Source organism: Pseudopipra pipra, chromosome 8, assembly GCF_036250125.1.
Source record: "Pseudopipra pipra isolate bDixPip1 chromosome 8, bDixPip1.hap1, whole genome shotgun sequence".
NCBI lineage: Eukaryota > Metazoa > Chordata > Aves > Passeriformes > Pipridae > Pseudopipra > Pseudopipra pipra.
This window is the reverse complement of record NC_087556.1, coordinates 23,999,236-24,068,936: the sequence shown is the minus strand read 5'-3', so window position 1 is coordinate 24,068,936 and position 69,701 is coordinate 23,999,236. Positions and strand designations below refer to the sequence as shown.

The window sequence follows — 69,701 nt, the reverse complement described above, 5'->3', positions numbered from 1 at the left end:
TAAGCAGCACTAGCATGGGAATCTGCTCCTCTAGATAAAAATTAAGGCCTGAAAAGACCCAGCTTGTAACGAGTTATTGCACTTTTCTTGAATTCCTGTATTGCTGCCAGGCATGTCTGGCTAAGAGAAAACATTCTCTTTAGGAAGCCAGCCAAGTGCCTCTGTCCTAAGGATCAGTACCGTTGGTGGAAGATCAAAGCTATTGTATAATCTGTGTGGCTTTTTGTGCTGCTCTCCCACGTCTCCAAGAAGTACTTGGGAGTCTTCATCTGGGTGAGTTTTTCTTAAAGGACTTCAAACCAAGCATGATCTTATGCTGGCAATAAAGGGGTGGAAGTGACAGGGAAAAATAAGAAACTGCTTTATTGTGATCTTCTCCCACTCACTACCAGGATGCTGGATAAGTATGTGGGACTGAGACCAGAGCTATGAAAGACAAACCTTGGCTCAATAAGAACATTCAGTTTTAACCTTTCACTTTAAGCAGCCCTTGAAGTTTTGGGGTTTTTGTCCAAGGCAAGCCTTTGCCAAAGCTTTGTCAGATGGCAACAATGTTGCAGACTCTGCTCAAAATGGGGAGACTAACTGGAAATAACTCATGAGTTCTTCATTCCCTTGGCTGGGGGAATTTGGTGCTTTTGCAGTATTCATCCCTGTACCCTTGGGAGTTGCTACAGAGCAGTGGTAGGAGATCTGTGGTTTTTCTGGGATGGGGAGAGGAAGAGGGCAGGAAAAAAACTAGAAAGAATAGTCTGAAAGCTTGGGTGCTGGAACAGTGGAAAGGAAAGGGTAACTTAATGGGATCTTCATTTGGGAGCTGATCACAGGGCAATGGAATGAGGCAAGAATAGTCTTGATTGAGAGTTACAGTAAATTAGATGGCCACGTCCTCTCCTGTGGGCCAAGGTGTCTCTACAGTTGTGCTGAATTTAATCATGCTCCCTAAGGAAGCATCCAAACCCATTCAAGCTGCCGGCCTGACCTGGGGACCCTGCTGAATTTGGCTGCTGCTTCAGGTGGACAGAAGACTTGGTGACATTCTTTGAACTGTTTGTCTTGGTGACACCAAGACCCATGAGATACTTGTATGAAGTTTCACATGTTAGATACTGTGGGACACCTTGTATGTTGGTCTGTGTCCATGCTACAGTCAGGCTCACTTTGCACATTCTCTAGGAGAGAGATTAGTCTGGCATGGACTTCAATATTTACACTTTTCTGTTTTCTGCAGCTCACAGTGGGTTTTTTTGTGCTTTACAAATACCTAAACAAAAAGCTCCCCAAATTCAAAGCTAGCTCAGGTGACTGTAAAGCTCTACTGCCTTGAGATATGTCCAGAAAAACTGTGTATTGCTAAGAGGTAATTTCTGTTGCTTTATATACCAGGAAAGCCCTACCAGCCTTAGGCATTTCTGTTTTAACTAGTGGTGGATTCATCACCTGTAGTAACTGAGTAAGAGTGTGGTGAAACAAAAGCTTTTCTATACTTGAGCTATCAAATGTCCTCTCTGGTTTTGTATTGCAAACATTGCTTGGTTGCTCCAAAGCAACTCTGTCTGGGGCAGCTGGCACTGAAGCATGCTTTACTTGACATATCTTTTTTGGGAACTGTGGTGTCAGTCTCCTTGACCTGCACCAAGAGGTGTGAGGAGGGAAAGGCCCTGCCAGATGGGCAGTGAGTAAGGGAATTGCTGGAGTCAGCTTTGGCAAGCCTGGGAATAGCCTGCAGTATCATGTTCTCACCAAACAGAGATGACAATCTCATTTCAGTTGACTGTAACCATCTTTGAAATTTTCTTGCCCTTTTTTTTTTTTTTTGTCCCTAGTATCTCATTCATCTCCAGTCAAGTGGCATTGAACCCTTTCCAGCAAGACCAGAACTGCTGGAAAGGCTTAAAGGGAGAAGCTGCCTTGTCTTGTGCTGTGGCCTTTCTTACTGGGTCAGTCCCTTGTTGCCACCTGCTGCCAACAACTGCTCCCAGTGCCCTGTCTTGGGGAGGCTTGGCTCCCATGTACAGCCTGGTGTCTGCCATCTATGTTTTCAATCTCTGGCACCGAAAAGCTGGCATGTATTGTTGGATGTCAGTGGCTCTCAGGACCAGGGAGGCATTTAGCAGGGCTGAGCTCAGGTTTTAAGGACTGTTTTGCCCTTTTCATGCTCAGGAAATCTGAGTGCCAGGCAATGGATGTGGTGATTTTTCCCCAAGGCATATCAGAGCTTGCAATTGGAGCAAAGGAAGAAAGTGGCTGGTAGTCCAAAGAGCCAGGATCCCCTCTCCATTTCTGGTCCTGCAGTTGATCCTGAAGAGCTGGCAGCTGTCAGATGTTTACTTCCAAGGCCAGGCTGGCCTCTGGCTGTTGACATGGAGGAATAAGGGAAGTAGGAGGAGGTGAATCATAGTATGGTTTGGTTGGAAGGAACCCTAAAGATCATCCAGTTCCAATCTCCCTGCCATGGGCAGGGACATCTTTCACTAGCCCAGGTTTTTCAGAGCCCCATCCAGCCTGGCCTGGAATGTTTCCACAGATGGGGCATCCACAGCTTCTCTGGGCAATCTGTGCCAGTGCCTCACCACCCTTAGAAATTTATTTCTAATATTTAATTTAAATCCATTTTCCATCAGCTAAAGCTATTACCCCTTGTCCTATCACTGCTTGCCCTTGTCTGAAGTCCTTCTCCAGCTCTCTTGTAGACTGCCTCTAGGTACTAGTGCTCTAGGGTCTCCTCAAGAAGAGGAAGGAGAGAAGAAACTAGGGGTTGGACCCTTTCCTCAAGTGGTACCACTAGGTAATGTTGGTGTTTGCAGTTGGTTTTCTTAAGCATCTGTCTTTTGATGCCTTCCAGCCACCAGATGGCCTGACAGAAGATCACCCTCCGGGCAAACCCTGTTTTCCCTGAAATACTGCCTGCTCTCACTTCCCAGTGAGTGTGGGACAGAATCAGGCAAGCCGGTACTGGTGTTCTAAAAGCCCTCTTTTCCTGTGCACATGAATTTATCACAGTCTAACTCAGCCCTGCAGAGTCTAGCAGGGCTTTGCTGCAGCTGTGGTCTCCCAAATCCTGTCTCTGGAAGCTGAAGCAGCCTGAAGGTCAATTTGAACAACAGGCACTTATGTAAAGGTGGCGTAAACCACATTGTCTGCCCCTGGGAGCACCAGGCTGCAGCTCTGGAGGGGCAGGGCAGGAGTATTGTGCCTTCTGCATACCAAAACCTGTTGCAACACACCTGAGGATTCAAAGCAGTGCTGTGCCCTGCAAGCCAGGAGCTGGGGTTTGGTGCTCTGTGCTAGTGCAGGTAAGCCTGTGTTGAGGCAGTCTGAGAGCTCTGTGCTGGGGCACAGGGGAGAGCTCTGTGCTGGGGGGCAGGCAGGGACAGGGCAGTGCCAGGCAGCTGTGCAGTGAAGCCCAGCAGAGGCAGTGCCCACCTGAGCCCTGGACACCCAGCCAAGGCTTGCAAACCTCCTCCAGGGCTGTGAATTCTTGTCTACACTGTGGGACCTGTCAAATCCCTCCCCCGGCTGATCTGCTTCCAGGGAAATGTCTTCACTTCTGTGGTGGGGTGTGTGGCAATGCTATTCTGGAGTGCTCCCAGCCCTGCTTAATCCTCATCTTGTTCCCCCCTCTTACCTCTTCAGTTTGCTTCCTCTTGTGGGTCATCCTGCCTGGCTGAGCCACCAGCTTGTTCCCCTTATCTTTTTCCAGTGCAACATCAAAGCAGTTAATAGCTGTGCTCAGGCTGCCTTGTAATTTAGATGGCCTGTCAGCCCTTCTCCTTGCAGCTGTCAGGAAGACCTGGGAGGAATGATGCTGCCAGCCAAAATGCAGGGTGCTACAGCAGCTTTTGAGCAAGAGCTGGTCATCAACGAGGGCTGTCAAAAACTGGCATGGAGCAGCACACTGACCCAGCAGGGGAGGTTGCTTTGTTTCACACGATGGATGCAATAGCTGCACACTCTCTGTGCAGACCACTTGCTCTGAAACACAAACACTCCACAGAAATGATCCTGTGGATCTCAATAGGGATGCAGGGATGAACTATTAAAAGGGGCACTGAGACTGGTTTTCAAGAAGACACCATTTACTCCATGTACCCACTTTGTGCTGCCATTGACATACAACATTCCTTTGGATTTCTGTGGTAGTTCTGAGCAAGTTAGGCAAGTAAGCTGTGAACTTTTTTGTTTGATTGATTCATTTCCTCCTATCTGAGGGGGTGATGGTTATGACAGGCTTTGGCTTCTAGGCTGCAAGTCTCATTTTAGGGTGCTGCCTAGTCTTGACTAAATACTCTAGTGCTGTTCTGCTGTTCCCTGTGTGGGGTGAAGACTTCTAGCCCTGGAGCTGTGGCAAAAGCAGGTTTGAGGAAGTGCAGAGTATGAACCTCTAGGGACAGAAGCAACTTGTGCTGGTTAAAGAAAAAAAAAACCTCCATTGTTCAGTACCCAGCATTGCTTGTGTCAGGCAACTCTTAGGGGATGGCTGAACTCCTTGTTAGGCTGGAGGAAAGCACAGGAACTGAGGGCTGAGTTTTACCTTTCCTTCTTGGTCACCTGAGGGAGAGGCAACTCTAGTTAAGGCTGATACAAAAGCAGTTTACGGGATCTGAACTCCATGGAAAAAAATTACCTGACTTGCTGCCTTTGGTTCTGTTCATGGTCTTTTCCTGTCTCTGGTAACAAATTTAAAAAAAAAAAAAAAGACAAAAAACCCCCAAACCCATGCTATATACAACTTCCCTTCCTACCCTTGAGGAGAGGATAATGAGTCATGGGAGGACATTGCTTAAGGCCCTAGAGGGTGCTTGGATATCTGGCAAGGGCAAGCTAGGAACAAATTCCACTGTAGGTCAGAGTTGCTCAAGGTGAATGCACACTTAAATGTGAATTATAACTAGTGAGATCAAAAGGAGAAGCTTATACATGGGAACTCATCAGAAGAAATGTAGATGTGCCTGGATTTTGCTCTAGAAACAAACAGTAGGTACAGCTCTTTTGCTTATCAGAGTAGAAGCAGGGCTTTAGGAGGATGGGAAGAGAGAGTCAAGGACAGTTGAAGATCTTTTTATTTATTTAAGACTTCCTAGTCTAGGCAGGATGGCAGTTGAAATGACTGCAGCAGGGCTGGGCTGTTGTCTCTTTCCTTTCTTTGCCTGCTTGCTTTGTTTTTGTTCTTTCACTTGTGCTTGCCTTCCCCATTTTCATGCTTGCTCAAGGGCCTCCAGCTTCTTGCAGTCTGTACTGCTGCCTCCCAGCAGTGCAGAGATAAGTCATGAGGACATGAGGTGGTTTCTTTTGCCCTCAGTGGTTTTTGTCAGCTTGTTCACATCCCTGTAACTCTGAGATGAGTGGGTTAAATGGCGAGTCTTGCTGAGCAGCTAACAGGCAGTCATTGGCAATGTGGCTCTGCTTGTTCTTGGCAGGTTACTGCCCCTGCAAGCTGCAAGGAGCTCCTTTTATTAATTATTAATTAGTTGATATGCTTACAGTGCTAGGCATATCTCCTTATTCAGCCTGGTTCTGGAATATTTTTATAACCAGTGTAAATTGTTTCTCTTCCCCTCCTGTCCTCACAGCTTTTGAGACTCTGCAACTTCTTCAGAGAAGTGCCTGCTGCGTAAAGCCCCAGTCTCCTGTACAATGTACCAGTCCAACTTTGTGCCACGGGAATATTACCCAGCCATGATCCCACCTTCTGCCTACGCCTACCCACCGCTGCGGCCTGGGAGAGCAGAAGACATGACCAGCTCCGTGATGTTCCCTCCCATCCACATGCACAACTTCTACAGTCGACCCATCACCTTTGTGGTGGACCAGAACAGCTACCCTGACTATTCAGGTGGTCAGGTGGAGTATCATCATCTCTATAGTGCCTCCAATCCCTATATCCATCCATACTACACCTGGCACTTCCCTCCCATGGTCCCCATCCCTTTCTACAATCCCTATGCAAACTACCATCCATACGCTGCCTACCAGAGGTCAGATCAGTATCGAGACACGTGGCCAGAAGGCTTTACAATGAGAGGGGAGCTTCAATGGGGCAAGCTTGGAAAGGTGTTTGGACCAAGGAAAGACCTCCCAGAATTTGTGAAGGATGATCTCCGGAGGGTTTATGGTACCTACCCACGGACCAATGTCTCCATATCCTATCGGAAAGGAGAGTTCTTGGTCAAGGGAGACCCCAAGATAGAAGAGCAGGAATATGCAGTGGAAAAAAAAGTCATCCAGCAGGCTGTGACCCCCAGTGCCAGTGAGGCAGATGACAGCAGTGAAGACCGGAACCGTAAGAAGAAAAAGAAATTGAGACATTGATGTAGCCAGTCCCCCAATGGACAGGTGCTCCAGTGCCCTCATGGGAGCCAGCTGACAGCTGTTCTTGGTGCATTTGACAAGTAGCACAAGCAGTGGATGCCACTACTCCTGTTGATTTTTAACTGCTCCCCATCCTCCACAAGCTTATGGCAGCTTTACTCTGTTTGATACACAATGCCCATCCTTTGAAGAAGCCACGTGACACTTGATTGTTGGATCAGCTGATTGGTCCTGGTTTTGAAATGAACATTTGGTTTCCACTGGTTTGGTTGAGTGGTCACAGTCTGGTGGGGGGATCTCCAGACAGTAGCCCTTGATTAGAGAAGATGGGCCTCTTCCTACTTTGTCCAAGGGAAGGGCCTGTGAGGTGGTTCCCTTCCTGGAGAGATCAAAGCAGGATTTCCTCCAGGCTGAGGGCAGCACAGGTCCCAGAGGACAGAGGGGTTCTTGAATACTCTAAGGAGCAATTGTCTGCATATCTTGTCACTGCTGTTTATGATCACACCATTGTGCTTAATCACCACGTGATGCCTGTATGCAGCACTTCCCTACACGCTGGCAGAAGGTCCTGGTGTTCCCATCCTCTTACACTTGGTAACCTGGTGCTCAGTACTGCTGGCCACATGTCCTTGTTGAAATTGCTGCTTGAGGCCCTGCTCTGGGTCTGACTTGGCTCTGGTTGAAGGTACTGGCTCTCCAATAATGTTACTGGAGTTGTGTGAACCACAGCACTTCCACAGCTTAGTGGTTGTGCTGAAAGAGTTGTGTTGGAAGCCTGGAGGGCTGTTAGGGGCTGGGTATGACTTGCTTGCAAACTTCTGTACCTTTTAAATTACTATAAACAATTAAAAACCCAAATGCAAATGCTTATATTTCTGATTCTTAGCTACCTGTCCTGTGAACAACTTGCAATCAGATCTGGCACGTTTTGCAAAGTTAGGGATGACTTCTGTCATGGCTTGTGCCCAGCCACAGTGGGTTATTCTGCTTGTCCTGCTTGGCAGTACCTTGCCTTGCCCCAGTTTGTTGCCTGTCAGCTTCTTCTTTGAGGACCAGCATGGACTTTATGAGCATACAGGAGAAATACAGGACTTTCTCTGTCCCCCTGTAGGCTCCCCCTGACCTGCCATATGGGAGAAAGGCCTTCTAATGCAGGAGGGAACTGTGAATTCCCCATCTGCATAGCAATAGCAAAAGCCTGTGAGGGAACTTGGAGGCCCTTGTTGGCTCTGAATTGCTATAAAGTGAAAGCAAGCGGATTTTGTTTTTTTCTTTTTACTTAGTGCAACAGGTTTTGTTTAACCAATTGCCAAAATGTCTCAGCAACTGTCTGGATTTCTCCTTCCCCAATTAGCTTCTTGGAAATGGGTTAACTCTGCTGCCAGACAAAGCTGCAAGAGGGCTGAACCAGAAAAACTGTTGCAGCACTGAGTATTGCACTCCCTGTCCTTCCAGCAGCAGTGGCTTCCTTGGGCAGTGAACCCAAAATTCATGCATTGGATCCCTGTGTGGATGGTGCAGCCTCCAATGGGGTGCTGGAAGGAGTTTCTTCCCCATCCCCAGAGCTGTTGTGGGACACAGCTGGGCTGTGGGAGCTGGATGCTGCCTGCCATGGGAAGGGGCTGCTTTGAGTGAAATGCTGGAGGACATGCAAACCACGTCTTCTAGGCAAGGTGAAAAGGAGTGTGGGGTTTGTCCTATGGTGATGCTGAGATGCTACCATAAATTAGCAGACTTTCACAGTAATTTATCCTAAATGCCACTCTTCCAGCCAATAAATTCCTGGTGGCAGGGTGACACTTGTTATAGTGGAAATGTCCCCAAAACTCAAGGGGTGTAGCCAGTGTTTCCCAGAGGTATATGATGGATGGGTGAAAAGAAAGCCTGTTGCCTCCACAAATACTTTCTCCGAGTGCCTATTCCTGCTGGGGACATCTGCAGGGTCCATGGGGAGAGAGAGGGCACAACTCCTAACTTTACCCATCCTGTCCTGTTTATCTTCTCCAAGTTTTGTTTGGTTTTGCTGCCTGGACTCTGAACAGGAGATTGCTGGGCACACCCAGGCTGTTATTCTGACAATGTGTATTTTTAGCAGAGGCTCACAATCGCATGCAGTACATCAGGAGGTAGCAATGTATTTATTTTCTCAAGTGCCATTTCACTTCCAGAAGGAAGAAAACATTCTATAGTTGGGCTTTTTTTCCCAAGAGAAAACCTGCCACAAACAGCCAACACTTCCACCAGCTCTCTGATAGCAGGTTTTCCTGTGGTGGCCATAACTCACCTCCATCTCTAATCTGGTCTCCGTGCAGGAGCAAAGCTTTGCACTTTCATTGTAGGAACAGCTCTCACAGTTGCATTCTCTTCGTGGAGGTTTGAGGCTGATTTGCTGCCCAGCTGCAGAACTGAATCCATAGGGCATTTTTGGAGGCTGTAACGCCTATGGAATTCAGTTCTCAGAGCCAAGCAGCCAGTGCACGTCAGCTTCCCCTGGCTCCAGCCGGCTGTGTTTCCATCTGCAAGGGAGGAAAAAATAGCAAAGAGCTCATCATGTCTCTGACACAGTGCAGGCACTGAGCTGACACAGATTTTTGCAACTGGAAGCTGCCACAAGGAGAAGACTCTGGCACCTCTCACCCCAGAAGCGGTGCAGACAGACACAGCTTTCTTTGGAAACTTTGTTCAAGTTGGCTGCTATTTTTTTCCACTCCTTCCACACATCATTCGGTCATCCGGAGTCACTGCAAAGCTTCAGGTCAGCCCTGAACTCTAAACCTGCTAGAGCTGTAAGAGAAACACCATTTCGGCGATTTGAGGCTGGTATTGGCAGGTGTGTTGGGAATCCCACCTATGTATTTGCTCTGTGCACAGGCCTCACACACCCCTCAGTCTAAACTGCTCTTCCTCTGTGTGTGTGTCTAGAGAAAGGGGCACAGCTGTGGTGGAGAGATGCTCAGAGCTGCAGGAGCATCCCTGCAGTCCCAGGCACTGATCCTCTGCTCCATTCATATTGAAACCAGGAACCCCTTGAATGGGGAGGTGCCAGCTGATGGGAATGGTTTGTGTAGCACATGGTATCATGGGTGGACCATGAGGAGCAGGGGCTTTCTGCCCACTTAGGACTGAGAAGGGACACAGGGTAATTCTGTGGCTTAAAATGAAGAGTGGAAGGCTTTTTCCAGGCAGCTCAGAGAGCAGGTTCAGGGAGGGACCAGTCTCAGTCTGAGTCAAGCTCGGACATACTGGTGCATCCCACAACTATGCACGTGCCCTTTGCTGCCCGCTGCCCCCACCCTCTGGTTTGGGCTGCAAAGCTGTCATGGGACCGAGCTGATGGCTGAAAAGCTCTTTTTGGCTCAGCAATAGTTTGGCACCGTTGTGATAACAGTGGTTTGGGCAGGAGTAACCACTTGGAGAGGATTACAGCCCTTTGCCTGTATGCCAGCAGTGCAGGAGGGCAGCCCTCGGCTCTGATGGATCAGCAGAAGAGACGGGAAATGACACACACTACTTTGGATCACAGGCTCCAGTGGGGGAAGCACCGAGCAACTGTCACACGAGGAGTGAATTCCATGATTGAGCAACAACTGGTCTGGGGCTCTATTTTAATCCATCTGCAGGGAATTAGAGTTCAGTGGGGGCAGCATGAACTCACCATCCTGATGCGTGTCCTGAAGGAGCCAAATCCTGTTGCAAAAGCCATGGAGTCCCAGGCTCAGGGTGCCAGCCCTGGCACACCCCAGGGACCACATGCAGCAGAACTGCAGGGGCTATCTGGAGGGGCAGCAGCAGAGGGAGATGGGGTAAAGCAGAGCTTACACCAGGGTCCCCTCACCCTGCAGCAAGTGGTTGGGGTCAAAGACAGGGCTCAGGGACCCGGCTGCACATTGCACTGTTTTTCAGAGCACTGTGGCATGGCAGGGAGTTTTCAATATCTCAGTTTCAAAGCTCAGAATAATGGGGTGATCTCCCTCCTCCTTCTCCCCCTGCTCTGCAGGCAGGCACCTGTGCAAGGGAGTGGGCAGGAAGGCAGCCTGCTAGAGGTGCTACAGCCAGGTGAGAGCAGACCTGCAAGCCTGGAATGTCTGGTAGGGTTGGGATGCTTTGGTGATGCTCCTTGGCCATCTCATGCCATGACGTGGTCACCCTGCAGTCCCTGGGTGTTTAACCACATGAAAAGCCTTTGTGCTTCATTTTTTAAGCTGTAAAACTCCCATTTGAGGCATTTACCCCACATTGTTGGGGCTGCTGTTGAGAGTGCCACCTGCCCGCCTTCAGCCCTCTGCCACTGAGCAACCACTGCTTTCAGGAACCCTGCAGGCCAGGGAAAAGCCTTCCTCCCATCTTCCTCCATGGGCTGATTTGCAAAGAAAGGGGAAGGGTTTCAAGCAGGCAGGAGGGTGAGCAGAATGGGGGCCAACCCTGAGAAGCCCTCCCTGATAGTGCTTTGGTAATTGTCCCCCTTCCCTTGCTCCATGGCCCCAGAGAGGTGATGTGGGTGCTAGGGCTGTGTGGGACAGCTCAGCAGCTGTCTGGCATGAATCCCACTGTGTCCTGTGTCCCTGCTCTCCCCGAGATGAGGGCAAACTACTTTCAGTGTTCTACCTGTGGGTGCTGGGACTGGGGTACTCCATCACCAAAAGGCACCAGTTTGATCCAGGTGCAATGGAAAGCTCTTGGGGAATGAGCTGGGAAAGGAGTTGAAATGCAAACTCAGACAAGCTTCAACTCTTTGCTTTCACTCCTGGCTGTTCCTGAAAGCAACGTCCCCATGACATGGCATCCACAGCACCCGTGGGTGCTCTGCCTTTGCTCCTTGGCATTCCAAACTCCAGTTTTGCCCCACATTCCTTCACCCAGGCAGAGCCAGGGCTGGATTTGGCCCTATGTCTTTGAGATTATCCCTTACCCCTAGGGGATCTGCACTGGAGTGGGGTGCCAGGTAATGCCAGGGAGGGCAGGGATGAATAGAGAGGTGGGAGCCACCTGGGTGCTGGGTATTTTCTTACTGTGAAGGTGTCCTGCCCTGGCCTGACTCTGTGTTTTCCTGAAGCCATGACAGGGTCAGGCTGTAGCACTGAGCCATGGGGTGACCAGCACCTGCTGAGCCCATTGCCTTGGGGAATGGGCTCAGCCCCAGGGAGAATTGCATCAGCTGCTGGCTCTGCAGGTGAGGGTTTCATAGCCCCACTGCAATCTGCCTCTCCTGACTCAAGGGCAGGAGCCCTTGGTAGCCTGCATTGCTTAAGTCCTCCTCTCTGCCCAGCTTGATGCATGTGGGGGTGACCACACATGCTGGTTCTGGTGTACATCTGCCTCTGGTGCCTGCTGTTGTGGGCTTGGGTCTGGATTTAAGAACCTGATCTTGATCCCAACAGCTGGGTGATGGCTTGTTGAAGCTGACAGACCAGCTCAGGAACAGGTACCAGGGAAAACATTGGCTCCAGCACGAGCCAGAAGGCTGAGAGCTCCTCAAGGCTCCTGAACTCAGTCCAGAAACACTGGTCAGTTGAGAGACACCCCACACAAGCAGGTGCCCAGCACGACATGTGGGCTTTTCTGCATGGAACACAGCAGAGATGGCCACACAGGCAGACTTCCCCATGGCAAGGCACGTCGGAGGTGATGGGAGGACACAGGGAAGCAGAAGCTCACACATGACCAACCCTGCCACCGCAGAGTACTGCACCAGTTCAGCCCTGAGCTGCCAGTGGCAATTCGCCCATTCCAGCTTTCGCCCTCCCTCCCTCCCTCCTGTGGGGGACACGGGGCAGGCTGGAGAGCTCCCCTCTCCCTCGCTCCTGGGCGAGACAAAGCACAAGTGGCTGCTCCAGAGGGGACGTGACTCCCAGGCAGCGCCACCGCTCAGCGGTTAATGATTTATTGCTTTACGTCTTAAAAAAAGCAGCAGCGCCCTCCTTTTGGTATTTCCAGCTAATTAGCCCGGGAGTTACTGATTAGCCAGGACGTGCCTGGGACCAAGCAGCGGAGTCCTGTGGATGCTGCACAGCCACAAGCACCGTGCTGACATGGTGGCTGGAGCATTATTCCAGAGGGTTTCACTTTGTCTTCCTGGGAAGTTGCAGAACTGTTCCATGCCTCCCGCTCCCCGCCCTTTAAAATCTAAGAAGCACGAGTCTGGTTTTGCAGATTACCAAAAGAGTCAGGGATAGAAGTGAAGATGCTCTTGCAGCACACACGGGGTCTGACACGTCCTCTCCCGCTTCCCGCAGCCGGGAGCGAACGCGTTCCCATCGACCGTGAGACGTCACCGCGTCCCCCCTGCTCGGCACGGGCAGAGCCGCCCTTTGCAGCTGTGGCTCCTTGGGGAGAGCAGCAGCCGAGAAATCACCCCATGCCAGCCACACCAGTCCCCCCAGTCCGGCGCAGACCCTCCTGTGACCCCGGCACTTACCCGACAGCTCCGGCTCCCGTCGAGGCGGGTCTGCGGGCGGCGGGGCCGGAGGCACTGTTAAATATTGCAGCCGACTTACTCACTTCTCTTCCTGGACGGCAGCGTGCAGAGTTTCCACCCACTTCTTTCACCTTTGGTTTCCAGGCTTTCTGAGAAAAGGGGAAGCCGTGGGAGGGAGCAACCAGCATCCCCGTGCCAGGGCCACGGCCCCCAGCAGCCTCTGCTTCCCGGGAAGGGGTGGATGCCAGAGGGGGTTGCTTTCCCGGGAAGCTGCGGCATGGTTGGGAGTGTCCAATGCTCGTGCCTAGCACTCTATGACCCTCCTGGGTTAGGGAGATTTTCCTCCTCAGCCGAGCAGAGGGGATGCCTGAGTCCTGCCTCCCTGGCACAAGCTCAAGGGTGGCTGCCTGGCTGGCTCAGCCTCCCCTACTGGGAGTGAAAATCCCCCCAGGACTCAGACAGATCCTGGCCTCAGCCTGCCATTTTGCCATGGCAAAACCCCATTCTTTAATGTAATGCCTCTGCAAGTGATGACAGCACCGGAGTGGGGTTCACCTACACTTTGCTGACACCTGTGACCAGCAGTGTCCATCCCCAGCCCACAGAGATCTGCCAGCAGCAGGTGCTGCCATGGGCCCAGCAACGTGCCGGCCAGCGTCCCACCCAGTGGCATGCCCACTGGCACCTCAGGGAGCTGGTTGGCCTCCCCTGGGACATCGATAGATGGTTAGATGTTCCCTGGGACATTATGGCCAGGCAGGTCACCCCCACCAGCTACTGCCAGCTCTGGTGGGTGAGCACATGTACCTGGGTTGGACTCCTTTTCCATAAAGTCCTGTTCTCCAACGTCCTCTTCCCATCCTTTCCCCCCAGTGCCGCTGAATGCCCAACCATTGTTTTTGCTCAGAAATGACATCACGTCCCCAGGGGTTCCCCTGCGCCAGCAGTTTGGGAGTGAGAATCTAGGGCCTCAGCACAGGCTGCAGCACTGAGCTGATGGTGAGGTGAACACTGCTGCTCCTTCTATGCCACAGTGAACAAATCCATAAATATTCTGGCAAATCAATTGATAAGGAGGTGGTGAGGTGCCTCACACGCCTGGCTGCCTGCACCTCCCTGCCTGGGCTTGAGAGCTGCTCTGCAGGTTCAGATAACGTTTACAGAATGGTTTTGTCATTTGGAAGCTGCCATGTGTTTTTGGGGTGGGAAGCACCTGGAAGGCTCTGTCCTGCAGGTGACTGAGCTGGAGCCGGAAATTTATCCATGGAAGCCCCCAAAGGCATCAGCAATTCAGGGCCTCAAGGTATGTTTTCAGGCCGTCATGTGTGGGCTTGGCTCCACGCCCCACCTTTGCATGGCTGCCGCTCTCTGCTCCTTTTCTCTGTCACAGTGGGGGCAGACGGGAACTTTGCTACATGAATCAGAGAGCTGAAATATCTCTGATTTCCCAAGGCTGGGCTGCCCTCCCGCTCGCCTGCCGCAGGTCCCACCCCAGCATGGCACAGCTTACAAGCACCCACTGCTCCCTCCCCCCAGCCATTGCCTTGGCAGCTCCCGGTACCGCACTGGAGGGCTGCGTGTCTTCCTGCTCCTTCCTTGTGGGCTGCTCAGCTCTTCCAGAGCAGCGCTGAAGCATCAGGGCCATGACACTGATGTCCCCATCAGGGATGGGGTCTGACCAAACTGCTCCCCAGCGCTGACTGCATTACCGCTCCTTACTGCAGTCAGACCTTGGACATCCTCTGGCCACTGCTCCTGGTGCCTTCCCTGGGACAAGGTTTGGCCCCAGAAGGGTTTTCCCCTTCCCAGTACAGTGGCTGGCCTGGCCACTTCTTTGTACCACTCTCCTTGGCATGTGCTCCGCACGTGGCTGCCTGCTGGGAAGAGTCTGACGAGCTCCTGAGTTGAAAAACTGCTGGGGAACAGGATGAGAAGCAGGCAAGAGAGAGACACAAGTAGGGCAAACAGGGAAGTCACTGCAGGCCTGATGCCAGGGGGATGGACAGCAGGGCAGCTCAGACCCCGCATGGGTGGGAGAAAGGGGGTGCACAGTTTTGCTAGTGCACAACTTTGCCAGCTCCCATGATGCAGGTTGTGGGAGGAAGAGGAGGAGGAGTGTGCTTGGAGTTGGAGTGACCACTCAGATCCCAGTTTTTATGGGTCTGGTCAACAGAGATGGGCAAGCAGAAGCAGACTCTGGGGCTCACACTGCAGTATGTGGGATCCATCCCTTCCCTGTGACACTGGCACAACTGAGACTCCCTAGCCCCTAGTCACCATTTCTCCAGATTCTCCCGGTCTCCCTTTGGCCAGGGAGGAGCAGCCTGGCCTGGCTCCCTGCGGAAGCACAGGAGCTCAGTGTTTACTGGCGGGGGAAGTGGGAGCTTCCTGCAGCCTTGCTGTGCTGGGAGCATGGGCAGGCACAGGGATTTGCCCTTGGGGGGGGGTCTGAGGGAGAGGAGGTAGGAGGACAGCCCACCACAGGGCTGGGGCTTCACCCTGGATGGAGAAAATCCACCCTCCAGCTCTGGGAAGGGGGTAGAGGAAGAGACAGCAGATGGATTTTCCTGCCTGTCCAAAGAAATATGGTTTAAAAAACCCCTACCTTTGAGGTCCTGTGACTGCAGAGAAAGCCAGCCAGCAGGACCAGGGTGCATTTTAGGACTCAGAAATAAGCCAGCAATTAAAACACCTCACAGTGTTACTGCTGGAAGCAGAAGTGGCTTTAGGGAAGGCTGAGCCCCACAGCACTGTGTGGTTTTGGACGAAAGCTGATGCAGCTGCTCAGTGCCCTGGGGAGGACACTGGAATGGGGACCAGTGAAACAGCTGCAGCCTGTGGGACTGTCCCAGTGCCAGCCACAGCCTCTGGGGCTGGAGTGGGACAAGGCCTTCCCGAACTCTGCTGCTGTCTGAGATGTGGTCCCTTCCCAGGAGGCTGCTCTAGGATGCAGTTCCAGGCTGTGCACAGAAGGGAGGCTGCAGCTGGCAGTGCTGGGAGGTGACAGTGGCTGCTGAGCCCTTTAGCAGACATTAGAGAAGCCCACAGGAGTGCCCAGATCCAGGCTTGTGCCCAGCCAACTCCTGCTGCCCCTCCCCAGGCAGTTTCTCGCAGGTGTGGACTCACAGACATCTAATACAGAGCTAATACCACATTTCAGCCATAGCTGAGGCTCTGTCCATCTGCATATTTAAACCTAGAAACATCGAGCTTTGCGTGATTCAGTGGCTCTTGTGTGTCTTTCCTTTTCCCTCTCCGCTGAGCCAGTAAATCATCTGCAAGCCACTGTTCCTCCACTGAGAAATGTCATACGTGGGGGAAACCACATCCTTCATCCTTGCCCTTGGGATGAGGGATGTGGTGCTTGGGGCAATTTGGCCTCAGCAAGTACTTTTCTTTTTCTGCTGTGAAATCATGACAACATAAAGCCAGAGATGCTCTCACTGAAAGAGCTGAGCAGCCTTGCCCACAGAGTCTGATCCTCAAAACCAGGAGGAGCTCATCTGTGGTTAGAATGTGGCGATGTCCTGCAAGAAACCTCCCCCTGCAAAGGCCTGGCAGCAGTGGGTATTTTCGCGCTATGGGGACTTGCTTTGCCTCTCTCCCTGGCAGGGCTGTCTGTATGCAGCCAGGGTTTCACTCAGGCTGTGTCGCTCTGAGCTTGGTCTCTCCCTCCACCTGCCTGGCTATTTTTATCCCACGTCAAATTTTTGCATTCTTTGAGACCACCTGCCCTCTGGCCACCTGGATAGAAATTGGGTGAGATTTCGTAAATGGAAATGAACAGGGGACATGCATAGGAGTTCAGCTGGTGTGACCACCATAGATGGCCATTTATCCCTCTAGAGCAACTCCTTCTGCCACTGGAGAGATGCTGAAAGCAGCAGGTACCGCACACAGCTCCTCACTAAGTGTGTTCTGCCAGCACAAACCAGTCCCCTCCATGCTGGCAGTCCTGGCGGAAGCATGGCTAGGGGGAAAGGGAGTTTCTCGGAATGTTTTTCCCCTCAGGGTTCCTGTTTCCCCTCCAGCTCTGGTCTGTGGATGCTGGCAGCCCTCTCCATCTCCATGTAGCTTTGCAGAGGGAGCAAAACGAGTGGTTGGGGCTGGAGAAGTCCGGGAGATGGAGGACGGCTGAGGAGAGGGGGCCCTGGGGAGGCAGGGTGCCTCCTTGCCCCACTGCTGACACAGTCCTGCCTTCCAGCAGCCCTGAAGCTCTTTGGGAGTCAAATCTGCTGGCAAGGAAGGGAGGAAAACCACAGAGCTGAGTCACTGCTTGGAAGGCATTTGCATCTGGACAAGTTCCAGCTGAACCCCCCTCCCACTACCTCTGTGTGGGGTGTCACAGGCAGCTTACAGGAACAGCCACATCCTTTTCCCCCAGGACGGAGCCTCCCTGGCCAGTCACACTCAGCCAGAAGCTAGGCAGCATCCACTGCTGGCTTTGGCAGGTTTCCATCAGAAGGCAGGAAGGCTTCCTGGTGGGAAAAGCTGTGCTGGTGAAGCAGAAGCGAGAGTAAAGGCGAAGGGGGCTGCGAGGAAACCAAGCCTCTTACCAGAAATGGCAAAGCGGGGTGTTGCCTTTCAGCATCTCCTGAGAGCACCAGGCTGGGGCTGGTCCTCCACCCAAGCTTTCTGTTAGCAAATGGGGCAGGATTTGATATGACAGTCTGCTCCAGGGATTTAGGCTAGGAGAAGAGCAGCATGTGAGGAGGATGGAGGACTGGAAGCAATCCAAATGCTGCTCCAGCACCTGCAGAAGCCCGTTTTTGGCAGGTGTGGCAGAGTGATTGGGGGAAAGGTGGCAGGGCTGGAGTTTTCCACTGGTGGTGGGGCTGGCAGGAGCGGAGGAGCCACCCAGAAGGTCACAGGGTGGAAACAGCTTCTGCAGGAGTAAAAGTGCAACAAAAGGGTGTCTAAGGACTCGGCATTCCTCCCCCCTCAGAAACATCGTGGGGAGCTTCTCACTATGCACTGTACCCACACCTGACATTTCCTCAAGTTTCAGATTCCCCTGATGTGCAAAATTATGTTCCTGTTTGAAAAGACCTTTGCCAGGGTCAGGTGCTGTGTGTAGCTGGAGCAGGTTGGGTCCTGGGATCGGTCCCTGCCCAGAGCTGGGCTCAGGTACCTCAGGGTGAGATCTCAGGGTCCACGTCTGGATCTGGGACCCGTCGCACACCTCCGCAGCTCTGTGCACCATCTCGACATGTCCAATCTCCCTTTCCTCCCTCTAGCGGCTAAAATCCCGGCACCGCCTTGGGCTCCTGGAGCCCCCGGCAGCGCCCGAGGCTGGGGCACAGAGAACAAAGGGATTGGCATAGGCTGGGGCAATGGGTAGGTGACCCCAGGCCCTACCGTCCCTCCTAATAGGGATGATCCTGCCTGCCCCAGGTCTCATCTGAGAAGAGATGGAGCTCTGCAGAGGGATTTTGGATTAGGGACCACATTATGTGTAAAGGGAGACTTTTTCCTGGTACAGGGCAAGCATCATGCTGGTTCCCACACTGCTCCATGCTCACAAATGCCCTATGAGCAATACCAAGGGAAATGTCAGCTCTTCCTTAAGTAATTCCTTTTGGTTAGCCTTGCAACTAGTCCCTTGGAAAAAAAAAAGATAAAAGATTTTGGGCTTTGCCAGCACTCCACTTTGCAGATGCTGCCCTCGTCTTGTAAGTAGGGCACAGTGGGAGGCAAGAGCTCTTAGCACTGAGCTTTCGGCAGACAGCATGAGGTGGGTGTGATGAGCCTGCCCGGGTGGGCTGCACTCCTGCTTGGGGAGGGGAAAAGGAGCCTGCAGAGGCTGAGTGGATGGTGAGGGGTGCACGGCAGTGAGGGGTGCACAGCAGTGAGGGGTGCATGGCAGCTCGCCTGCATCCAGTGACCCGAGTCAGGGCACGCTGGGGCTTCCTTTCCCCTCCACACTCCCTAAGCATTTTGCAGGTGTGTGTGAACCACAGGTTTGCCCCTGCACTTGTGCTTCCCAGCAGGACAGATTGGAAGGATGAGGAGAAGAAGGTGTGGAGCTGCTGCTCCCTGAGCCCAGAATGAGCGCCGTGTTGCTCCCGGAAATCCAGCTGGGATCCACCCACTGTTTACAGAGAAAAGTGAATCATCTGTGCAGGGAAGGGAAACACATCAAACTTGTGCCTTTTTAAGCTTTCTGGGCAAGTGAAAGCTGATGAGAGGGCACTTGACTGGGAGCAGACCTGGCTCAGCAGCTGGGGTGCCCCAAGAGTAGATGCCAGGGCTGGCTCTACATGGAGAGGTCTGTGTCCTGGGACAGGACACCTGTTTCTACCCCAGCCCACTAAATATATGGATGGCTAAACCCATGGCAGCTGGCAGCAACAGTGCTCTGCTCCCCACTGGTCAGCCCAGGGGGGCTCCAAAGTGTGGTTTTCCAGGGAAATATTCTGGCTGGTGGGGAAGAGGTGATACTTGAAAACAAATGCTTTTCTGTAGACATGGAAGTAGGAAAGCATCGATCTGGATATGGGTTTGCTATAGCAAGGACTGGGCTGCTACAGCTGCCTGAGCAAAGAGACCAGAGCCCTTCAAGATAGCCTGGGGTGCTCCACCTGGCCTCCAGAAGGACACAGGTCTGCCAGGATCCTCTGGTGTCTCTGACAGCCCCCTGGACTGTCTCAGGTGTCCTTTGGTGCTGGGTAGATGCTCAGGCAGCTAAACCAAACCCTCAGCATCATACACAAGAAAATGTTACTTCTATGTGAGGTAGATGACAGGTGAGGGAAGGCCTTTGCATCTGCCAAGAGCTGTGTTACGTGCCAGCTGTGGCAGCCAGAGCAACTGCTCTCCCCATGGATGTGGCCTTAAACCAAGCTGCCCAGTGCTGAGACCTGTGTGCTGTGCCCCCAGGTCTGTAGCAGAAGGAGAAGGTGGATTCAATTAGCACCTGGAGAGCCTTTGGGATGGAGTCTCAACCTCATTAGGAGTCAGCAGCGGGAGACTGTAAGAGCAGACTGAGGGCACCTGTGGTCAGCAAATAAAGATCATGGCAGGCAAACCCTCTGGGGAATAGCTGGGTGTGCTCTGAGGTCTTCAGACAGTTGCCAGGAGCAGAAGGTGAAGGTAGGTGGGGATACAAGGGGAGAAAGCCCCTAAAATCCAGCTGGGATCCTAGACAAGGGTGGAGACAGCCGCTGTGTGGGCGGTAAAGGGTTGCAGCCCTGATGCCACCTTGGCTGCCAACTCAGCTTTGAGCCCTTTTGGGGTTAGTGAGGAAGTAGTGCCAGAGAGGACAGGGAAGCTGGATGATGTGAAAAGTGTTAAAGTGCAGCAGCAGTGAAACTGGAGCAGAGACGCTGAGGAAGCCTGGGTTTCTTTGCATCCCAAGTCAGAGTTGATGCCATTGTTTAAAGGGAAATCTTCTGCACTCATGGCTAAGTTAGAGGAATCAGAAAAGAATGTGGGCTGATGGGGATGTTACCCTTCAATACAAATGCAGGTATGCCAGCCCTGCATGCTGAGGGAACGTTTGTGGCTGGATGGAGCTGGAACAGTAGAAGGTATAGAGGAGAGAGCTTCTGGTCTGGCCCTGCACACAAAGGCAGTTGAAACTAAAAAAAAAAAAAAAAGAGTTGGAAATTAGGAAAAAAAAAAGGTGCCCTGAGCCTCAGGGTGCAAAGCCCATGACCTGCTGCCCATCAGAAGGGGTTTTGGGAGAGACAGGTCCTCATGGCAGAGAGGTAGAAAGCTATGCAGCTCTGCAGAGACGTGGCCACTGGTGTCAGTAACGTGGCTGCCACTGGGCACTAGAGGGCTGCACATTCCCGTTGTTGCTGCCAGAGGTGTCTCACTGCACAGCCTGGTGGAAATGCTGATTAACTTCTGCCAGACTCAGTGACCTGAGAGAGCTGTGAATAACTTTGAAGAACAGCAGTTGCCCACTACGTGGCTGGGGTGGTGATTTTCTTCATTTTAGTTGCACTTTCCCCAAGATATGCTGCTGCCAGGGCAAACTTGCAAGGTGAAAAGAATTAAGTAGTGCATGGGCTTGGTGCTGAGGGGGCATGCTGAGCTTGCCCAGTTCCCTTAGCCCCTGGAAGCTTCTCCAGTGCAGCCCTTGCTCCCAGGAAAGCTATGTCCTTGGCAGAAGCAGTAGACTCCTTGGGTTGTTTAGCGTGACTGGGGGTGGTGCAGGCATGGCTAATCCTGCCTCAGGTCTGGGCGATCCGCTGGGTTCCCTCCCAGCATGGGAACGTGGCAGCACTGAAAAGGCGGAAAATTAAGGCACACTTACTCTGAGTCACCTAAAGTAATTTTGGAGCAGTGTTCACGTGACCAGTTATGTCCAACTCTCTCTTTTTTTTTTTTTCTTTTCTTACCTGTTTCTGGCTGTTCTGTTCCCCTGCAGGAAGTCCCTGCTCCTTTGGGGCCAGCTGTGGCCCCCTCTACCCCACATGCAAGCTCTTCTGTGATTATTTGCTATACCATAACCTTCTGGGAACTCCCACATTGATGCAGTTGTGCATGTTACTCCCAATAAGCTTTCAGTGTGCCTGCACTCTTGTAGGTGGGCCTGGCCTGGCATCCTGCCTGTCTGCTATGTGACATGAAAGCTTAGCTGCAGTTTGAGCACTCTGTGAGAAGTCATCTCCAGATTCTGCATGAAAGCCCACATTAGCAAACTTGAGGGCATCCAGGGGAGCCCTGTGCTCCTGTCCAGGCTGTACCTGGCCAGGAGCAGACCGTGGAAATCCTGATGTTATCATTAATGCACCTCAAGGTATATGAGATGTTTGCTTTTAGCTGAGTGAACTCTGTCTCGGGGTCATTTTCCTACTCTGTGCTGCTGAGAGCAGAGGGTGAAAAGGCTCCCCTCTGTGCCTGCTCTTGCCCCCAGCTGCGTGATAAATACTGATCGCACCCCACAGCCTTCCCTTCTTTAAACAGGGCTGTTTGAGGTCTCGCTTTTTGTCTCCTGCTGAGAGTCCTGGCCAGGGTACTGTATTGTATGGCAAGAGGATCACCAAATTGAGACTTCTTTCCTTTCTTCGGTTTGCTTTGCTGTAATGAACCAGTTTTAAAGCTGATGTCTGCGCTGTAAAACCCTTCTGAGACCTGCTGGGGGCACCAAACCCGGGGAGAATAACTCTGCCGTTCTGACCAGCTCCACCTCTGCCAGTGTTGCTCGGAGAGTAAGGCTGACTTATTTCAGTTATTGAGAGGTGCTGGCTTAAAGTGCCCTCACACTTGATTGGACTGAAATTGGCTCGATTTGACAAAATGGGTCGGTTGATGTTCGTATTAATGGCCGTACCAGCCAGTCCTTTGGACTGGGGAAAACGTGTGGTCAGTAGTTCCATCAAAAACCACGGTAAAGGGGTAGAAGAGGAGATTAATTTATGAGAATGGAGTTTGTTAACTCTGAGGTGGTAAATATATGTGGTTGCCATCCTTCCACCGGATGGGAAAGTTTGTCCAGGTGTTCAGAGGTGTACAAGGTACCTGACCCTGGGGTTATCACAGGCATCGACATCAGCCCAGAGAAGAGAGAGGAAAGAAGTGATGATGAGAAGGGGCTCTCACCTCTTGGGACCGTGAAACTCATTCCTTCACTGCCTGTGCCACCTCTTCTGACAGCAGTGACCTCCCATTGGAGCACACACTGGTGATAAAGGTCCCAGACAAGAATCAATCATGTCTGTGTTGTGGGAACTGGATAGGATGGATGCTGGGACTGACTGAACATCTCAAGAGATTGCATGGGAAGAGAAAGATTTTGTTTGTGTGCCAAATATGGAAAGACAAATGTAAAACATCACAGCATTGCCTGCCATGTTCCATGGTGCAAAAGGGATCACAGAAATAACTCCTGCTGAGGTCTGGGTGTATGAGGTATATGGGAAAGGATTCAAAATGAAAATCAGCTTAGGACAACACAAAAGGCTGGCCCACCCAGTTGTCAGGAATATTGAGTGGATTGCTGCCTGCCACCCCAAAGAAAGATCTTTGCAAGGGGCACATCAGCAATACTGGACCAAGGAGAAGGTGGAATTGTTGAAAAAGTTGGACAAGCAGCACAAGGGGAGTAAGAACAACCAGGTTGATTGGGGAACATATTCCATCAAAAAATCTGAAACACGTAAGTGACAAAAAAATGGTATTATATAAGAGCCCAGTGAAAAAGAAGGGGACTGATCTGGAGTAGGGAACATGTTGCTGTCATTGAGTTGCATGCAGCAGGTGAATTGAAATGTCGCTATCAAAGAGTTGTTGCAGATTGGTAACCACCTGAAGAGCTGCCTATTCTTCGGAGGACCTTTGAGAAAGTGATCACATATGTTTGCTACTAAGTTGTAGCCTCTTGCTTCTATTTATTAAAACTTGAAATAAATTATCAATTGCAGGTTAGATAGAGATGTCCTGCCCCACCCCTGTGTTGGATGCCAACACAAGATCCAGCATAGATCCAGCTACCAGGAGTGTACTTTCATGAAATTCAACCTATCCCACACATACACAGACACTTGAACTGGTCTGAGCCAATAATTAATATAATAATCCAGTGTCTCACAATAACACATAGATAAATCTTCAGGTCCCTTGTGAGAGACATGGGCTATCCTCAAGTATACAGCAGGGACAGCATGAACTGATGCACTCTGCATGTATTTGTACCCTGAAGGGGGTGGGTGAATAAAACTTCTGCCCTCAAAGGTGTCAGTGGTGTGAGAAGAAGGCATTTATCAGAGATGGTCTCCATATGAGCTCATCAGGCTGAGTCCTGCCTTGTTGGCTACAGGAGGGGAAAAGGGAAAAATTCAATAGTTTTGTCCCCAGAAGCCTTATATACATGGAGTGTGAAGAAAGAACTGCAGGAATACGTGAGGATGAAGATGTCTGCAGACATTGCTCAAGGCACTGACAGAGAATAAAGGTAAAGGAGGAAAAAGCCAGCACTTTCTTGGGAAATTAGGTAAAAGTCAACCTGCTCCAGTTGGTCATGCTGGGAGAGTCCAGCCAGAGTGTAATTGGGTCAGGTGGGAGATATTAAAGACTGATATTTTTCTACTGCTTGAGAATTGTGATGCGGCTTTATAGAAGTACTCAACCTCTGTTTTCCTGTAACATAGTGACCAAATTTACTTGGCAATACTGGTGTTGGTGGGCAGAAGACATGCAGAGATTACACGCTCCTCCTTCCCAATGCTAAACTTTCTGGGAGATGGCCTAGCTGATATAATGGTCATGGGAGCAGTATGAGACATGATTATCCTTTCATACAGAAGCCATTTGATTTTTTTCTGGGTAAAAACTAAGATTTGTTGCCTAAATTTGTGTGCAACAATAAAAGTGGATGAAGTCCTAATAATTTTTGTGATGAGAGTATTTTGCTTAGACATCATGAAAGATCAAAGAGATTGTTAACAGTAACACTTAGCTGTGTATATTGGAAGCTTCAGCAGCGCTGTAAAGATTGCTATGTAGGGCTGTAAAGGAATATGGAAATTAGGCACATTGGAATTCAGAAAAAGTAGATTTATCAGAGGGCTCGTCAGTCCTTTCCCAAGTTGCCTGTATGTGCTCCCTTTTTGGTTACCTCATCCCAGCAGCTGATTGATCCGAGGATAACCAGAGGGGTGTGGGATTTGGTAGTTGGGATTTGCTTTGTCAAAGCTTCTTACTGATTCTAGTGAGAAATAAGAAGCAAAGATAGTATTTTTTTTGCCAAAGGAAGCATTCTTGGTTTTGTGCTGTGGTCTAAATGGGGCCTCCAAAAGTGACAAGTACTTCTGGGTTCCATGTCTAATCTGACTGTCAAACTGTAGAAGAAATTACAGAAAAGTTGTGTTGTCGTAGAAGGGATAGTGGTATAGTAATGAGGGATAATGTATTTAGGACACCCAGGATCAGTTTTGTTTGGGATGCTTGCTTGAGTAGAGCAGAAGGGAGAAGAACCTGAATTTGTTTCATGCCCTGGAATAATAAAAGTGGAAGGGCTGGGAATTGCACATGGCACGAGCTGGCATGTGGCACTCAACAAGCAGCAGACTGTGTGGATGCAGTGGTCGGTCAGCAGTGGAACACCTCATGTGGGACCAAATAACAGCTGTCTCCTGGTTTTCTGCGGGTGCTGGATATGTGTGTGTGTGTATGCAAAAGGAATTCTTTATTTCCTTCTGGAATTCAGCTCTGCAGAACAGGCAGAGACCATTAGACCCCATGGACTGACCTCCCATCTTTCACAGGCCACGCAATTTCTTCATGTTTCTCTTTACATTAGCCCACTGATTTATGCTGGACTAAAGCACATATTTTTACCCAAAAAGACAGATCTAAAGACATCAGGAAATGAGAAAACCAACATTTCCCTTGATAATTTTTTCTGCTAGTTAACCACTGGCATTCTTTTCCTGTTTCTTACTTCTCATTTCGGCCTGTCTGTTTTCTGATGCTAAACATTAGTTCCTGTTATAGATATCAGGAATAAATCAAAATGCCCTCTAGAACAGTACCTACTTTCTTTTTGGAATGTGGGATATGGTAATTAAATCTCCTCAATTTGTCTTGGTTTTTCAGAAGGCTGGGGTTTAGTGCTACTGTTGCCAGGGAAAAAGCAAATCCCATCCTTCCCTCTTAACTGGTTTGTGCCGTCCCTCTCACACTCTGTAATGCAGCAGGGCAAGGAACTGCTTTTGTTGAAATATATAAATTTCTTGTTGTCTCGGGGTTATTTTGAGTTTTCAGTCTGCTCACCACAGGGCTGTAGGGGTATCTGGAGATATGGTGCTAAGCCTGGCATGGTGAGGAAGAGGCTGGAAGTGTTCCAGATGGGATATTGTTGCAGCAGACCCCACTATCAGGGATCAAACTGCCTTTTGCTCAGGGATGATTTTCCAGTCCTCAACTTAAAAGAAAAGCAAAAGGCTACTGTGTTTAAGCAGTGCCAAACTGTAGTGCTACAAAAGAAACAGTAACAGAACAGTTACAGATAATAATGAAGCAAGCAAGGCTTCTTGAGTGTATGAAAGTGAAAAATGCCTTCCTTGCCTGTCAAGAAGATGATTTTGCTTCCTTGCCTTGGAAGACCCACAGCCACTCACTCTGAGGGCAGAAATATATGAAGATAGAAAAATAGAAAAATAAGAAGAGCAAGTACATATTGCAAAAGTACACCCTGATCCTCTTGAAGATTTTGGCTGATAGAGAGAGGGGGAACATAGGCAGACCTTTTGAGATAAATGCTTCTTTCAGGATCAACCCATCAAGGCAAAGGTGAATTAACTTATGGAAACTCAGTTAAATTAAAGCACATATGAGCTGGAGCTATTGGTGGGAAAATGCAGAAAGATTTTGTTTCTACACACAAGGGCTCATTTCAGTCAAAACAATCTGGATTAGCAAAAAGGCTATTTAATAAGACAGGAAAAGCTACTTTGATGGAAATGGGGGAATGTGTGCTTAAAGTACCAGAATAGGAGAGCTTAGGAAGTGGCAACCTTTAGTAGAGGGCAGAGAGCAATGAGCTGCGTTGTACAGCTGTGTCCAATAAGGAACATTAATGAAACTAAATTATTGGATTGATTAGAGTCTTATCATTACAAACTAAACTCTTTCCTAAGAAGAAATTAAAGGAAATTCCTTTGGACCAGCTGAGGGAAATGTAAGAATACCTGCTAAGTTATAACCCTGTCTTACATTTTTGTGGCCCATTTAATGAAGCTGTAAATGATTCATGCTTTTTATGACTCAACTCTACCACCTCATAGTTTTAACACAACAAATGGTTTCTAGGTGAGTATCATACTTTGTATATTAAAAAACCCCTCAGTTTCTTCAAGGCTATTACATGAGAAAAACTTTTAAAGAGTCTTTATGACTTTTTTATTAAAAAAAATTAAACCTTAATTATTAAAAGTTAATTATAGTCTGGGGCTGCCACACAATATAAAGTTAAAGGCATATCTGAGCTCCAAACCACTGCCTTATCAGAGATGATATGCAGATAATCACGCTCAGCTAACCTGTTGAAAATACTGACCTTGTACCTACAAATGGAGTTTCTAAGGATTAAAATGCCAATAGGTGTTTTGGAAGGTCACTCATATTTCTCAAGGCTTATTTTAAAACTGTGTCAGTTTGTCTCAGCTCAGGGTTTGACCTCTGAATCAGCACAGACTATTTATGTAGATTCCAGAGTCAACAGCTGATCATTAAGTGACAGGTAAGCTGCTGAGAAAAACACCGATGGGTGTCCCAGGGTGGCTCTCTAGTGTCACCCTGGAAGATTTGGTTGGAAGCAGGAAGCTGTAGTGGAGAGTCTGTTTTATTAATGCTCAGAGTGATGAAAACATGAAGTAGAGCAGGGCAGAAGAGTCTCTCCTTTTTAGCCAAGCTGGGGATAGTGAATGTATACACATATAATGTTAAATAGTGTGAGAATTATTGGCATGAAGAGTGTTGCCTCTATATTTCTTTTAAATCTTGCCTCTATAGGTGTCACCTGAGATTTAAGTGTCCTTATGTTCTTCCACTGTTTGATTTATCAATTTAACTTAGTTGTCACTACGCCTTGAAAATCCAACATTTGCAAAAAGCAGATTTATTTCTCTGAATGCTCTTGTTGCCTTTTGCTGCCTGATTTTACCCTGCGAGTTGGTCACTAGAGTATATTTACACATAAGCACCATGAAGTGCAACTCTAGCTGGCATAAGTACACCTGAAACCACTTTCAAGCTACCAAGCTAAAAAATCCCTAACAGTGTAGCCCTACAGAACAGAATTTGGCAAGTTATATCTGTCTATTTGAGTATGTGCCATGTACAGTTAAGTGCCTGTCTGTCCTGATGTGTGGCCTGCAAAACTGACATGGGAGTTTTTTGCACCAGTTGGTGCACCTAAATTGCACCAGGCCATCTGTATCTATCCTGTGATCATTTGTACTTAGGTGAGTTGCTGAGGGCTTGTTGCCAGAAGAGTGGGATTTATTGGCTACTGTTTTACAGGAGCCTGTCCAGTGTCCAAGGGCATGCTATGTTTCATTCAGAGTCCACAAATGGCATCAAAGGTGTATATATATGCCCTAGGTTTGTGGAGTATGTTTGTTAAATTGTTGTGAATTTAGGACATATGGTGAGCACAGGAGAACAGGATCAGAGTTAAAAGTTATCTTGAGGAATAGTCTAAGGAATGCAATGAGGAACAGTACAAAGGATTGCAGTGAGTTAAAGCAATGCAAGACTGTCAGATGGAGAGCGACTGTTCAGCAACAGCTCTACCAGAAATGATCTGCAGGTAATAGCAAATCACAGCTGTATGTGAGGAGGGGGGAAACCCCCCCTCCTGTGCGAACAGGATTTTATCCTGCAGGGATGGGGATAGATGTTTCTATCCCCTGTACATGGAGCTGCTGTGGGAGTATGGTGTGCAGGTTTGCAGTCTGTTCTTCAGGAAAGCTGTAAATTTCTCAAGGGAATTTAGAGAAGTGCAATTAGTGGTGTGCTGTAGTAATAGCTGATCTTTCTTAAGTGGAAGTGGTTCTGGCCAACCCGGTATGCTGCCCAGTTTTGTGCATTTCTAGCAGTGATTTGGCTTTAGATCCAAGAAAGAGCCTATGACTCATCTCAGCTATCTGATATGGGCCAGTCTGGGGGAGCTGGCTGGAGTGCTAGGCTGGGAGGGTGTAGAAAAGCATACAAGACTCATAGGAAGATATGTGCTGCACTTGCTGCCCTATGCCTGTAAGAAAATAATGTAACAAGATTTAGTGTGAATCTTAATGAAAGAGGAAGTTTAGTTTAAAGAGAACTTATTTTATTTGCTCATTGTCACACGTTCTACTCACATTTTCACACCTACATACTTGTGGATTCCACGACACCTGTCAAAACTCACAAGAATCATTTGCGTAACACTGAGGATGTGATGCTGGCTTTCAAATACTTGGTCCATATTTTAGGTTCCTCTTGATCATGCTAGATGTAGTTTTTGAGCTGGTTTGAACCAATTTTTAGAATGTCTTTTACTTCTTTAGGAAGTCAAAGTCATTGCAGTCAATTTGTCCCACTAAGAGTCTTGCTTCTTCCTCTGTAAATCTTGGGCAAGGTGGCTGCCCGTTGTCTTTGCCTTGTTTTGAGTATCTTTATGACCAATTTGCCTTTGTGTTAGGACAGCAGAAAGCAATGGCATGTACAAGGTGACACAACCTTGTCACCATCCTCCTGTTATTGCAGCACAGGTCTCTTGGTGTTTTTCTTTCTGCTGTTGCCTTATCAGAGAACAGTCTTTAGGATGCAAACATCTCATTTGTCAGTGTTTCACTCTGATTGGTGCTGGTCATGTGCTTTGTTGTCAATATAAAACACTCCTCTAGCCCTTGCTCAACTAATAGCTTTTGGTGGTTGTATTGGGTCTGGTTGAGCTGGAGTTCATTTATTTCCCCATAGAAGCTCTCACAGTGCTGTGCTTTGCCTTGGTAGCCAGAAGGGTGATGGTAACACACTGGCATTTTTGCTACTGTTGAGCACAGCATCAGCACTGTAACATTTCTTCCTCAGTTGAGGGCAAGATCCTGGGACGGGACCCAAGTAGGCCAGCTGACCCACACTGACCAAAGGGATATTCCAGACCATATGATGTCTGCTCAGATCTAAAAGCTAAGGCACGGAGCAGGAAGGCAGGCATTCATTGTCTCCAACGGCTGCCTGCTGAGGAACCATCACACGTACCCAAGCCCTGCTTCTCGGGAGTGGCTGACCATCGCTGCTCATGGGAAGCAGAGAATAAACCCTGCTATCTTTCACTTTGCTTCGCTTTTGTGCGTGCAAGCTTCAGCTTTGCTTTTTGCTTTAAATAAACTGCCTTATCCCAACCCACGAGTTGTTTTTCCACCTTACTCTCTCTCCTGTCTGGCTGGGAAAGGGAGCGATAGAACAGCTGGGTGGGCACTTGGTGTCCAGCCAAGGTCAACCCACCACAGTCATGCTTTCCTTCATATCAGTATTAGTGTTGCTGTTATGTATCTCGGCATTTCTGTCAGACCGCCAGCCTTCCTGGCAGAGGCGGAGGGATGTGGTGTGTTGTGATCGGTAGCGTTTTGTAGGTGAGAGATGATTCAGAACTGATGTAGGAGGAAAAGGTCCCTTCATGGGCTGCCCACAAAGCTTGCTTGCAACTCCAGTGTTGGTCACAAAACTGAGACTCTGTATTAACACAAATGCAACCTGTAAGCGCTAAGCAGACACTGTCTTTGCCAGTTTGCTTAGCGTCCCTAACTAACCCTTCCAGTGGAGTAATTATGTCTGTTTTTGAAGCAGCTGGTATCCCAGGCATATTTGTGATGTCAACAACAAAAATAAAAAGAACCTAAACGCTTCCCTGTTACCAACACTTATTTCAACAGCCCAGCTGGTTAACTTGCTGGCCTAACATCTAGTCCTATTAGCATCTGTCTTCTGCTTTTACAAAACCTGCTCTCCACTCTCACCAAGCCATGATGCCATCCACTAGGTCTTTTCCTCACTGAACTGATAGCCATGTGGTTCCCTGGCTTCTAGTTGAAATGGCTGGTCCTGCAAATTTAGCTGGTTACTAAAGAAAAAGTTCTTTAAAGATTTGCTAGTGTGTGCCACTTTTGGTATATCAACCTTCCATTTTTTCACTCACAGACATGGAACTTAGGTTAAAAAGAGTAGTAAGTCAGTGTAGGCGGTGTTACTGACTGATTTCATGTCTAGCTTCTGAAATATAACAGTGTTTGCTCATTTTGGCTAGACATCACTTGTCTTGTCTCTGCTTACCTGTGATGGAGGCCCTGACTCTTATTTTCCTGTCCAATCAGGCATTTCCCAATTAGTCATTTTGAAGGCTGAGCAGCCCACAACTTCATTAGATCTCTGATTGCAAAAGAAATATAATATTTGAGGCTGAATCAGGAATTCCCTCAATCTTTGCAAAAAGAGTTTGGTCACACATATAAGTGGAAGAAGATAAGAGAGGTCTGGCAACTTGATTACCTAACTGAACTTAGCAATTAAAATTTCTGTTGCTTGTTACACTGAAAGCAATGTGTTTCTGTTGTGTAGGAAAAGACAGAGAAACACTGATAAGCTGCTAAAGGAAAACCCTTATCAATGCCTGCTAGTACTGGATTGCCCCTCACCTTTTCTTTTTTTCCCTCACCTTTTTGTCAAGAATGATTAATCTTTGCAGAAACGACGAGTGATTTACAGGAGGTTTACCAAGCATATAGCACTGCTCTTCTCCCAGAGACAGCCTCCATAGAAAGGGAGCAGAAACGACACGAATTAGCTTTGGTGAATGTTAGTATGATAGATGTCTGCTGAAGAAGCCACAGGTGAAGGCCATTTTCATTTTTAATTTGCTTAACCTGTAAACCAGGCTGTTCCTATTAGTCACGACAAAGGAATTTTGTGTATGTAGTTATACGGCTCTTGCCTATGAAGCTTTAAGTATTGAAAGTCCTGGTATTCACAATTTTGAAATGCTTGAATAAATAAAAGGTAGGGAATAGAAATAGAACAGATGAAATTTAACTGACCTAGACTGACTTGAAGTTTTCCATGAAAATAATTGTGGGAATGGGTATGCATGTCAGGAGAATCATTAGTGTGTGTTAAACGTGTGAACAAACTATGTAGTGATTAGTAAATGTATATTAGTGTAGTAGAATTAATATATGCACAAAGCCATGACATATTTTCTACACACCATGTCCTCTTGATGCATCAGTGCAGCGCTGCCAGCTTTTTGTCCAGTCAAAAAAAGGAACTAATGTGCTAGTTGAGTTCCTGGTTGGAGATGCTGATTCCCTGGATGAAGCAGCCTCTGAAAAGCACAAATGCTTCACAATCTTGAGATACAAACCCTCCCCACTGATGAAATTGTTATTGGAGTTGAAACTGGTACTGTAAATATGAACATCTCTCCAGATGTTCACCTAAAGGAAAGGTTAATCCTCTGCTCGGTGGGCTGCATGTCAAAGTACCAGTGTCTGCTTGGTAAAGGAGGTGTAATTGGTTCCTGGAATAATCAGCAGGGAGCATTTGATCTGATAACAGCTGGGAATTAGTGAGAAGGGGAGAGGTTCTCCAGAAAGATGGAAGAAAAAGAAACTGGGAATGCCAAGGAATGTCTGTGTCTGAACTGTGCTGTAATTTGTGGCAGTGCTAAAACCTCACAGCAAATTGGTGGTAAAGGGAACAAAGAGCAGCTGAGGCAGGCCCAGCTAGGAAGCTGAGTCTGGAAGTGCCTGGAAAAGTACATCAACTTGATGAATTTACACAGGCTTGGCTCAGGCATGTTCATGTGAGCTGCAGCTATGCTTCTGGCTGTGTGCTCAGGTATATGTTTCAATCAGAGGAAGCCAGCCTAAGCCTAAAGAAAACATTCTTATTCTGCTTTCATGAATAGATGTTTTTCTACTTAAAACAAACCCCAGCTGGCATAGCACTTAGCAGTCCCCTTTCATTTGTAGTGCAAAGAGTAGTGGCTGCCTACATCAGAGCAATTCCACATGAGTGTGGACTTTATCCCTTCCACCAGTTCCACAACTTTTTTCAGTATCTGTGTTCTCCCCAGGAAAACAATGAAAATCTAAACATTTCCTCTCTATATCCATTCCTTGCCATATATGCATTCAAATTTGTCACCTGCTTTCTATTTCTTCCTATCTTTTCTCATATATGTGACATAAAATAGTGTATAAATGGATGCTGAGACAGCTGATCTTTCCTTCCTGTACCTCCCTCTCTCTGCTATTGTATGGGCAAATCAAAGCAATGCTGTGACAGATAGGAAACCTCATTATTATGGCTGTTTAGCTGAAATAAGGGGAAGCATGAAAGCATGACTAATAAGCACCTAGGTAACAGACTAACATGCAGGTATCTGCAGCCATCACACATAATACTGTCAGAGAACACCTGTAGTCATATATGAGAGTGTCTGAAGATAGCACTAGGAGATACAGCATGGACTGCTAGCAGCTAGGCATTAAATATAGCTTGAAAGTGTGATTTGTGCCTGTGTGATTAAAATAGCTGATGGAAAACTGTGTGGTAGAAGATAATCACAAGCAGGAAAATGCATCATGCCATTAATAAGAAATTATTTACATGCCTATAAAGGAGAGTGGTGGATGAAAATCTTTGGGTTTGGGTGGTGAAGAGTTGAGTTCTTCCCAAAGCATATAATTATATTGTCAATAGACAGTGTAGTGATTTGTGCTGCTGAAAAAAGGCAGTGTATGACCAGAGTGGTGGCACGCTGAGCTTTGTGGGTGAACAGTGTTCTGGAGGAGCCAGGTTTGGAGATGGATTTGGGAATCTCTGCTGCAAATTGTGACCAATATGTTCATAGTGATTGGGGAGAGAGCTGCCTATGCTGCACCTGGGAGGGACAGCCTATGGTGTAGATGGAGCACTTTGGTCTCAAAAACCCCCTCTGAATTTAAACAGACTCCACAGGTACATCTAGATGCACATGGATGGGGAAATAGTTAATAGTTATCAGAAAACAGGGAGCTGAAGAGAAGAAGGATGCACACTGAGAGGCAGTGTGCAAGAGTGTGCTGGAGTAGATAAACTCGAGAGCAAAGAGGTCTTGCTGAATCCACAGCAATGGATGATCCCAGGACACCAGCACACATGCCATCAGCAATGGCATATGAATTGTGCTACATCCAAGAAGGGAGCGGTGGCTATATGCTGACAAAGATTACAGGGATTACGTGAGCATCTGCAGAAACAGATGTACTTTCTGAGCATTGACCCTGAGGCCAGTGACACATCAGTATGTATCTGAGAAAACCACTGTGGTCAGCTACCCCTTCCCTACTGGGTATTCAGTGAGTGACAGCATGTGTGTGAATCATGAAAGAATAACTGAATTTACTGTCTGGATAATGAGCTACTATTAATAAGTCTACTATGCCAACTTAATAAAAGGTATGCTAATAAATATTGGTTGATCTGTTTCTACACAAACTTGATCCTGCATTAGGGAAAAAGCAATTTACAACATTTAATCTCCAAGGGGATAAGACTTAATGATGATACCTGTCTTTGCCCTTACCTGTCATTCCCTGTGGTTTTTTAGAGAAATCTTCCTTTTGCAGCTTCACTGCTCATGTTTGCTTCAGTTCTTGTTCTTAATGTTCTAGCAGCGTTTCACAGTCCGTTGTCACTTCAGCAATCTATCTTGCCTTTTCACCCTGATTCCCTTGAGGCAGCACAAGGTCAGTGATTTTTGAATAACTAGACTTTGCTGTGCTTTTGGTAAGGTCAGGCATATTAAAACAAGGTGGAAACAAACCAACACATTAATGAGGCAGGAGATCCGTGGAATTTCAAAGAAACGTGGTTGGGGTAAGTATTTCATATGGAGCTCTGGAATAGTCATGTTACAAGGTGGATGCAGGTCCATGGCTTAAGATGGCCATGCACATGCAGTGCCCCACTATGTGACTTTACAACCTGCAGCACCTCCTTTTTTCTTTAGGTCAGGGCTGCAAATCACCCCCTGGAAAACGGTATTCATCTCACAAATTGTGAGAAGAGGAAGTTTGAGCTAATGGTTGAACACAGGTTTTAGACCCCCCTGATTGCTGAGGGTGGCCCCATTGCAGTGACTGATGACCCACCCCCCTAAACACCCTTCCCCAGGAGTGGCCTGGTTCACTGTGTCTCAGCCCTGCATGGCCACTCTGGTTGCTCCTTTGCAAGGATGCAGAAGAACCTAACACAGGTGGCAGTTGCAGCTGTTGGGAGCGATGGAAGCTGGAGTGTGTGTCTAAGTTTTCTTCTGCCAGAGGAGTGGGTGTCTCCACAGAACCCCTTGGGTGAGAGATCCACTGGGGGATCTTCCTTTTCTACAAATAATTTTGAGTTGTTAACTATCCCTGTGGCTTCTGAAATCGAAAACAAACAAAAACCGTTCAGAAAATGTGGGGTTTTGACAGTATGGTTTCAGCTACCATTTGAAAACTTCAGAAATACTTAGTTTCTAGCGTTAAAGCAGCTGGATTCTGCAGTTATGGGCGGTGTTCAAGAAGAAAGGCTGAAAGTACTAGCGTATTTTAGTGAAAATTGGAAAATCCTGAAGTCCAGCTATGCTTTCAAAAGCCTAAAGGCAATTTCTTCACAGATTAGAAATGGTGCTTTCATTTTGCTTCCTTCATTTGTTTGTCAAAAGCATGTGGGCCCAATTCCGATTCAGGGCTTTTAACTCTGTTTAGAATGTTTATATTAAAATGGTGAAGATCACATGGTTGTGACTGACAAATTTCAGGTGTTAATGGATGTGGCCAAATCACAGTAGTTCATTATGATGTAGCTGCACTGTGGGCAATGCATTTCCCTGTGGATACTGCTTAAAACTTCTGCACTCTGCAATACTTCCTGCTTTTGCTTGAAAATAAAATCATGAGTCATTCTGGAAGGCAATTAAGGAACAGATGAAATAAATAGGAAAGAATGACTCTCATAATACCTCAAGTATACTTCTGGAACTACTTGTAAATCCTTATAAAGTCTCACAGCTTTATACTTTTTCAGAGTTTCTGGTTATTTGTGGGTGTTCAGACTGCATGACGGGAAGGACTAATAGAAATGAAAATCAATAGCACAGGACTGGCAGGAGGCAAATGATTTTTCAACTCTTTTGAAGCGGAGCATGAGGTATTTTCTAACTTTTGCTTAATTTCAAGGAAATGAATTGTAAGCACTGAAATGCTCTCAAATTGTCAGGCAAAGTAAGATTCCTGCTCTCTTGGGAAAAATTGGCATCTATAGTGATTAGTGTTATTCTAATTAAAATAAGTTTAAGTATTATGATTACTTACTGATAGCTATACTTGTGTGCCCAATGAGTGCTGTAGCCTATTTATTTGAAATTAAGGCCTGCTGTAGGGCATGTATAAGTTTAAACAGTGTATGTGTGTACACAACTCTCCTGCTTGAGGGGAAAAAAACACCCCAAACTGAAACAAGCTGATACCATTACAGCTGTTTCACCTTTTTTTTAACTTCCCCCACGGTTCTCAATGCCACAATACCCCACTTTCTGCAGTAACTGTAATTCAGACACTTGCCATGGGCAGGTTATTGTAAGCCAAGTCATTATTTGTGTAATCATTGGGGTTTGTACCCTTACTTCTTATGATAAACAGCTTCACCTTGTCATCACAAATGATGGAATTGGACTTTCTGTTGAAGCTGCTCTGTATTCAACTCTGTTATTGTCTTTTGCAAATCTTTATGACTCCAGGTCACTTAACCATAGAAATGCCTCTAGGTCTATTGCAATTTTCCAGGGTTAAAGTATTACACTGACAGGTAAAGCAAATGTTTATAGGACTTCAATTTCATCTGCTCCTTCAATGTGGCATAAAAATATTTTTGGAATTCCTGGCTAACACTGGGCATGAAACTTTACCACTTTATTAACAGTAATTCAAATGCACACTACTGTCTTTTCAAGAAAGCAAGTCAAACTGTTCTTAATTTGTTGCTCAAGGAAGTTAGACCAAGCATAAACATGGATTTATTGTACTGTTGTGCGTAGTGGGTCGGGAAGTGTGTTGTCAAACAGTGGGATCCGCTCCTGGAAGATTCTTTACAAACATAATACCCATAGATGGTCCCCGGGGCAAAGAGCATGCAGCTGAAGGCAGGACATGTAAGATGGGTTCAAGAAAGTAAGAAGCAAAGTGTATGTTGTGATGGCAGCCCGTGTTTTACACTTCTGAGGATGGGTTTAAGAGATCAGACGATGAAAGCTTTTGAAAAACAGAGACTGAGGGATGGGCATGATGAAAGGGAGTGGAGTGCATAGTACAGAGCAGACTCAGACATTCAGGTGCTCAAAATGCAGTTTTGTATTTTGTCCTGTGATTTCAGTTCTGCTGCTTCTCCTTTGCAGCCTTTCCCTAGGCCAGACTACCTTGGGAAGGGTGGGGAAAGAGACATGGGATGGGTCACTCCTTTTCATTTTGAGTCAGTTGTCTCCATGTGTTTCTGGATCCAAGAAAAATATTAGAAAAACAGTGGCCTTGGTCATCTCTACTCTTAGGCAAAGTGCTAACCAAAACCTCAGACAAAACAGATTTCAGCACAAACTGTCCCATACAGCCTTCAGGGCATCTTAAATGTCTTTTCCAACCTAAACGGATCTATGATCCTGTGATCTCTTCTTTCTGCAGACAACAGGCAGGAACTACCTTGTACCTGTGCAGCACCTGCTTGGAACTGCTAAAGCAGGTAGTGTAGAAACATTTTGACATTGCTAATTTTTATAGACTAGTTATGTGAATTACAGATAGCAGTACTGGCATTCTCTAAGCTTCCAAACCTGGTTCTTCAGGTTTCCTGGACTGAGTTTTCGTCCAAAATGTTTGCCATGTGGTGGTGCAGGACACGGGGTCGCACCGAGGGTGCGTTTTCAGGGGAAGGTCCGGGCACGGAGTGAAGCTTGCACAGTACGCTTAGGATGGGAAGGCACAGGGTTTGGTGGCGATTTTGAAAAAGTTACTCCCATCCCAACTTTTTAGCCTCCCAAACATTGTCCCGCGGCTCTGGAGACAGGTGTGCAGCCTGGATCTTCTCACGGATGCAGCGCAAGCCCCACCACCTGCAGCTCGCTGGCGGTCCATGTCCGATTTTCTTCGTGGGACGGTTCTGGTCGTGGGTGTACCCCACCAAAGTGCCCCCAAAGTGTTCCCAAAATTCCCCAGTTCGCGCCGGGGAAGCGCGAACGGCCGGCGCGCGCCGGGCGCACAGCGGGCGCGAAGCCTCGCGGAGACTGGGAGGGCCCGCCCCGAGCGCACCAATCAGAGAGCGGCGGGGGGTGAGTGGCACCAGACCGAAGCGCCAAACCACCCTTCCTCCTCTCAGCCCGCCTTCCGCCTTCCCGACAGCCAATCATAGCCGCGCTCCAGCTCCCTGTCCCGCCCCCGGCGGCGAGTAGCCAATGGAAGGCGCGGCTCCCGCAGCCGTTCAGCCAATCAGCGGCCGAGCCTTCCCACTGAAGGAACAGCGGGCACAGCCCGTCCCGTAACCCCCGCCTGGAGGGACTGTTCGGCCCGCGGCCCCTGCGATGGTGCTGGGGGCGGCCGCACCCGCCGCTCCCCTCGCCCGTGTGGGGCCCGCCGGGCCGCCCGCGCCATGACCCGCCCGCTCGGCGAGGGGCTGCCTTCGCCGGGCCCGCCTGTCGCCATGTCCCGACGCCATGTTACGCTGGCGGCCGCGGGCAGGGAGGTGGCCCAGGACGGCAGGTACCACAGGGGAGGGTCGTCGCCGCCGCTGTCGCCGCCCCTATCGGCGCCGCGGCTTCCGGCGCGCCCGGGACGGGTGGCAGGGGGCGTCCCGGCGAGGGTTACCGGGGCCGCCCTGGGAGCATCCCCGGGAGCCCTCCCGGCGGTCGGCGGGCGGGGTGTGAGAGCCCCGCGGTGCTCCAGCCGCGGAGGGGCCGGTGCCGCCTCATCGGTACTTGCACGTGGTGCCGGTGGTTCGTTGGCCGAAGGGAAAGGGGTCCGGCAGTGTCCAGCCGAGTTCTGGCTGGCGTCTCCAGCACACCCTTCAGGATGCTGGAGTCGTCCCACGTGTGCCCGTGTGCTCTCCCGTCTCAGCCCCGGTGCTGGCGAGCCCGTCTGTGGAGCTGAGCGGCTCCAGCGGTTCGGCTCTAACGGAGAGCTTGGGGTGCCGTAGGTTCCGCTGCCAAACCCGCTCCGGCCGGGACCTGTGCCGCTAACGGTGCTGCGGGACACGGTCTGCGGTGGAAGCAGTGGCAGTCAGTGACAGTTTTTAGAACCTGTCTGCTAACTGGAAATCCAAGTTCAGATAAAGAGTTGGTGAGGTTTTTTTGGAGGCCACCGAGTTAAATAACCTTTGTTTCCTACAAAATGAGACAAGTAAAAATTTTCTTATGCCGTTAGCAGCGCCTTATTTTATTCTGATCCTCTTTTTCTTGATAGCACCTACGTCTAAAGAAAGGGGAGAAGGTAAAAGTTCGGTTCGTTTTGCGTCCTTTCTTGCCTGAGAAAGTGAAACTATGTAGTTTCAGTTTTGCTGCAGGTATCTAAAACACTGTGAGGTTTTCTGTGTGACTTTCTATTCTGAATGGTTTTGTTGTGTTTGGTTTCTTTTTTTTCTATTTTTGCAGTGCTTTTCAAGACGCTACATCAAAGTTACATCAAAGATGTAACTTCTTGTAGTTTATCCCTACATTACCTGGATTTCCTTTCTCTGAGCTATTGCTGGTGTTTCCTTTTAAAAGGACAGTTTTTATCCAGTCAGAGATTAGCACTATGGGGCTGTAAAAGTTGGTTACTTCTACCAAATGCTCAGGGATTTGTCTCTTTAGACAAGTGAATTTCCTCCTTTCCTCTTTCGTGCGGGTTGTATCCTTAGTTTTGAAAGGCTGAAAGGTCTGTTAGGTTCCTCTCCTAGCAGTGTAGCGTTTTTCTTTGTCAGGCAAGATCATGTATTTATGGCTTTTGCATTTTCTCGGGGGTTTTCAGTGGTCTCCTTGGTGTCTCAGTCAAGATGAGAGATTTCACAAAAATGGGAGAGTAATTCTGGAGGAGGGATAAAAGGTTTTGCTGAATTTATATATTTTGCCATAAAGTGTTAACCAGAGCTGTGTAGTTGTTGATAAATATACATTAAACTACTGTGATTTTCATGTTAGGTAGTAAAGAGTGAAACCCAGTAACTTCTTACTAAAACAATCTGTAAATGGTTTGTGAAGAGTCAGGGCGCCATTCACATAAAAAAAAAATCACATGTTCTCTTTGTACTTTCACGTGTATGTGAAGAGCAGTTGGAAAGCTCAGTTCTTTCTCATGTTCTTCCCTGTACTGCATTACATGCTTTCTTTTTTCTCTTTTCACCCTTTGTTTTGTCTGAAGTTTCTAGTACACTTCCTTGACTGAGATACAATACAGAATCCTGGTTGGACAGTTCCTATCCCTTGTACTTCCAAAAAGCAGAGTTACAAATTCAAAGGAGAAAATATTGGTGGATAAGTACTTTCAAACCAGTAGTCTAGGGCAAATCACTCTCCATCTCTTCATTCAAATAAAACTTATCCCAGGGAAAAGTGCTTCCATTCCCTCAGTTATGTTGTACAAGGCTTTGTATAATTATGGAATAAACAAGAGTTTTGCTACAGAGGTCTTGCATTTAGAACGAAAGACAGCTGTGTGAAGGACATAAACAGTCATTCGGAATCAGTGGCTGTGGAAACAAGGACAAAGATGGTGGAAGGCCTTGGTTTTGGTTTTGTTATGACCCACCTCTGAAGGCAAGAGTAACACAAGATCCCTTGGGGTGGATTAGAGTGAAAGGACACTGAATGACCAGTGTTTATATATATGTATACATATATATACACACACAAACATATATTTTTTATTTTTTTTTTTACCAATGGTCGATGGTTTGAGGAATTAATCTTTAACTGTTCAGTCTTTCATGGTTTGTCTTCCAAGATTAGGTGAAAAGAAGAATCTGAAAGGTAACTGAAGATGAGATTTGCCCTGCCAGCGGTGCTTTGTATGTGGATGGGGCTTTAACTGGGCAGAAATTTCAGTTGCTTAGTTAGGAAAATAGAAAGGATTTGGAAAGACATGCAGTGTGGAAAGCTGTGGGCACTGGATGATTTTGCAGCTTGAGAGCAGTCCATGCAAGCATCAGGTGTGTCTGAGGAATGTGAGGTGGAGACAGCTGTGTTTTGAGCAGGTGAGGTCAAGGTGGTCTAGGGCAGAAAGAGAAATTGGTTGGCAGAAGAGAATAAACCTGCATTTGAGCCTTTTGATTCTTCTGCTGAACTGAGATGTGGAGATCCTGTGTGCTGAAAATTTTGTATTATTTGAAAGTAGCTGAGCGCTGAGTGACATAAGCAGCAAGAGTTAGGCCACAAGTTGAACTCTACTTGAACTACATGGCTCTGTTGTGTGAGTGAAAGATGTATTATAGCAAAACCTGGTGCTAACACCCTGAACATTAGTGAGAGTTAGAATAGACAAAGTTAGCAGCTTAAATATTACTTAAAAATTCATAGCTGGAGTGGACAGCCCATAAATTGTCGTATATGAACAGTAACAACTGTATTACAACATGGACCACAGAATTGTCCAAAAAAGACTGAAGAGGATGTGAAGATGATCACACAGCAACCACTGAGTAATGAAACAGTGAACCAAAGAAGAGTGAGAAGACCCCAGACCCTTAAATCACTATTGGTCTGGACTTCCATGAGGGATGGGGAGTTTAGGTCATAAGAGTGTAGTTGCCCAGGGATTTCCTTTTTTTGTGGCCCATCTTTTGAGGCACCAGCTTGGGCTACCAGATGACTGATTTGTGCCAGTAAACCTATCTAATGGTGTTGAGAGCCTGGTGTCAAAAATTTCTTTAACACTATTGTAGCATGTGGGAAGAACATGCATATTTTGCCCTATGTCAAATTGAGCCGAGACAGATTGGAGGCAGCTAGTCTTTGACAAGTAGTTTTTCTGGTCTCTTTGGTAAGCCAAAAAAACCCCAGTTTTATGCACTCACACATTCTGATTACAGGTGGCTTTTCATTAAATTACAGTATTTTTAAACATCACTGCTTGCCAGTAGCCTGATCTAAGAAGTATCAGTGCATTACAAACAGCTTTTTGTATTTCTATAGGTGCTAAAAATGCAAAAGCCATGTGAGAAAATGCAAAAGTGAAAGTTACAAGCTTAAAGAAAGATTAAAAATTAAATCCAAATTCAGTTTGTATGAGCGAGCAGTGGGTTCTTCTGGCCTAAACTTCAAAAATGGTTACTGACTCTGTGGGAACACAGGCATGTATGGATGCTTGAATATGTTAGTTTAGAATCTGGAATAAGTAAGTGTTTCCTTGGTTGTCACTGTTGTACTGTTAGAAGGTACAGAAAGGTAACAAAATAGGGAAGAAGGTCTTAAACCAATCTGTGTTCTTGCTTTCTCATACCAATATTTTGTTTGAAGAGACACTTCCAAGACAGGCGTAAGTATAACCTTGAAGTCATTAGTAAACTGTGTGGGAGAAGATGAAGATAGCAAGTTCATAGATCCTGATGTATTTTAGTGTTCAAGTTGCACATTGCTCAGACAATCTGCCCATTTTTAGAAACAATATTCTCTAGTGGAGAAACACCTTGGAGTTCGCATGTTCCACTTGTTCTTGCCAGAGAACATACCTCTGAATTAAAGCTATTAATTGTCTTGTAGGTGGTTGTAGACTGCTGTTTCTGTTGGAAGCCAGAAAATGCTGGTGCTGGGTGCTGTGAGGGAGACCACTGACATGTGTGCATTGTTAAGGGACAGTGCTGGTACAAATCCTGCTGAGCAGTCGGGTAATAGTGCATATAGGAATTTGCATCCCAGCCTGGCACCAGATGTACGAGAAAGGCAACAAGCAGTGGTGCACAAAGGCTTTTAGACCACAAGAAGAAGGTTACGTGATTATGTGAGCTTTACAACTTGCAGGTAGGACTTTGTGGCACAAGAAGAAGGTTACAGGATTATTTGAGCTTTACAACTTGCAGGTAGGACTTTGTGGTTAGACCTGACTGAAACCAATAATGCATCGAAGAGGGTTTGGTCACTGAGGGGAATGATGAGCCTGGCTTTATACCACTGTAAACCTTAAAAAAACCCAAACAAAAACTAGTAGTAGTTATCAGTTCAAAGTGATAGTGGAAATGGGGAGGTTGTTAAATGCCGTCACAGAAGGTGCTGGTGAGGTCTTGCCTAGAGTACTGGATGCAGGTGAGGTCGGTCCTGTTCAGGAAAACTTAGTTTAAGCTGGAAGAGTAGTTTAGACTTGTTAGAATGATAAAAAAACCAGTTTGAGTGAGGAAACTGACAGGTTGACTTCATTAGTCAAGTAGGGTGAAGGGGATGATGATGCTTTTTCTGATTTATCAGCACTAAGAGCTATTGGCATTGAAAAATCTGTAGAAATAAATTACAGTATTTTAATTTTATTAATATTTACTGTATGGGCATTTAGATATTGTTCTTTAAAAAAAAAAATTATATTTTCTTTTCTCTTCAGAAACCAGACCATTACAGAGTTCTTCAAACCAGTTTTAAGTCAAGGTAAATATGTAGTTTTTATATGGAATAAATTTATATGAATTTTAATTATATAAGTGTGTAGAATTATAGTCCAATCTCATTCCAGATTGGTGCAGCAACATAATGAGTATAGCCTACCAAATAGGTCAAAATGTGCACATTTTAATTTTTTTCCTAATAATGTAATTGAAAATGTCAATTTCCTATTAAAATTAATTTCTTTAAATAGTGATGTAATTATTGTTTCAAGTTATTGTCTTGCTTAAGCTAGATTGTTTATAACAATTGAAGCTATGTTGTAGATCACGTGATTCTTTGATATGAAATAAGTCACATGGCAATACCAAAAGTGAATGATTAAGTAAATTTACTTTGGATTATGTGTGAGAGAGATATAAAATATCAAGTAATATAGTACAAGAAGGTTTGTTGTTTTGTGTTTTTTTTTTTTTCTTCCAATATTGTATTTGTGAATAATTTCTCTTTTCTTTTCTCTCTTAGACCTTGGCCGTAAAGACAGAATAGTGCTGTGTTCACCAGACAGAGGAAATGTAAAAGATGCAGGAATGGGACTGTCAGTTCTACGTGCTGAAGGTTTTGAAAGGAAAATATCTTCTCCAAAGAAGGTCAGAAGAAAAAGATGCCAGACTGAACACCAAACAAGTCCTGTGGTAGATGCCTTTCGAAAAAGAATTGAGGAAAAGGACAGCGTAAATATTTTTGAGAATGGCAGAGTATGGAAGGCATCAGGTTCATTGTGCCCAAAAGTTGAGATTAAGAAACTCTTTGTTACCACAGGGTCTCTGAGCAATTTCTTGGCCAAAGAGGATAAGACTGTCAAACCAGAACAGGAGAGAAATGAGAGTTTTCTGGGTGTAGGAAGAGCACCATTGTCTTATGGAAATAGTTGGGAAGAGAAAAATGACTGTGTGGATCTAGCAGACACTAGCTCAGACTCTGACAAATGGGTTTCACCACCAGAAGCTGATGCTCGAAAAGCCTGCGCTAGAAATACTGGCACTGTGAGCACCACATCTCTGTGCCAAAGCCCAGGTTTCCCCTTGAAATTGCCCTGCTCTCCTACTGATTCTGCATTTAGGTTGTCATTGGAAGCTCCCCGCAGAGAAAGGGAACAGAAGAAACAGGAGCTGAAACACTCTAAGCCACATCCTGTAAAACCATTCTCAGGAACAAGTGTATTGCATCAGGTGTGTTTAAAAGGGTCATTAAAGGTGGAAATCACTGACCCATTGTGCATGTGAAGTTTTAAATTTTTTTTAATTTTTTTTTTTTTAAGTTTGCAGTGTAGGAGCAGATTCTTGGTGCTGCCTTTTTCAGATGTAACAAAAGTTCATGTTCTTTTGCTATGCTGTTTTAAGTTTTAGGTCATGCTTGGGTAAGCCAGTTCTTAGTCATTTTACAATAAAAGAAAAATCCTAGTTTAAAAGCGGGGAAGCTATTCTGGGCTAGATGTAAACATGGAAATGCAGTGGAAATTGTATTTTGTAGAAAAAAATGCCTTTATCTTGAATGCCTTATAACCTTGTGTTTTCTTACAGTGTATCTTAGGGAACAGACTGGCAAATTTCTGCTACTCAGAAGTTGCAGTTAATAGCAGTTCAGATTTATGCATTTAAGCCACAGTATTTAGAAAGAGATGGGAATGGTCCTATTAAGAATGTAATATTTCATTACAGGTTGAGTTATGTTCACTCTTTTAATCTGAAGAAAATACATACAATTTGGGTTGAGTTCTTTATTTGAGATTTTTGCAGCTTTGTTTTAAATTTGTCTTGAAATGAGGTCTATTAATGTATTTCTGGGGATGTGTGGAACTATGTCTGTGCTGGATTCCACACTTGGCTCGAGATGTCAGCATCCTAGTTTTAAAAAGCATGCAATTAACTTTTTTTCCTTCCTCTGTCTTTATTTTTAGGGAAATGGGTGTCCTTTAGGAAAAATACCATGTTTTAGTTCAAGGGAGACCGCCTCAGGTATGATCAGTGCTGTTAATATGGAATTAATTAAACAATCAGATTCATCACTTAGTGTCTCTTTTTAATGGCTTTTTTTTTCTTGAAGTTATGTTTTCTGTTTTATCTCACTAAAAAAAATAATTACTGCTGTATGGTCAGTGTTATTTCTAATATGGCAAGTTTGAAGTGATTTAAAAGTAATTTGTGATTTTAGTGTAAAACAGATAATTTGTAACTTAATTAGAAGTCATATTTCATTGTCTTAAAACCTTAATCTCAGATTATTTTTATGGTTTCTCTTGCATTTTGGATAATCCACATTTACTGTGGTGGTTAGTAAATTTTGCCTTTCAGCTTAATCCAAAAAGAACATTCTTGTTGAACAAATCACTAAAGTTTAGCTGGTATTCTTGTTGCTTTTGTCCCTTTTAACCACATCATTTTGTTCAGGAGATAGATCTGAATCTAAAAAGCTCACATGAATAGAAGCTTGAGGTAGGTCAGTAGGATAAAATTAAAAAAAAAAAAAAAAAGAAGAGTCTGTAGCTGTGGAAACCCACCAGACTCTTTGCTGCTCTGCATCACTTTCCAGTTGCAGAAGCACTTGGCCAGCAGTGCCAAAATTGAGTTGGGAAGTTCTCAGCCACATCAGCTTCATAAAGTAGCTCTCTGTGATGTGTCCAGGTGCTGGTGCCAGCTTGAGACAGGAAGCAGGAAAGCATGATGAGGAAGGTGGGCTCTGATTCCACAGAACCATAGTCTAAAACCAGATTTCTTTGTATTCTGAATGCTTTTTTTTTATGCCCACGGTTAAAATTATTGAAGTTAAAATACTTTTCATGCTGCTTGTTATTTATATCTATAATATGGAACTTTATTCCAGTCCCATATTTTAACTGGGCTATCGTCTCTTTCCAAAGACTGATTGATTCCAGTGTTTCTATGGTGGCTACTGAGCTGCTTTATAATAAGCAGATTTAAATTAATTTCCAAATTAGTTACAGTAATAGCATTACAGTATCAGCCAAGTCTTAATTGTGGTCCATTGTATTCAATCAGAATGGAAGTTTTGTAGTTTCTGATAAAAATTTCAGTCCTAGTTGACTTAAAAACCGAAGTTAGTTCTTTAAAGGGTAAGCTGTTATACATTTGATTTTTTTATTATTATTTTTATTTTTAAACATAACAACTGTGTTTTACTTTTTTCTCAAACACTTCATAGATGACCCATCTCAACCAAAGCTAAAGCAGGTTTTAAAAAACCATGAGGCATCTTCTCCACATGCATTTAGAACATCATCTGACATGACCTCTGGTTTGCCCAAAAGCCCAGCTGTTCCTTCACACTGCCTTCCAGCTAAGGTGTCTTCTGGGACATCCAAACAAAGAGACTCTCCTGGGAAAAGAAAACAAACTGCCATGAGTGTGGATGAAGACAGTTCAGATCAATCTGATGTATCGAATTTGAATGACCCTGCTTTTAGTAGATCATCTTCAAAATGCAAGAATAGGAGGACTGACTTTGTAAAAAATATCCTTTTAAAGTCTACTCATGATGGTGTTATACAACTGAGGGATGTTGCTACCCTGTCTAGACATGATTCTGCTCTTTCAAAGGAACACCTTAACTCGAGCGAGGAAAAGGAGAAAAATAATTGCTCTACTGTAGGTTTGCCATCTTCGTATTCTGCACACAGACCTGATAAAAATAACCATATTTCTGTTGTGGATACCAAAGAGAATCAATTGCAACTGGCTAACTCGTGTTTTCTCTTGGAAAAGTCCCTTCCTTTTTCTCAGGAAAAAAGTACTGTGTTGCCTTCTCTCCACTGCTTAACACAAACAAAGAGTGTGAAATCTCCTCTCAAGATTGCTGGCTTATCTCAGGTACTGGATGCTTCTAAGAAAGAGCAAGATGGGAAAAAAACAGAAAGACATGAACACAATAAAGCACACATAAACAGTATTCAATACAGCAACAGCTTTTCAAAAACAAAACACAGGACTTCAGGAAGTGCTTCTGATTCTTATACAATGGAAGTATCTGGGGAACTTGCACTCTCAGAGGAGACTGGTAACAATGTTCCCCTTTCATTGCCTTTGAGAGAATGTTGCAAGGACAGCAGCCATACCTCTTCACAATCCTCAGGAGAGTTAAAAGTTGAAAACACCTCTACAGACAAGTCCAAGCTGAATGGAAAATCACAAAGCGGCTTTGATAGTGAAGATGAGTTTTTGGAATCCGTTCTAGATTATGAGGATGATGATGAGGATGATGATGAAGAAGCATTCATGCCATTGCAAAAAGTTCTCTGCTCAAGTCTCAAGCCACAGATAGGGACCCCAGAAGAATCTTGTGACAGTTTTTCTCAGGACACTGTGACTCCATTCCTGAAGCTTCATGTGAGTGTCTATAACCCAAAAAAGCATGTTCTTTTAAGTATTCTTTTATGGGTGTTATTTGCAAGAAAAATAATATAGATTTTAGCACAGTGCAAGGCCCAGTGAGTGCTAAATTGTTACCTTGTGTTTCAAAGTTTAAGAGAATGAAATTTTACATAGTAAATATCCACCAAAACACACAGAGACCCTGTTGAATGAAATCTCATACTCAAAAATCAGTCATCTGCAACCTCACTTGTTCCAGCTGATATAGACAGACAGCAACTTGTTCAGCTGTTCTAGAGAACTAATTTCTGCTGTTCAGCTCAGTTTTATAAACACATAACAATTTGCTCCAACATCTATGTCCAGTTCTCTTCTACCATCCACTACCATCCACAAACCATGACTATTTACTCAATTTTTGTAACAGACAGAGACATACTGTTGTAGAATCAAATACTCAAGTTTTTGTCTTAAGTGGTGTCAGTAGAACCCCTTGGTAATAACAGTCAGAATGTGTATGACTGATTGATAACAGTTATTTTACGTGAATTTTAATCAAAAATCTATTCTACACCTCTTGCTGATTGTCATTATGCCCATTAAAGCTACAGCAAAGTGAAATGAGATAGCAGATAATCAGCTTTGTTTTGTTACCTTTTTATATGGTTTTCCCCCTTACTCATAATGCATGAAAATTCAGAATTATTTGCCTGTAAAACTGGTTGCTTGGCTTAAGGGTCCTATACTGTACAGTTACAATGTAGTTGGAGCAGGGATGTGCTTGTTACTGTGCTTGTCCTTGGAATGTCTGAAGGATTGTGCAGCCAGACGTAGACATTGAGAGATCTGTGTGCCTGACTCCAGTCATATATCCTTGACACAGTCAGATTTGTGTACAAGTAAGTGTAATGTTTTCTTTCAGGTTGTATTTCATGGAAATTGGAAGTATTTCAGAAAGGATTTCAAAAAGCTGAATGACTTCTGCTCATAAGGGATAAATGAAGTGTTTTTCAATCCCTGTGTACAGGATATTACAGTGATGAATTGATATGTGTTTTTAAAAATTAGGTCATTTGTTCAATCAAAGCTTGTCAAATAAGTAGTGATTTTGAAGTTTTATTGTAAAATAATGTTTTAATAAGGAAGGTCCTGCAGTAGGTCTTATTGTGTGACATTCCTGATAGCTGGTACAGGTTGGAAATGGCTGCATTTAAACAAAGGGATTTTGTACTGAGCCTGGCTCGGTTGGAGTTAATTTTCTTTGTCACAGCTGTATGGTGCTGTGTGTTTCAGACAAAACTGGTGTTGGTAAGAGACCAGTCTTCTACCTGTTGTGGAGCACTACTTGCACAGCATCAAGGCTTTCTCTTCCTCCCACACTGTCCCCATAGAGTAGACAAAAAGTTGGGAGGGAACAGGGCCTGGGATGCAGACCCAGATGACCAAAGGGTATTTTCCATGCCAGGTAGTGTCATGCTCAGCAATCAAAACCAAGCAGGGGGCGTTGGTCTGGCATGTAGCCATTACTCAGCCTAGCTGGGCATCCTTCTGCTTGTGAGAGGTACTGAGTGACTGCCTTTGAATCACTTTTTCTTTTCCCCCTTATTCCTTATTAAACTGTTGTTATCTTGACCGATGTGTTCCCTTGCCTTTGTTCTTCTTATTCACTGCCCAGCACGAGTGGATGGGGAAATGAAGAAGCTATGTGGTGCTTAGCTGCTGGCTGGGGTCAGCCCACCACTAGTTCCTGCAGTGGAAAATGAACAGCAGAATACCTGTAAAAATATTCTCTTCCCTCTCCCCTTCTCCTCATGTTTTTCAGTCTCTGGAATGGTTTATTTGTTGACTGAGTTACTACCTCCGTGGGCAGGTGTTGAAGAGCCATAATTATTTTATCTGTCCTTCTGATTCATTATGCAAGAGTGTTATAGATCAGACTTCTGTGGTTACATACATATTCCACAACCTTAGCCAACATGTCTACGTAATTAATGGTTAAGCCTGATAAACAGATGCAGCCTAGATCAAATGTTTGTGGCATATGTATGTGACCACAACATTTGGCCTGGCCTACATAATTGATTTCCAAGTAAGACAAAGCAGTTAGAAATTGTCCCAACATTTTCGTGACCATGGTTTTTACATGTACTAACATTCTTCTCTTGTGTTGTGTGAAGGGGCATATGTCCACATTGGAATAAGGTTTTGATTCCTCAGTTGTTCAACAGTCATTTTAGACATTTTAACCAGATATAAAATGTGGGAAAGCTGAAGACTTCTTAGTTAATATTTCCCACACTAAGTCATGCTGCTTGTTACATTTGAAAGGTATCTCTGAAGAGCAAGGTGGTATCAGAGGGGCTGTGCTTGTCCAAAGAGCATAATCATGGCCATAAAAGATTTAAAATCTGTGTCTGCTACAAGCTGAATAAAAGACTGGCCACTGAAAAACAAACCACTAGCAAAATTAGTTAAGACTTAGCATGTTATTTGGTTTGTGGGTTTTTGTTTTTGTTTTTTTAATTCTACTTATTAGCTTCTTAATTTCAGTTTTTATTAGGATTTTAATTGGAAGTTTTGGTCTGTCTGGTGGTTTTAGAGATAGTTTAACAAACGCTGGTACTTTGCCCTCCAGGGACTCTGAAACTAAGAAAAGGGTCCTGAATTATTTTTGGAGTTTCTTGTCTTGTGCACAAGAATGGAGATTCCCAGGGTCTCAGTGGCTGACAATAATAAAGTTGTGGGGTCAAAGGCTTCTGATGCTAATGCTCTTTGTGACAGTTAGCTGGAGGTCAGCCCCAGAGATGCAGATTTTTGCTTCGCTGTTCAGATCTATTGTGAAGAGTAGTCATTTCTAAATTAGTCACTGAGAGAGATTTGACTATTATGTGAAATTGTCAGGGGACTGAGAAACCTAACCTGTTAATCATCCTGTTTTGCAGAGTCTCCTTTGCAGGGTCTCCTTTGGGTTTTTATCTGCGTGTAAAATATCATTGAAATTGGAAGAGGTTTCTATTTTCATTGTGTTTATTGTCTAATACAATATTATGAATGAATTAATAGCTTGTGGTATTTTTTTAATTTCTTACTGTTTCATTTGCAGCTTTCTAAGACTCCTCCTGTGACCAAGGTGTCGTATGTGAACAGCTTAGAAAACCTCTTGAAGGAAAAAGAAGAATCTAGGAGGTTTGTTTCTTAAAGCTGGTTTGAAAAATTTGGGATGGTGTTGTAGAAGCTTAGATTTACCTCATCTCCCCCAAACTGATGGAGTTTGATTAGCAACAAGCTAAGCTTTGCCTGCTGATGGTACCAACATACATCTGACAGGACCTACAAGTGTGGCTTAACTCTAAAAGCTGAATGACAGGCTCCTTCCAAGCAATAAGGAGTGATTTGTGATGCATCTGCCTACCCTTGAAGAGCCAGACTAAATTTACTGATGTCTTCATTGTAGGTCACTGAGCCAGCTAGCAGCTGCTGGTCAGGCATGAAATAGGAATATTTATGTAGACTGACTGTACTAGTTTCTTCAAAGGTATTTGTAGCTCAGTTTTGATTCCCAAAGTTGTGTAGACTATTGGTGTCTGAGTAGGCTACACAGGTCAGTGAACAGAACTAATGAGTGTTCTTGCAAGAGATCTTTTGGGTAGGAAGTGAAATGTGCTAATGGCAAGTGGTGGTGATAGGTATGTATGTGTGATTAGCTGTTCTGATTAAAGAATCTGACCCTTGTAACTATGGGCTGACTGACTATGGAGTAATGGATACTCCTATAACTAATACTGTTTAACAAGTAAAATATTTGTTTGGTATTTTTAAAAAAAAAATTAAAAATTCAGCCACGAGATTGAAAATTTTGTGCAATTACAAAAAAATTTATCAGAAGTTGGTTGAGTGTATTTGTCTCTGACAAACTAGCTGTTGGTTGCACTGTTGGAAATTCACTAGGTTTTGGGAAACATTCGCTTTCTGCCTTGGAATAGCAAGATGCTTGGTTTTTACACAGATGCAGTGTCTCAAGTGCTTTTGTCATGTGTAACTGGCTACTGACTCCTGGGTTCACATTCAGAGCTTGGATTTTGTTCTCTTCTGTTGGAAATACAAAATGGTGACGATGTGCTCTGCTGCTACTGTTATTTCAGGGTAGATGAACTAGAAAAGCGGTTACAGGAAGACATAGAAAGAGACGACAGTGTTTCCGATGGAGAAAATGAGGAGAATGCCAGTGGAGATGAAGATCTCTCAGAAGAACACAGGTCCTTGCAACTCCAAAACCAATTAAATCCAGTTCTTTGCTTTTCTAGCTTATTTTTTCCAAACCTCTCTTCATTTGCAATAGTTGTTGTTAATATGTTTAATGTGAACCATTTTTATATCTTTTGGGGTTGAGTGGGTTTCCCTGGGTGTTACTGTATTTTTAACAATTCAGCTTTCACGTAAGACTGATGTGTTCAACATCTGCAAATAATTGTCTCAAGCAGCAAATAGCTTCTCAGTATTTGAATTAACAAAAACAGTTTTCAACTTTACAGGGCGTTTACGAAGAGATTTTCAGTAGTAGTCAATGCCATACCTGACTACCACCCTGGAGAAGATATATTTGATTTATCAGCTTCTGGGCAAATCTTCAATCAACATAACCTTGACTTGAGGAATTTTTACCTCATCCCTCAAAATCCTGTAGAAAATCTGCTTCTTAAGTAAGGATATCCTCTTTACTTTGTTGTGTTTACTCATACAATTTTCTTCAGTGTTAGCAGTTTTAAGATAAAATAGTATCTTTGCATGTAAACGTGCTCTGTCTTACTAAGCAGGCAAGACTAACTTCCTTTCCCTGGAATTTTCCTTGCTCGGTTAGCTTTACAGAACAGTAAATTGTAACTTGAAGCTTCCTTCCTTCCTCCTCTGCAATTGTTGAAAAAACCTCTTACGTGAGACGTAAAGAAACAAAGAGCTGTTCTGGCCTCTTCCATATTTCTGCTGCATTGGGCTATCATTGATAACCTGACCAGCTTGTGGAAGATAAATGGAGAAGTGAAATGTTTAAATGAACACAAGCTTAACTATCCCCAGATAGAAAGAGGACCTTTGTGGTGAACTGATTTGTGACCTTCTAGTGTCAGACTGTGTCTGCTGAAAGACTTTTGGTGCTTCTGTCCTGAGTGGGCCTGGGACTTGAGGCTTCACCTAATGAGGATTGCAGAGAGTCATGATCTCTGACACCTGCTAGACTCAGTCACTCACAGGCAATCAGTGTGTCTGTGTGTATATAAACAAGTGCTATGGAACTCATAGGCATTTCTGTTCTATATATACAAGGCTGTCAGACTATAAATAGCTGGACAAATTCTTGCCTAATGCCACAAGTGTAAATCCTGAAAAATTCTGGTTATTTCAGTTGGTATTTGATTGCAAACATGTATCAGTGGAACTGAGAGAATTCTCTTACTATTAAAGGATTTTATATACATGTGTATGTGCAGCTGTGGGTGTGAAGAGGAGAAGAGTGACTTCTCATCTCTTGAGGAAGTGATGTTTGTGATACACTCCTTTGGCTTCAGGCCTTTCTATTAATATGTTTTGGAGATCACAAGGATATAAGCTTCAAAAGTATCTTGTAAATCAGTGACTGGAGGAATGAGAATTAAACTAATCATCCCTTGCAGAAGGCAAATATGATTTAATTGCTTATGCATTCTGTCCAGTTGGCACAGCTGGCACGTACTGGCTGCCCAGTTGGCACATGGAGGTCTTCCCAGTCAGACAGGTAGAGGGTGTATGTAGGAGTTAGGACACAGATCTCTCAACAGAGTTACCTGATTTAGTAGATACAGAGAGTAGAGGAAACTAAAGAAGGGTGTGTGGGAAAGTGGATATCATTAATTCACCTGCTTTTTACATACCTAGCTCCCTAAGGAAGACTAAAACTAAAATAATTCAGTGATAGCAATGACATACTTTCTGTTCTTCTAACAGCTTTTTTTTGCACCTCACAAATTTGCCCAGTAAGATTAGGCTGTTTGATTTTAATTGCCTTCAGACTCTTTATTTAAGAGTATTTTAAAAACAATGTTTTTTCTCTTTTCTTCTGAAAGTGTTGGTAGAGGTCATTGGACAGTTAAAAGTCTTATTCACTGGCCTCAGTGAGCATAACAGCCTGTCTGTGCAGTCAGGCATAGTGGTTCACAGTACAGTAGTGTAAATCAATGATTATTTGAAACTTTTATTCTCTAATGATATAAATGTTTCCAAACTGCATGTTATGGCATTCTGGAGAAAAAGATAGTTGTTCTAAATGACATTTGTAAATTTGATTGCTATTACAAATCAAGGTTTGATTACTATAGCATTTTATATAGGTAATAGCATGTGAATAACATCTGGTTTGGATATTCAGATCTTTCTTTGCTGTTGATGATGATCTGAGGGGTGGGGAAGTTCTTATGCTTTTGTGAAAGTAATGATTCAACCACTAATTGATTTTTATCTTCTTTCCTCACCCCCATCCTTCTCTTACAGTTCTGGTATAAAGCAGCAGCTTTATTTAGCTGTCGGTGGTTTTTTAAGCTCTTCTTACAGTTGTATATTGTGTCCCATACCAATTCTGAAGTGGCTTTTCCAGGTAAGTCTATGCTATTCATGCAGTTATACCCTGTGCATGTATAATATATTTCCTGGAAGCCAGTTGTAGCAGGAATAATCAGAAAAGTTTGTGAATCTGTTCCATTAGGTTAACAACTTCTAAATAAAGAAGTCTTTTTTCTTTCCTTTTTTTTTTCTTTCCTTTTTTTTTCTTTCCTTATTTTTTTCTTTCCTTTTTTTTCTTTCCTTTTTTTTTCTTTCCTTTTTTTTCTTTCCTTTTTTTCTTTCCTTTTTTTTTTCTTTCCTTTTTTTTTCTTTCCTTTTTTTTTTCTTTCCTTTTTTTTTTCTTTCCTTTTTTTTTTCTTTCCTTTTTTTTTTCTTTCCTTTTTTTTTTCTTTCCTTTTTTTTTTCTTTCCTTTTTTTTTTCTTTCCTTTTTTTTTTTTCTTTCCTTTTTTTTTTCCCCGGGTTCTGATTTGTTCTCTGGTCTCGAATACTTTGATTGTCGCTGGGGGTAAAATAGTAGAGATAGCTTTTTCTCCACACTTTGAGTGAATGCAAAGCTGCATGTCCCTGTCCATGTTCATATATGCTACTGCGTTTGAAAAGGACACAGTAAATGCTAGGTGAGGGAGACTTCATGATATTAATGGTGTGGGCTAAATCACAAGCTAATGTTAATTGTATTTCCTTCCACCCTTTGAAAAAAATACATGCTACAATATGCAAAAGTACCATTTCTGCATGTCACCTTTTAAATCATCAGTGATACCTGCATTGTCAGATAATCTTCCCTTGGAAAAGGTACCTTATGGCTCAGGAAAAAGCCTGGAGTCATTCTCAAAGGAAATGTGGTAGCTGTCTCCTATCTAGATGTCTGTATCTGAATCCCCAGGAATTTACAAAGTGCTGTTACTCACAAAAATGCTTCTCTCCAACCTCCATTCTATTACTTACCACGTTCGAACTGTACCTGAAACAAAAAAAGAAAGCTGGACCACCTTTAAAATTGCAGCCTGGGTCTGTTGACTGGCTTTCTACATTTGCCAAAAGGGAAACATTTTGCTGTTCCATGTCCTTTCCTGCAGCCAGTAAAAAATTGCCTTGCCCCCATTCTGTGAGCCCTGTTGTTCCTCTAATGAGGAGGAAGTGTGAGCCAATTCAGATCACTTACAGAGGAGGAAACTGTCCAGCACTTGGGGGAGAAAAAGAAGTTTTGCTGGGCTAGTGAAGTGCTCCAGGAAACCTGAACTGTACTTCATAGTCATGTTTTTGTTGTTAAGAGTTCTGTGAAAAACTATGAATTCATTGTTTCAGTTTAGTATTCCATATGTTCAACTTGCCTGTGACTGGAAAAGGGTGTAGTTAAGTCTGTTGCCTCCACTCCTGATCAGGAAGTTCAGTTTGATCACAGATGCAAATGGGTTTCAGAAGAATCTGTGATACTTTCCATTCTTTTAACCCTCAGAGCTTTCTCATGAACTAACATGGGGTTACAGCATTCCGATATGGTAAATAATTAATTTTAAAGTATTCCTAGCATCTTTGCACTGCTTCAAATAATCCGTATTCAGAGTATTCTGTTCTCCTTGGTATATCTTGCTTTAGAGGCTTTGCAGTTGTTTTTTGGGGGTTGGGTATTTTTTTAATCTGTTACTGTTTCTTATTTTTTCTGCCAAGGAGTTGTAGGTTGTTTTTGGTTTTGGGGATTTTTTAAAATTAAAACTAATGCCATCATGCAGCTTGGTTTTTCATGTGGTGTTTTTTTTCTCTCCACAGATGATGTCTATTCATCCTGACCATTGTGTTTCCACTCAGATTTTAGACAGATTGATGGAGCTAACACTAAAAAGCTGTAAGTATTTGAAGGGTGGAAAAGTGGCCACCTAAATGAAGGCATTTCTCCACTCAAGTTTAGAAAAGTATTGGTGAGAAAGTAAAAGGTTCTAGTTCTATTCTGTGATTCTGGCATGAATGTAGGCTCTTCTCTTACTTACGTAATGCACAAATACTGGGGGTTGGTCTCGACTGAGTGTGTGCAAGCTGGACCACAGTGTGTGGTCCTGGCACATACCTGCAAAGCAGTGCATCCAGTACAGAGCCTTTTAAATTCATGTCTGGTATTTCACAAATAGAACTGACCTGAAGAGAAACCCAAGTCTGCTCAAAAGCTTGCGCTCCTTTCCTTCTTTTACTTTGGAAGATGCAGACACTCACAGCTTAAGGACTACAAGATGTTTTTCACATTGTCATACCCAGTGTGTAGCACTGCATGGTTTACTTTCCAGATAAATGGCAAAAGTGAAGAGAATCATACACCTGCACAAAAACACTTAGAAGGATCTCCTTCAGCTCGTACTGCTGCTGGTGTCATGTGTATTTGCCTGCCTTCATGTGTACTCTTAAATACTTCTCCACTACAAGTTCCTTTGTACATCCCCTATGTCTTCACTCAGATCCATCAAAAGTCACATTCATTTAAGGCTACCAGTTAACGTTGTTAAAGTGACGTGGTTCTCTTGAAGTATTTGCTCAGGCCTCTCCAAATTGGACCCCATATTTTAATTCTTGTTTAAAATGAGACTGTGAGCTGGTATGAGAGGGAATGTAGCCTCCTTTATTTTGTGCCTTGCTGGCATTAGGCTTGATTCTGAATGAACAGTTCAAGATGATGAATGAACATTCAAAGAATTAAGACTGGGAGAGATCCTTGTTTAGCACTTTGTTCCAGAAACCTTGCCTATTTTCAAATCTTACTTAGCTTCCTTCCAGTCCCACTATGATAACTCCCTCTTACCTTTACTTATACAAAACAGTAATTTATGTATTCTCTTAGAAATAAATATTACCGCCTTGCTTGTTCTGCTGTTCATGATGAAAGAGAGCTGCGATGGAAGATTGGTGGAACTTGAAAGTAATCAAAGTGTTATGTAGTCAAGATGTTTCTCTAGTGTAAAATACTGTGTTAGACTTTTTTTACCCTCTCCTCGTTCTGAACACAGGCGTATTGTTCAACATACCGACTCTTCTGAGATGAGAGCTGGTAGAACTGATGCAGATTGCTGAACTTATCTGTTTCTCTTGAAAGGAACTAGTGCTCAGAACTAAATTTAAAACTAATCCATTCCATGTCTTTTATTTGTAGGTTCCATCACTGATGAACACTCTAAACTGTGGATTCCTTCAATAGCAGATATATCAGTTGTTTTTGTCAATATGGGCGTTGAGTTTAGATCTCTCTTTCCATTGCAACATCTGCAGCCCAGCTTCAACAAGCATGATATTTTGTAAGTGTTTTCCTTTTGATATTTATTGCTTATATCCTTTGAAAGCAAATCTGGTGCTTAGAATGTAGAAGAACCTTAGAAGGTTCTTCTTTATTTCCCCTCCCTTCCATCAAGACATACTTTTCTTTAAGTTCTCAGCTCAGGTCTTAGTAGAAGTAAATAACCCAGAACTTCAAACCTAAGTAAGGGTTCAGCAAACCAGAGCAGAGTCCTTTGTCCTGCATCTTCCTAGTGGAGGTTTACAGGAATGTTGCTTAAGTAGCTGAGCAGCATTGTAAGTAATTGGCTACAAATTGAGTTAGACGTGTGTGCTCTGTAACTGACCATTGTTTTGATTTGAAGGCATTTTGAACCATGCAGGGGTTTTTTTCTTCAGTTTGATGTAAATAGGCCTTTATGAGCTCTTAAATTGTTCATTTATTGCTCAGATTGTGTCTCTTTTATTAGAAGTCAGGTGCAAGAAGCAGTGGGTCAACAACAGCCAAGAGAAGACCTAGGGTCTACCAGTCCAGCCTTCTCCAGTCTACTTGAAAACAATTTAATTAATGTGATTAAGGTAAAAAACCCCAGGTTTTTGTGAGTTTGGTTTCTTTTTTGTGTGTGTGTGTTTTCTTCTGGGAGGAAGGATGGGGTTTGCAATCTAGTCCTGAGCATGTTTTGTGAGTAGATGCTGTCCTGAGGTTTCAGCTTCATGTTCAGCAGAGTTTATTGCAGGCTTGTTGGAAACTTCAGTTTCCTGACTTCCATTGGCTTCACTCACAGCTGCACAGTTTTGCTGCCTATCTTTTCCAGCTGTGGCACTTTATTAAACATCTTGGCTCCCTCATATAGAAGAAACTATTAATTTCTGTGTTCCAGTAGAAATGGGAAGAGGAGTTGATGCTGGCTCATATTTTTTATGTTGCCTCAATGTGTTAATGCAGCTCTCATGGTTATGTGGTTGGTCCCTGTGCAGTGCAAGAGAAATGAGGTGGGACCTCATGGAGGACAGGTGGAACTGTGGCTGACTTTCCTGTGGAAGTGAGCTGTTAGATGCATGCAGTGTGTCCTGTAGGCTGGATGAGTGCTGGTCACACTTCACAGGCTAGTTCCCTGTGATTAAAGTTGTATGGTGAAAATGCTGACTTTATAACTGATTTCAGTGTTCCTTATGGAAATATCTGAATCGACCTGACATTATTTGTTTAGAGATTTTTTAACTATAAAATCTCATAGTTCAAAAAGAGGCACTTGGAGCATTTCCACCAGAGACAGAATATGTATCTCTTGATTAATTTGTGTTCTCCTTTACGCATACATCCTGTACTGTAAGTATATGTGATAACACCTGGGTGGGGAAAAATCTCTTGATTTATGTTTTCAGTATTACTGGTGCATTTAGAAAATCTGTGCGATAGAGAAGGATTACTGTCTGGGAAATATTGCCATTGTTCAAAAAATGAGCCTCCAGCAGGTATAAAAAAAACTTTGAGTGCTGTTACTAGAAGATGGGGAGATGTTAGTACACAAGTGTTGCAAAAACAATACATCGTTTGAGGTACTTTTAATGTGAGGGTGGAAAGCTTGAGTTCTCATCATGCTTTAAAATAAGCTAAACCAATTTCAGATGTTAATACTTCATATTTCTTTTAAAGTTTCTAGGTTTCTGTACAACAGTAATTCAAGATGGATATACTGATGAAGAAATATGGCTGCTGCTTCTGTTGCTATTTAAAATAAGCTTGGAGAAACAGCTGAAGCGAGTTCCTTTGGTAGATCTTCAGTGCCTTTTTGTAAAGCTTCTGATGAGTATAAAAGACTGGGATACAAAGGTAACTTCATAAATTAATTGTACTGGATTTGTGAAACCGCAACTTCTGTTTTGAAGTTTTCATTTTTTTTTTCTTGACATATCAGAAAAATACTGCTTGAAAATGTAATACAAAAATTTTGATAATAATATGTATAATAGCAAAAATTTGAAGCTTTGGGATTGTGTGAGATTTATGAAATGGGTGGGTATACTGAGAGGGTTTTTGTTGCATGACATGCTTGCCTGTCCACTTCTGCAAGAGGACTGTTATATTTATCTTGAGATTGTTTACTAAAATAGCTGTCTGTTTAAGATGGCTCTCTGAAAGAATGAAGAAATTATTGCACTAAGCTGCTAACATGTCATTAAAAGCAATCTGATCTCAACTACCCTACTTAAAATAGTATTTAGCAGACTTAACTACAGGTGCAATGCAGAAATCTCTTTATGGACATCATATGTTAGATCAGTTCCTTTTATCCTTTATGGTATGTTTCTAGGGAGTAGATGTATTCCTTGGCAAATAAAGCAAACAACCATTCTTCAGTATCAGGATGTTTTGTTGTTCTTTTTAAAGATGCCAGGGGTCTGTGTGGCAGTGAGTGAACTTTCTGACCATCACCATAATCTCCTGTGGCTGGTTCAGCTCGTGCCAAGCTGGACAGTGCGTGGACGGTAATGACACTGTAACCTCAGATCATTAACAGCTGATTTATCTGTATAAGCTCAAAGTCTGATAAATGCAATAGGTATTACATGGCACTTCAAAAAAAGTATTTGTGTTCTCTCTTGTGATACAGATGTATATGCAGTTCTTGGTGTGCATGTATAGCTTCCTGATCACCTCTGCTGTGAAAAAGGGTTGTTAAATTTTATATGTAGTTTCTGGGCTGTGCATTCCTGGTACCTTGTAGTAAAGACAGACTTAACTTCCTATTCTGGCATCCATCACCTACTCTAATTCTTGTCTGAATTACCAAAAATTAAATTTTCTTTGAGTGATTCATGTCTACTTCTAAGCATCACTCTGAGTTCTGTATCTTTGAAATTAATAAATTAGAGTGTATCTGAACAAGGAGAATTAATTGGGTCATCAGTTTCAGGCTTAGAGACAAGTATCTAGCAGTGTGTACTTGTGCAGAAGCTAAGATACTTCTGGTTTACTGGCCTCTTTACTAGTTTAATAGCATCTATATTCAGAAAATCCAATTTAATAGTTGTAGGCAAGTTTATATCTAGGGAAGCCATGCATAGCCTCATATACTTTGTTGAAACAGTGTGGATTTGAGAAATTCTATGGGAAATAATTTTTTTAAATTGTTTTTCAGGGAACTAAGGCGACGTCTTAGCCTAGTGATAATTTCAAAGCTTCTTCATAAAAAGCATATAGAAATACCTGATGACAGTGATGAGCAGGTACTGCATATATGTGTTGTGTTTATATAATTTGGAAGTTTAGAAAACTTGTATGTTTGTGGTTTGTGTTTTATGTTTCAATATTGTAAGCCTCTTCTCAAGAAACTCGCAAAATTACCAATTAATAATTTTCTGTTTAGATTAGTATTAAAAGTATATTTGCACGTGTGTGTAATCTGCATGTTCTACAGCTTGTAAGTGCAGTATTGTTTGTGCCTAAACATCAATTTTAGACATTGGAAAGAGGTCTACACTTCTTTGAGTCTTCCTTTTATATTCATGTGGCGACACTCTTTGTTTCATAGGTTTGATTTTTTTTTTTTATTGAGGTGATGTACAAACACTTTAGTCTGTAAATAGTCAAAAATCACTCAAAGCATGAAAACTTCCTTTTAATTAAGAATCCCCTTTCTGTTCTTGTCTTAATGGACAAATAATGTAGTGTCACTCTGTTTCCAATTTTCTGTTGCCAGTAAACCAGTCCATTTTGTTAATGTTTGTATGTGTAGATGTCTCTTCTACATCAGTTTGTGGTGTGTATGAAACCTTCTGTGCTACTGAAGAAGATGAGAAAGATGAGAGAAGGACTGGAGGAGCAGAATGCCTATGAAGACCACCTTAATGTAGAACTAGAACAGGAGGTATATAGCCAATAGTGCTTTTTTGCACTTGTCTTTTTATGCATCTTCTACACTTTTGAGAATGTTTCTTTTAATTTTTGTTAACTGCTGACAGTTCTGTACGTGGAACTGCACGTACACTACTTTGTTGCTCTACATCTTTAAAATATTATTCATATTCAATTTTTATTATAGTCATGGAGGAGGGAAAGAAGTGGCATGTGATGGCGGAGCCTGTAGTGGGCTGTTTTACAAACAGGGAAATGGTCAGATTTTCTGAGTCACGTGGATTTCTTGAATCCTGACTTCTGTAATCAGACGGCCATCTCCTCCCTCCCTTCTGATGTAATCAGTGGCAACTGTTTGGCGCTGAGCCAGACCTTCACCTGCAGGCTTCAGAAAGATATTTATGGATCTTTTATTAATCTTTTCTCATAAACAAGTGTTACAAAGATTTAGTATTCTATCCATATAAAAATTGAATATTGGTTTGGTTATTTGAATGTTATCATGGAATCTCTTAGCAAGTGTTTTGATCTGGATGTAGACGATGGGAAAATAAAGCCAACTGCTGAATTTAATTTCCAGTTATTAAAACCGCAGAAATTTTTACCGGTTACTTAGGTTGTGTATAACACTGTAATACCATTTTAAAATGTTTCTAATACATGGATATACTGTTTCAAATTAGTTATTTAGGCAGATGTGTAGACCGACTTATCCATTGGCCTGGCTGTTGGAGGAATCATTCCAGAAAGCAAAGATGGTGCTGGTTTCTAGATGTGAAGAGCTGTAATGGTGCTTTGACTGCTAAAGCTGTTTTGATTTCTCTCCAGGCATACTACTTAATCTACGTCCTGCTTCATCTAGTCAGTGAAGCCAGTTTCTTTGATGTTGTAAATTCTAATCAAAGGGTAAGTAACTTCAGTGGCTAGACCTTTAGATTTTAAAAGACTGTTTTTCATGCACACTTGGTCTGTTTCAGTAAGAGCAATCGTGATCACCATGGATAATAGCACTGGGGGAAGCTTTTGTTCTGACGCAAGGTAAATGCAGAAGAGCTTGCCTGGGCTTACTGCAGAGAAGGAAACCTCTTCTGCATTTCTGTGAATAGAGTTACCTCAAAACATAAGGCTGTGGATGAGCAGGCATTTATTGTGTTAATCGTTCTCAGAAAGTATCCGGAGATTAACTCAGCACAGAAATTCTAAGAAGTCAAATGATCCTAAAGTAGGATTGAAATTTTTCAGTGTAGAAAAAAGCCACTTTAAAAATAGCTGGTAAAATGTGTTCAAACACATTACAGTTTTCTGTGCTGGAGTGCAGCCATGCCGCAAGTGAAAGCTAGGACTGTAGCTCTTCTCTGTAGCGATAGTTCCTTTGTGCTGTGTTAAGTAACATCTGTTAAGTAATGCCTTCTACTTAGCCTTTCAGTAATCCTGTTCAGATTTCTGTGATCACTTGCTGGGAGTTGCAAGGTGTTTGTGTAAACCTTCTGTCCTGTGGAATCACTCTTGGCATTTAAGAAATCTGTCATGTGAACTGTTTGAGAGAAGTAAAGCAGTAATGTTTGGTTACATTTGGAGGCTTAAGTGTCTCAGTTAACTACTTAGATTTGTGGAGAACTTGATCTTTTCAATATTTTTTTTTAAATGTCTCAATTTCTTAATGGAGAAAGAGTCTATTATTCACTGACTTGTTAGCCATCAAGTGGCCAGAGGGGTGTGGCTGGATTTTGTGCAGACTAGACTTGTGTAAAATCAATCTAACTATTTCAATTCTGGTCCTCCTCCAGTTAGGTGGGGTAAATTGTGGCCTTGAGACACCAGCACATGTTTATAAGTAGAATTTCAGCATGTCTCACCTGTTCTGCATAGCAGAGCCTCTTTGCAGCTGTTCGGTGAGAGATTGAAACCAGGAACTTTATGAAGAAATTAACAGAATGTGGAAGACCTTGGGAGTCATTATCAGGAGATTATGAAGTGGCAAAACTGCTTTATTAAAGTAATCAAAAATTTAGAGACAAATAACAGTTCAGCACATAAGCCTTGGATATATTTTACCTGCTCAGCCAATTCCTACAAAAGAGATTACCTGAGTCATCATCACTGAAAGGTTATTTTTAGCTATTGTAGCTTCAGAACTTTTTTTGCTGATAAAAGATGTGAATGGCACCGCACTGTGTTTGCTACTTTGGGGACAGAAAGGATTTGCAAATTAGCTAAAAAACTTTAAAATTTGTGATGTATAGCTCTGCTATACTTTGAAACTATTTTTAAAAACAATTAGACCTGGTTTACCAGGTGCACACGAGCAACTGACAGAGGATCTCGTGATCTTGTTTTCTTTCCTTTCCCTTTCCTTCCTGTGTATTTCTGAGAAAAAAATCAAACCAAAGCATATAATTTTTAAATTCATATAATATTTGAATAAAACTTCTGGTACTGATATGGAGGATTTAATAGCTGTACACTTTTATCTTTATTTAGCAACACATACTGAAGCTCTGTCGTGCCTTAGATAGGTACGTAAAAGGTGATATCAGGGAAGATGCAAGGCTGTTTTATCGATCTAAGGTAAGACACAAAAGTTGATGTATTTTGTTTTGGTTTGGGTTTGTATGTTTTTTAGTGTTTGTGATGCTTGTTGTTCCCTCATCCCAGCCCTGGAAATTCCAGGAGTTCCTCATAGGTTTGGGGGTTTTTTCTGTTTTTTCTATCTGCATGTAGCTAAATATATGCTCGTTTTAATTCACTGTAAACATTCCTTTTGCGAACAACAGGACTCTTTAACAGCTGTAAAATGTGAGCTTGTCTTTCTTTTAACCATGCCTCTCAACTTCTAGGCCCACAGAGTTGCTCTGTTTCTTTCTGTGGCAGTCATTGATAGCTCATTCTAATTGTAAGAGCAGAGCCTACATGCAGGGCAGGATACAGAGAACTGAAAAAGTAGCCTATCTTGCATGAGTCTCCATTTTATCTTTCAAATGAATGAGTTAATTAAAAATGTTGTGGCTTTAAGCCAGCATTGTATGTGATGCAGCATCAAGCTTGGACAATTGCCTTTTGTTTGCTTTGTGGCACGGGGCTTACTAGTGGTAGTCCTAATTTTGTGACCTTCATGCTTTGCCTGCTGTCCTAGCAAACCAAATAAATCAGCTCAGTGATAAAGTGTTCAGCCTCAACTTTGAAAACCCTTGGCTTCTTCAGCTTTAAATCAGGCCTGTGCAGTTGTGTGCTTTCTTACCTCTCAAGAAGATTCTTCTTTTCTTATTCAGCCAGATTAGTGGAGCATGGATCCCTTTAACAAGTTAATTACTCTCGCCTTGATTGTTGTGACTGATCACTTTCACTTTTGTTTCCATGTGCCCTTGCACTGGGAGGGAAAAAATCTTACTCAGGTTTTCTCCATCGCTTCATTTATGTGATAGGACAGTAACTTCCAGAGGACACCACTGTGCTGGGTTTTAACACCGCATATGAAGCATATCTCAGTGTGAATGGCCTGGATTAGACACTTGCTTGTGATTGGTTATGAAAAAGCACAGTTTACGTATAAAGAATTTATTTTGGAAACAGCCGAAGCATTGTTGGCTTTTGTGATTGCAGTTCTAGGTACAGTCAGACTTGTGGAACAAACCTCACTTACCCAAAGATGAGATAGTGTTTGGAGGCCAGAGGTTTGCATGCTGATTCCAGACATTTAACATGGGGACTCATGTGCCTGTGATGTGTTTGTGTGGAGTACATGACTTGGAATTCAGTCCCAAATTACAGGGACCTGAAGTTGACTTAGTGATACTTTGTGCCAGTAAACCTTGGATGTTGGGTTATCTGGGGTTTTATGAGTTTGAGGCTGGTGGGGGAACACAGGGTATGATTTGGGCTTTTTTTAACATAAATGGCTAAGCTAATCAATCTGAATTTGCAGGTAAAAGACTTAGCTGCTAGGATACATACCAAATGGCAGGATGTGATACAAACCACTCGGCTTACTCAGGTACTGTAATGAAACCTTTTTCTCTCTTTCTTCCCACATTGTGGGGTGCATTTAACTCATTTTTTAGCACTTGAAAATAGCATATTCTTTTGAAGAGATTTTTTTTTTCTTCATAAGTGGCATGGCTGTGGAATACACTTACATGTATTAGAATAGATTTTAATTAAAATTCTTACTTTGCTGACTTCAGTAAAACGGACGTGTCATCATCCTTAAAAGTGATACTTTTGTAAATGTGTGTGTAGTTACAGTGAAATGCTAGTACTGAGTCGAGTCATAGGGCCTGTCTCTGATTACAGTTATTAGCAGATGCTTCAAAAAGGACATTGGGGCAGGAATGCAGTGATGCACTTCCTGCTGTGGTCTGGCAGCACGTGACTTCAAGACTACTTGAGTCCAGGGTTCTATCCACATATATTTAAGGGCTTTTGATAACTCCTCCCCCTTTGAATGTGTAAAAAATTTCATGCAATGATTAGGCAAAGCCTTTTTTGCTTTGTAAAAGTATGCAGTAGTATAATGCCATGATAAGTCTCTCCAAAATATTTGCCTTCCTGACATCTAGCTGGACTTGGTGAAATAGATGAATAATTTCTAGTGATACCTAGAGTTCAGAGCCATTTCCTCCAGCCTTGGCTTGTAAGGTTTCTGTGGTAATGTGATCAGGCCAACTGTTTGAGTCCTGTCTTGAAACATAAAGCTACCTGTCTTGGAAAAGCTTAGCTTTCCAGTAATGAGGGTATAATTTACATAAAATTTAAATTGTGCTTATATGCTTGGTATTGATTGCAGTTAAAAACTGTGTAATCAACCATTTGTCTGTAAAGAGTCTCAAAAATGTGCAAAAAATATGTTGTGTGTGGTGTGTGATATTTCTTGTTATAGAGGAGGAGGGAATTATAGTGTAACTCATGGCTGTAGAGTCTGCTTAGCAATTGATGAAAGTTGATAGTGATGCAGCTCTTTCAGAGTTGGTTTTTCAGAGATATTTGGGGTTGATTCGCATATGGGAAACTGGCAAGTGTGTCAGAATAAAATTCTAGGGACTTGCAACATAATGTGGTGCTCCCAAGCTAAGCACCTGCCTACTCTACTCATTTTTTCTGACATTGGTTTTCTGACTTGTGTACTGATTTGTTTTTACTCTTTAGGGAAAACTGCATGACTTCTGGGAGCCAGATTCATGAACTCTTTCCTAGTTCAGGGAAAATAACAGAAAAACTCTGAAATCAAGGAAGATGTAGAATGAATGAAGCTTCACCTTGTTTGGAACAGAAGAAATCAGTCACCTGAGTTAGAATTTGAGCTTGATGCAGACAAATAATAGAAACATGAGGATCTAATTTGGTTAACGTTGGCTTTTAATACAGACACTCTACTTCTGAAAAATTAATGTGGGTAAACTGAAAAAAAATCCATTTCTATAGCCTTCTCAAAATTGGCTAGAAATATTTTACCATATGGAAAGCTGAGGGAAGTTTTCTTGTTTTCAACATTAATCACAAGACATATTTGAAAACAGTATGTATTCATTTTCTTGCCATCATATACCTGCAAGCATTGTTTTAGGTTGGCTGGGAAAGAACTGCCCTGTGATATGGAATGTGAGTTCAGAAAGACTGTTAGACCTCTCCTGAGGCTAGGAAGAACTGGGCTGAGTCGTGTTAGTCTGCAAAGCAGAACTGGTATGAACATCCAGTGTCTCTTAAAAACACAAAATATGGCAGTTGCACATGAACCAAGTGGCTGCTCTTGTGTTCACTTGAGGACGGAAGCAGAACTTAAGAGTGGTTGTGTCCAAACAGTTCAAGTGGAAGCTTCTTTCCTCTGTTGTGTTTTATCAAAGAACAAATGACATTTGCTGTAGTGAAGTATTCATTTTTAACTTACCCTCCTCATCTTCAGGCGTGAATTTATGCAGTGAATGTGACCACACAGAAGCGTTTCTATAAGACTGAGATATAAATGAGATCTTATTACGCCACTAGTGTATCTGACTTTGCTTCCTATTAATGGAGAAAATACTAATCCTAAATATCAGCTCAGTGGAGATTTGAGATGAGCATTTGGCTCACCTGTGTAAAAACTGTGAAAGCCATATGATGTCTGAATTCCTTGGTGTGAAGTCCTGCTGCACACACAATATGTGCTCAAAGCTTCAGGAGCTTTTATAAAATAATTGAAGCTGTTTGTGAAATAATTAAAGGAAGATATGATTTCCTTCTGTGCTCTGTGTGCAAATGCTATCATTTAAATCTTACACTGTGGTTTGTTTGTAGGATGGGTGTATGTAAGAAGAGAAAGTTAAGGTATTGAGTAGCAGCACTAACTCAGATTCCCTTAGTGAGATTTTTAATAACATCACTATGTGCATTTTATAATACTGTTTCCTTTTAATTCTTGGAGATTACCCTGTCTTATATGATGAATCCCCTATGGTAAGAATATAAAATAAAGCTAAAAAACCCTACCAACCACAAAACCTTCAAATTTATTTATGTATGTTTTATATAAAGGAATGGGCATGTCTTATAGGAAATTTAGTGTGAATTTGCAAATATTACATGTTTTGTCTTTCATTTCAAGTGTTACATAGTTGTGTCAGTGCCATCTCTTGCTCTACCTTTGACAGCTTATCTGCCTTCCCTCTCGTAGCAGTTACTTACTCGTTGAATATATCGTATGAATATATTGTATGTAATTTTATTAACATTTATATTTTTTCTCACTAATGTTGTATAAAGTTTAAAAAATACAGGATGTTTACTGTGTTTAATGTGTATATATTTTCTTACCATGTAAATTTGATGTTGCTGTCCTGTATATTTTGGAGAAGGAAAGGGGAGGGGTTTAGATGAACAGCTTTTGTACTGCAGTTCAAAGCACATTGAAACTGCTGAGGTTTTTTTCCACATAAAATAACAACTTTGATATTTACTTTTATTTACCAGAACAATGAAAAAATAAAACCAGACACGCCTTTCTAATTAAATGTCCCTGGACAAAATGAGCATTCCTCAGCTCTGTTTCACAAAAAGATGGCTGCAGGTCCTATTTTGGTCTTAGGGCACATGTTACAATTCTAGGGTTTACAGCTGATTAGCTTACTATAAATGGAGACAGTCTTGAAATCATTTTCAGCTCAGCCAATCCTGTGTTTCTGTGGTTAATGCCCATGGATACACTTATACATTCTAGCATTTTCCCTCTCTCTCCCCCTCCTACTTTGTCTGGACTTCTCTTCCATCTGTTTTGTAGCTGAGAAGTAATTCTCTGAAGACTAGACACGGGTTGAATTAGGACACATGAGAATCCTTACAGAGATGGTCCCAAAGCATCACTAGTGAGTCTTTACAAGGGACTCCTGGAGATGAAATGGCAACGACAACGACAGCAGGTTTGCCAACTCATTTGTTAGCCCCCAGCCAGAAGTTACATGCATTGGAAAAGGCTGTTAGCACAATAAAGGTCTTAACTGCTTTGTTTGTCTTACAGATAAGCATTTTGCACTGAGATCTATCTTTTGATACTATGTTGGCTGTACTAAGAGCCATGTTATCTCATTTCATGTGGAAGTAGGTGCACTTTATCAGTAATTACAGAAAACATTAAAGGCTGATTATAAAATAAACATTTGTAGTTCTTTGCCTTTTTTTTTTTTATTATTTTCTAACAAGCTTCTCTGTGGCTTAAAATAACCCAAACACTTCTGGTTTTAAAGTTGAAGAAACCTGCCAGTGAAATTATTTGTGCATCTCATATTCTCACTTTTCCCGTTGTGGAACTTGGTAACGGATGGGGATTTCAGAAGTGATTAATGACTTGCAGGTAGGTCTGGCTGAAGGTCAGTGGGACACTTCATTGATGCAGTGGCTGCAGGAACTCTCTGAAGTCTCTAAAGCTGATGATTTAGTTGAGGGTGTCTTTGGGAAAAGCAGGTGACTGGTACAAACACCTGAAGTGTGGTGTTATTCTTGGTGGAGCATCGGATTAGACTGCAGTGAGGGCATTTCCATGGGGAAAAAAGACCATTTTTTAATACTGAAGGATGGATACTGCAGTGTTAATTTTCTGAGCACAGACAAGCCAGGTCTGTCTCTGTTAAAGGTGCCTGTGCTCAGCACTGTCCAGCAGTCAGTTCTGGGTGCCCGTGGGCCGACAGTCCAGCATGTGGGCTGTGAGAGAGGCTTTGCTGTCTCAGAGATTCAAGCAACTACTTCCAAATAGTTGAGTTTTTCTGCTGACCTTGACCCTAGCAGGAATACTACAGCTACAGTACTAACACTAGTCTTGTATGTTTGTTTTCTTTCCCAGGAGAAATGCATGTATAGCCTAGTATCCCTGGCTTTGGGTTTGTATTTTGATTTTTTGTTTGTTTGCCTTCCACTGGCTTCTAATGTTTGTGTGACTTTTTGTTTCACTAGAAAGGGCATATTAGATATGGTGCTGCTGGGGATGACTCCCCTAATTTTTCTGGGGTCTGATTCCTTGGGTTTATGAGCTCTTGGAAAACTTCTTGCCCAAGGTTCCCCCATGGGAAACATCGCACTCTGCCAGAGAGGCAGCTATTATTACTGATGTACTAGTGCTTGTTTCTGCATCCTGAAAGAGAGAAAAAGGGACTCTTGGGACTGGCTGACATGGGACAGAGAAGAGGCTTGATGAGCTTTTAGGAGCCTAGGCAGCTGCTGAGGGATCCCTTGGAGTTCCAAAGTATCTGCCCAGGGAGGTCAGACAATCATTACTGGATTTAGCTCATTCCTTGTGGTTTAACTTATCAGAGTGCCCTGATGTTCAAATTGCAGTTTTCCCATCTTCCCCCCAGGCTGTGAAA

The 69,701-nt window shown here is 43.9% G+C and overlaps 2 protein-coding genes across 3 annotated transcripts; both read left to right on the top strand.

Annotated features, from left to right (window-relative positions):
* Positions 1-5,493: 5,493 nt before the first annotated feature.
* Positions 5,494-7,170, top strand: C8H10orf95 (chromosome 8 C10orf95 homolog). Its single transcript, XM_064663152.1, has one exon. The coding sequence runs from the start codon at positions 5,638-5,640 to the stop codon at positions 6,310-6,312; it is 675 nt and encodes a 224-aa protein (XP_064519222.1). The 5' UTR covers positions 5,494-5,637; the 3' UTR covers positions 6,313-7,170.
* Positions 7,171-37,731: 30,561 nt separating this feature from the next.
* On the top strand, positions 37,732-68,498 carry SLF2 (SMC5-SMC6 complex localization factor 2). 2 transcript variants are annotated; one of them, XM_064663158.1, is made up of 20 exons: positions 37,732-37,986; positions 42,787-42,830; positions 43,311-44,017; positions 44,746-44,803; positions 46,008-47,188; positions 50,277-50,359; positions 51,316-51,429; positions 51,706-51,873; positions 53,693-53,795; positions 55,533-55,608; positions 56,899-57,040; positions 57,488-57,596; positions 58,675-58,851; positions 59,410-59,507; positions 60,161-60,248; positions 60,758-60,889; positions 61,705-61,782; positions 63,358-63,444; positions 64,799-64,867; positions 66,019-68,498. In XM_064663158.1, exons 1-20 carry the CDS (start codon positions 37,877-37,879, stop codon positions 66,052-66,054), a joined length of 3,660 nt encoding a protein of 1,219 aa, XP_064519228.1. In that variant the 5' UTR covers positions 37,732-37,876; the 3' UTR covers positions 66,055-68,498. The 2 variants fall into 2 exon arrangements, with proteins under 2 accessions (XP_064519228.1, XP_064519229.1); XM_064663159.1 differs by having other exon boundaries at positions 37,733-37,986; positions 43,311-43,435.
* The last annotated feature ends 1,203 nt before the right edge of the window (positions 68,499-69,701 follow it).

Excerpts from the sequence above, each read along its gene's own strand:
- SLF2 (XM_064663158.1), top strand. The coding sequence starts at position 37,877 with ATGACCCGCCCGCTCGGCGAGGGGCTGCCTTCGCCGGGCCCGCCTGTC. Across the intron at positions 61,783-63,357 it reads TTGTAAATTCTAATCAAAGG|CAACACATACTGAAGCTCTG; the intron begins GTAAGTAACTTC and ends ATCTTTATTTAG. Across the intron at positions 64,868-66,018 it reads AAACCACTCGGCTTACTCAG|GGAAAACTGCATGACTTCTG; the intron begins GTACTGTAATGA and ends TTTACTCTTTAG.
- C8H10orf95 (XM_064663152.1), top strand. The coding sequence starts at position 5,638 with ATGTACCAGTCCAACTTTGTGCCACGGGAATATTACCCAGCCATGATC.